At 51.3% G+C, this 69461-nt stretch overlaps 3 protein-coding genes across 4 annotated transcripts; 2 read left to right on the forward strand and 1 right to left on the reverse strand.

The window, feature by feature from the left end:
- Positions 1-846: 846 nt before the first annotated feature.
- Positions 847-9804, reverse strand: SNCB (synuclein beta). The gene is made up of 6 exons (XM_019964685.2): positions 9516-9804; positions 8751-8880; positions 5968-6009; positions 5638-5756; positions 1825-1914; positions 847-1494 (listed from the first exon to the last, which is right to left on the reverse strand). Exons 2-6 carry the CDS (start codon positions 8869-8871, stop codon positions 1462-1464), a joined length of 405 nt encoding a protein of 134 aa, XP_019820244.1. The 5' UTR covers positions 8872-8880; positions 9516-9804; the 3' UTR covers positions 847-1461.
- Positions 9805-20704: 10900 nt separating this feature from the next.
- Positions 20705-23603, forward strand: EIF4E1B (eukaryotic translation initiation factor 4E family member 1B). The gene is made up of 7 exons (XM_070792276.1): positions 20705-20722; positions 20799-20947; positions 21248-21343; positions 21950-22013; positions 22716-22829; positions 22973-23112; positions 23468-23603. Exons 1-7 carry the CDS (start codon positions 20705-20707, stop codon positions 23580-23582), a joined length of 696 nt encoding a protein of 231 aa, XP_070648377.1. The 3' UTR covers positions 23583-23603.
- Positions 23604-25401: 1798 nt separating this feature from the next.
- On the forward strand, positions 25402-35671 carry TSPAN17 (tetraspanin 17). 2 transcript variants are annotated; one of them, XM_019964686.2, is made up of 9 exons: positions 25402-25644; positions 28930-28980; positions 29072-29218; positions 30227-30397; positions 32481-32606; positions 32876-32932; positions 33438-33554; positions 33643-33704; positions 34153-35671. In XM_019964686.2, exons 1-9 carry the CDS (start codon positions 25558-25560, stop codon positions 34187-34189), a joined length of 855 nt encoding a protein of 284 aa, XP_019820245.2. In that variant the 5' UTR covers positions 25402-25557; the 3' UTR covers positions 34190-35671. The 2 variants fall into 2 exon arrangements, with proteins under 2 accessions (XP_019820245.2, XP_019820246.2); XM_019964687.2 differs by having other exon boundaries at positions 25404-25644; positions 32876-32923.
- Positions 35672-69461: the final 33790 nt, after the last annotated feature.

Below are 69461 nucleotides of genomic sequence, written 5' to 3' on the forward strand. Positions count from 1 at the left end.
CTTAGCAGTAGCAGCAGCAGCAGTGCAGATACCGATCTGCGCAAGGTTCCGGGCCGGCTTCCCAGATTTCTGCAGACCCTAGCTCACCTCAGCCGAGGTCGCAAACTTTCCGAGGCTTTTCTGGGAAGGGTGGAGCACTGGTTGCCCGAACTCTGCCTTTTTTGGGGGGACAACTGTCCATTTCCTCTCCTCCAGGATGAGTTTTTCTGCAGCGGGCCGGTGTGCGCAGGGGTATGTGCATGTCAGTGTTCTTGGGGTGTGTGGGGGCGGGGAGTTTAGGGTCAGCAGCTTCTTCCAGTGATCACGCTGCTGTTTTCCCAGAGCTTCGCGGTGCGCGTGCAACTCTGAGCGCGCGCCCGGTTCTGCACTAGTCGGCCAGCGTGCTGCGCGCGTGAGTGCAGGTGCGTGCCTGTCCGGTGGGTACACTCGAGTTGGCGCGCAAGGACCAGCATAAGTGCACACAAGTCCGCGGCGCGTAGCCATCGATGCTCCTGCGCTGCCTGTGCCTTGAGGTGTGAGCCTGTGGGCCCTGCGCCTCGGCTGTACTGGGCTTCCTTCCGCCCAGCACCCCCAGTAGGTGCTTTATGGTCCAGTAGGTGGCGCCCGAGGCCGCCTCCCTGCCAGCTGCATGTCCCAGCCTGGGAGCGAGGCGTGGGGGGTGCCGCGTCCATCCAGGTCGTCCATGCGGGAGGGTAGGAGCTGAGGCCCGAGGTGGTCAGTCTTACACGTGGTCTGGGTGTGCCGGGCCCCAAAGAGTGGAGTGAGGCAGGCTGTAACCTGGAAGTCTGTCGGCCCCCATCCAGCGCCCAGCCCAGCCCTGCCCTGCCCTGCCCGTGCGGCGCCTGCTACAGACAGATTGGCTTTATTCATGGACACGCAAAGAGGGGGGCGGCCGGACCCGCCCTCCCGGAACACGCTCACACGAGGGTGGGGGACTCTCCATGCTACAATCACGATACACGACGCCCGCGCTCGGACCGGGTCGGCTAGGGGAGGGGTCATGGCACAGCCTGGCTCCTGGTTTTGGTTTAAAAGAAAAAAAAGGTTCTTGGGATCGATGTGGGAGTGCGCTGGAGGGCTTTGGCAGGGGTGCCCGGAGGCCCTTCAGAGAGCCTCTATCGGGGGGTGGAGGGGAGCCGTCGCTTTCCTGTTCGTTTAAAAACACATAGAACATGCTACAACCGCGCAGATACCAGACCGGATGGGGCGCGGAAGGGGCAACATACGTGCTGCGAGGTTCCCAGCCTTGGCCGCAGCCCCAGCCCTGTCCACGCCCCAGGGTTGGACGCGGGCGGGAAGGACAGACAGAGAGACTCAAACACGGGCTCCGAGGGGGCACCTCGGAGCGAAGGAAGATCTCGTGTTTTGAGGGGAAGGGGTAGAAGGACAGCCCTGGCTCTGGGGGGCGGGGCAGGGGACCGGGAAGGGATTGTGCTGCTGGTGGGGGGCCGTCCTGGGCCCTTACGCCTCTGGCTCATACTCCTGATACTCCTCCTGCATCAGAGGGATGGGGGTAGAGTGGAGAAGAGCAAAAGAGGAAGGGGTTGGAGACCAAGTGGCCAGGCCGCGCCCCGAGACCCTTCGCCCACCAGGAGGAATAGTGAACGCCCCTCCCCCTGGGCAGGGGAGAGACCTAGAATTTGGGGACGGCTGGGATGTTCCTGGGCAGGGGTGCCTGAGACCCAGCGACAGGCTCCATCTGCCCTCCCTCCCTGCTGCATCTCTGGGGTCTGGGGTCTGGGAGCTTGAAAACTCACTGTCCCAAACTTATCCTCCCAGGAACCTCCCACCCCAGCCGGGGACGCCCAAAGCCCCACCCCTCACCTGGGGCTGTTCCTCATAACTCTCTCCTTCAGGCTCCATCAGGGGCTCGATCAGCGGCTCCTCGGCAGCTTCCTGGGCCACTTCCTCTGGCTGCAGGAAGAGAAGAGACAGGGCCTTTGAGGCCAGCTGCGCATGCCCCCCAGATTCCTACCCTGGGAAGTTTTTGGCTGATCTGGGGAAGGCTGGGCTTTGTTGGCAGTGCAACCAGAATTTTTAATTGTTTATTTGGAGTGCCTTGGAAATGGGATGGAGCAGTGAAATCCCTCCAATCATGGCTTGAAGCTGGGGATGTCCAGGGGTTGCAGGTACCCATACCCCTCTCCCAGCAGCTGACAGCCTCCTGTGCTTCCCTTGATGGGACTGGATGGGATGGGGAGATAGCACACATAATCATCCATTTGTCCCTCTTTGTGTCAGCTCTGTAGGTGGGGGGTGCTTAGGAGGACCCCAAGATAACCCTGGAGGCTCCTCTGGGCTGGAGGGAGATGGAGGCTCAGGGACAGAGCTGAGCAGGGGCTCTGAGCCATTCCCCTGCCACTTTCCACCCATCCCTCCCCCAGGGCCCTGTGTGGCCTGGTTTCTTCAGCTGTTGCTATTTTAAGATAAGCTGGAAGCAACAGCTCATGGTGTTGCTTGGATGTGTGAGCTAAGACTCTCCCCTCCCCATAGCATCTGCTGCCCAGACCTGTGCAGGCCAGCATATATGCAAATAGGGGGCTGCCAGACATATGGCCAGTCCCCTGCGAGCGAGCACATATATGTGCACAAACACGAGACTGAGCTGATTGCACACGTGGGCACACACAGTAACCTGAGGTTCATGCTCTGTAGGCAAGGGGCCCCACCACGTCCCCCAGTTGCACATGTAACCACAGTCCCTCCCTACTGGGCAGAGGTAAGAATCTTGGGACCCATGAGGGCTGGCACCTTGGCCTAGTTGCTCCAGCTCCGTCCAGGCAGCTTCAGCTCCTTCACATTACCTGTCTAGGTGGGCCCTGTGACCACATGAGTTTACACTCCTGGCTTAGCTCACTTCCCCTAGTTACAGGGAGTCCACCACAGCCCAGGAGGTGGGGAAATGTTAGCTTGCCCAAAGTCACCCGGCTATGACCAGAACCCAGGAAAGAAACAGAATGTGAAGAATCCCAGCTCTGTACATTGTTTGGAAACAAATGTCCAACAGCAGGAGAATAATGTGTGCACTGTGGTCCTGTCACACAGAGGGTACCGCACGTCTAGGATGGGAAAACCCAGTGCACACCAAGGCGTGCTTGACTCCCCTTCTGAGTGATGAGTGAAAGAACCCGGGTACAAAAGAACATGTGCTTTAGGATAACGTTTACATAAAGCTGAAAGACACCCAGATAATTTGTGGTGATAGAAGCAATTAACTGTGGAGGGGGACAGGATAAAGGTGAGGAGAGTCAGGTGCCAGGGATAAACGAGACCCTGGAATAAGTGCCCCCTTAAATTTTGTGCCCCAGGCACTCCACTTCCCTCACCCTAGTCTTAGCCCTGGGAGTAGGGTGGGAGGGAGGGTAATGGGGGCTTCTAATGAGCTATGTCTTCTGTTTTATGTCTTGATCTGGGTGCTTGATTACCTGGGGAGAGTTGAGTTTGTGAAAATTCCATGGATCTGTGTGTTTTCTGCATGAATGTTTTCTGCATAATATACTTCAGTAAGAAGTTCACTTAAAAACCACCCCAGCCTTGCTATTCACACCTCTTTGGCATCAGGTCAGTTGCTTCACCTCTGATCTCAGCTGCCTCGGATGGGAAGCGGGATGGTGTCTTTGCTTTGTATGCGTGTGGGGAGGCTTCCACGATACTGTATGTGGGCAGATTGAGAGGTAGAGACAGAAACTCACACTCTTAGCTTGCATGACTTCTCCATGGGGCCAGTGGCCCCAAACACCTGGCTTTAGATTGTAAGTCTATGATCTTGAGTTCTCTTGAGAAAGGAGGTTTGAAATGTCAACAAGTGCTGGTAAGAGGAAGGCAGCCTGAGAAAAATGATTGTGTGCAAAAGCCCCCTCACCAAGCCTCAAGCTGACAGCTCTGCTTTCTCTGCGCCCTAGCTCTCAGTACTGGGCCTCGTCCCATGTTGGCATCAAGGGACTACAGTGACATGAACCTGAGCTTAGCACCTCCCAACTACCTTCTTGGGGGCAGGCAGGATTTGGGATCTTGAGTAGGTCACTTCACCTCTCTGAGCCTCAGTTCTTTTACCTATAAGATGTGCTAATTGTGATACCTTTTTTTACAGGGACATTATGAAGATTCATTGAGTGACTCCATGTACAATATTTAGAACAGCACCTGCCCACACAAGAGATCAATGAATGGGAGTGATCACTGGAAACAAGGATAAGAAATGGGAAGTCACACAGCTGGTAAAATGCAGAGACAGGACTTGAACCAGAACTTCTGAGCAGAGGGAAGGAACCAACTGAGCAGAATGTCTAGAGTGGAGGGTGCTGTGTGGTCTCCTCCCCCAGCCCAGTGGATGGATCCGCTCACACCGAGATCACACGGAAGGAAGCCCCACCCCCATGGAGGCAGATTCAGCATTTGTACGTGGAAAACATGGAGCACCGCACAGGAGGCAACTGTGCAGATGGTGTATAGATCCACAGAGTTCAACATCCTAGCACACCTGTGACACAAGCCCCTGGGGGCACACACAGGCTGATCCTGTGATCGTGGGCCATCATCTCTTACTGAGCATTCACTGTATGTCATCCAGGCTCTTTACGTCAGTGGTTCTCAAGATGTGATCCCTGGACCTGCAGCATCAACATCACCCAGATACCTTTTAGAAATGTACATTCTAGCCCTACCTCAGACCGATCTGATGCACACTTACGTTTTTAAACACCTCTAAGCTACATTATCTCTAATCTACACAAAAGTCCTCTTGTATTCATCTCCTGTCTTAGAGGCAAAGAATCAGGCTCAGAGACGTGACAGGACCTGCCCAGGGCCAGACAGTCAAGAAGTAATGGAGCTGAGATTCAGATCCAGCTCTGTGGGGCTCCAGAGCTCACAGCCCTTACCCTGCAGCATGTCCTAAGGAAGGTATCTGACTTTGTGCACACATGGGTTGCTGCCACCACTTGCCTGGGGTAACATGTCTGCACAAATGTGTGAGACACAGTTCATCCCTCCCCATGGCCCACTTCTGCTCACGCCTGCCTCAGGGCCTTTGCACGTGCTGTTCCTCCTGCCTGAAATAGACTTCCCACACGGTGTGCCTCATCACTTGGGTGTCAGCTCTAATGTCACCTTCTCAGAGAAGCCCTCCCAACTAAAGTAGCCCCCTCACCCCTTGACTCTCTATCCCATCGCTCTTGTTTTCTTCATAGCACATATCCCTGTCTGAAATCATCTTGTGCACTGGTTAGCTGTTTACTGTATCTTTTCCCACTACAGAGTCAGCTCCGTGAATGTAGGAACCTATTTGCTGTGGTAACCCCTAGAACGATCCCTCCCTGGCATGAATACTTGTTGACTGAAAAGACGTGAGGGAACAATCAGTGACATATGCAGATGAGGCCAAAAGCAGGCCAGATCACACTCACGAGCAGGATACATGTACCCAATCCAGATTTGGGTCACAGTCACGGGGAGTGCCATGCCCGCACAAAGCCACATGCAGACTCATGCCGAGCTGTGTCTATCTGGGCCGTGCAGAATGTTAGGCGAGGTGGCTTGTGCCCCAGGCTGGCTGGGGGAGCAGGGAGCCTGGCGGCAGATTTATGGGTGTAGCTGGTATGTGTGTGTGTGTGTGTGTGTGTTGGAAGGATAGCTCACCTTCAGATCAGTGGGGAACTCCTCCTTCTTCACCAGACCTGTGGCTGCTGCAATGTTCCCAGCCCCAGAGAACACGGCTCCTCCCAGGTGTGATGCCTGCTCCTTGGTTTTCTCAGCCACTGTGTCAGGGAGAGGGTTGGGGGCAAAGGTCAAGCAGACATAGATGCCCTCCTCCTCCATAGTGTCCCAGGGCCTGACTTCCCACAGAGCACTACACCCCGCAGAAAGCTCTGGGGGTGCCCTCTCCCGCCGCCCTCTGCCCTCACTCTCTGGATGTCTGCAGACCCTAGGCCAAGGTAAGGGAACAAGTGGGCAGGGCTGGGCTAGTACCTGAGGCCACTCCTTGCACCACCCCTTCTCGGGTTTTGCTTCCTGTGGGGACAAAACGGAGCACACTTAAGGGCTGAGGGAACAGAAACCAGCAAGCACAGTGGTTACAGAGTGGGCAGAGGGGCCCAGGCAGCATGGGCATCCTGGTCCCTCCCTGCCTTCTTGGGCCCCCAAATCCCACAAGTGCCCCCTTCCATGCCTGCATCATCTGGACGTCCAGTTCTCCCCACTGTCTGTCCCGGTCCCATGCCCTGACCCACCCACCCTCCCTTGGATGTTGCCGACGATCGAGCACTGGGAAAGCACTCTGCCTGCCAGTTCATTTAATCCTCTGCCCTGGATGGGAGCAGGTGGGGGTGGGGGTGGACCTTGGGGTGGGGCGAAAAGATTCTGTCTTTGGAAAGGTGCCCCTGGTGCACAACTGCCCACATCCTGCCCCAGTACACTCACATCCCCACATCCCCTGCTCCATTTCTTAAGACTCTTTTAAATAGGGTGCAAATCTCTCCTTTTGGCCAAAGTAGCGAGTGTCTTAGATGCAGGATGGGTCTAAGGGTGACGTGAAGATGGTGACTGACAGCTACGGCATTGGCTGGGTCTTTCCAGGAGGGTAGTAACTGGGAAAGGCAAGAGAGCCTGTCCTGAGGTGGGGGTGGAAACCTTCGGGAGAGAGGGATGTCTCCAATCCTGAGGATCTGGCAACCCAGACAGCAGCAGATAGAGCCATAAACGGGAGTGTGGGCCAGCTGAGGCTGGCGAGAGGAGGGTGCAGGCAGACGGGCTTCTCAGGGCTAAGGCCAGCCACATCCAGACACCTGTGGCTGGGGACTGGGGATGGAGGGTTGTGCAAGCACTTCCATTTATTCCTCGCATAAACACTTGTTGGCACCTTCTCTGATTCAAGTCCTAGGCTGATGGCTCACTGTCAGATGAGGGACAGAGAAGAAGAAAGTTGGTGCCTTGGGCCTCAAAGTAGTGGGGAGAGGAAGTCTGGGCCTCCGGGGGGTTGCAGGATTGGGGGGGCGTTGTTTCCCAGGTCTTGACAAATGGGGAGCAGTGGATACACAGAAAGGGGACTGAGGAGGGTGTTTTAGGGACAGGAAGCATGTAGGCGAGGCCTAGAGAGGTGTGATTTCAGGGTCTGCATGGGGCACGTTGATACGGTCTGTGTGCTCAGAGTGATGGAGACTGAGATGGAACCATGAGGCAGGTTGAATGCTAGGCTACAGGGAGCTGAGTCTTTGATGAATAGGAGCCGGGGACCATCAGGAGTTCCTGCTCAGGGAGAGGAGCAGGAGGTGCCAACCTGGGGGAAAAGGAGGTGGTTGTTGAGTCTGTTAGCAGGGAGACAGCATCAGGGATGTCAGGGGTCCACAGGAGTGAAAGGGCTGAGGGAAGAGGGAGGCCAGAGCTAGGGTCCAGAAGGTGTGAGCTCAAGCCTTCTCCCAGTCTCCATCACCTCTGCCCTAGCTCTAACCACCCTCATCTCATGGCTATGTTACCTCCCAGCGGGCCTCCCTGTAATTTGTTCTGTTCCCAGAGTCCTAGGGGATTTCTCTATACTGAAGCCAGATCATGTCGGTCCCTGGCTCACAGTCTGCCATGGCAGTCAGTCTAATGCTTTGCCTGCAAGGGCCCCTCATGAACTGGCTATTTCTGATCTCATTTCTTATCCTTGCTTTCTGCCCTCTGCTCTCAAACCCAGTATCTTTCGCCCCATCCCAGGGCCCTTGGCACCTGCCTTTTCTGCACCTCCCTCCCCAACGCTCCTTATTCTCTGGGCTCAGCTCAAATGCTACCCTCTTTGATTACCAAAGTGGCTCCCCACCCCAGCCACTGGATGTCAAAGCCCGAGACTGGAATACTTGACCTCACCATCAGCAGAGCCGGCACCTACCAGCACAGAGTAGGTGATCAAAAAGTATTTTTCCAATTACCACCATTCCAAATCTGCCACAGCCCTGGGCAGGTTAACCAATCCTCTGCAGCCTGAATAGAAGATAATTCTATCACACAAAAGTAAGCCCTGAATCAGCAGACTGAATGCAGAGTTTCTTGCCTCCCTTTATGCAAATGACCCTGAAGCATCGCTCTCCCCCCCCCCCCCCACCTTAGAGTGAGATATTTTAACCACTTGGCCTTTCTCCTGATGACAGCTGTTAGTTGCAAGGACGGTGGACCCCTAGGAGAGATGCCAATGGTGGAACCACTGAGAGGAGAGCTTTCAGAGGTGGAGAGCAGGGCTGGGAGGGAGCCCCAACAATACAAGAAGGAGAGTGGTAAGGGGAGGGGGGCACTTTGGAATCCATAAAGCTTGGCTAAAACTTCAGCTTCAGGTCTTATCAGCTGTGACCTTGAGCAACATAATCAAAGCGCTGGGAAGCCGGAGTTTCCCTGGTCGGTGGATGGGCAGGGAGCATTAAGTGAAGTAATAGATGTTGCAGATGTATTTCACACTGTACTTGGCAGACAGTAAGGGTTCAACACCAGATAACTAAGGGAAGAAGAAGCAGAAGAAGGCTATCTTCTTTGATCCCTGCCTTGCTTCTCTGGACTTTCAGCTGAACTCCACGCTCATCAACCCTTCCTCCATTCCCCCCTACCGTCCGTGTCATCACTGACCCAGGCTGGCTATGTCCTCAGTGACCCTGCTAACCCGGCCCCATCTGCTGACTCATATTCTCCGGCCCAGACCCCCCACTTCCTCCCTCTGAGGACCTCGGCTCTGTCCTCTCGGAAGACACCCAAACCTCGCAGCCCCGGAAGCCCCGCCCCTCGCCCACCGACGTAGAGGACACCCTCCTTGGTCTTCTCCGCGGCCTCGGTGACCCCCTGCTTGGTTTTCTCCGCGGCGGCCACGACGCCCTCCTTGGCCATGGACAGGCCCTTCATGAACACGTCCATCCTGGCGGCCTGGGGAGGACGAACACACGGGCACCGGTGCGCTCGCCCACATCCTCACCCCAGCCCTTGTGAAGAGACCGCAGGTGTCCCATTCCCTCCCCCTGAGACCGAAGGCGCCCTTCTGGCCCGGAACCTCCTCCCACCTTACTCCCTTCCCCAGCGCCAGGCCACAGGGCCGCGGCGAGTCCTAGCGTCCTTGAAGCCCGTGAACGCAGGAGGGGCCCCCCGCCTCGGTTATCCGGGGCCCTGCAACCTGCAGCCCCGCGGAATCGGAGTGCTGGGCATGGCGCGAAGCCCGGGGGCCTGCCTGTACACACGCGACAGACACACGGCCACGCAAACAAACATACTCCTTGGACACGCTCACGTGCACACACAGGACCCTCAGACATTCGAGCGCGCACAGACACGCGGACACACCACGGGGCATACGGGCGCGGGCGCACGGCCACACGGCCATCCAGGCAGCTGCAGACACGAAGCAAGAGAGACACATACCCCGGGTCGCACACGGACACGCACCCCGCGGCGTTCTGTTTACGTTCTCCGGCCCCTTCCCCATCCCATCCCGTCCCCCCTCCACTCCATTGCCAGACATTTCCCCTTCGGCTAAGCCCGGGGCGCCAGGAGCGCGGCCGCCTCACCTAGATGCGGGGCCCGGGTTGGGGATGGAGTGGCGGCTGCGGCAGAGGCTGCGGCAGGTGGACGCACAGGCTCGGCTGGGCTGGGCCTGGGTGGGCTCGGGCCGATGAGGGATCGGGCCGTGTCCAGGCGTTCAGGCTGGTCTGCAGCAGACGAGGCACGAGCCCTGAGCCTAGGTGCAGTAGTGTCCGGGCCTGGAGTGCTTCGCCAGCCGCCTCTCGCTTCTAGCGCCCTGCTGTCTCGCGCGCTCCTGCTCCGGCTGGGGCGCTGCGGCAGCTCTGAGCTCAGCGCCACCCCCTGGCGGCCGCGCCACCCCCTCGGCCTGACTGACAGGAGGCGGGGAGGGTGACATCTCCGCGGAGCCAGCTAGCCTCACGGGGCGGGCCCGGGACACGCCGCTGGGGACCCCGGAGCGTCATCGGACTCAAGTCCTGTGCCCCAGGAACCTAGTCTGGTGGGAGACACAATGCGGCGTGCTTAGAGTACGGGAGAAATACTGCAGTTGGTTTTAGTGTTCAGATGGGTTTGGAGGTCTTTATTAACTGTGGGACCTTGGGCTACTCAGCTCTCCTTTCTGAATGTCAATTTCCTCTTCTATAAAATATGGATGGTTCATTCAGCGAACGTTTACTGAGCTCTTAGGTACCAGGCAGATTTGAGGCTGGAGACAGCACCAAAGGAAAACTAGACCCCTCCTTTTTGGGGAGTTTGCAGTGGTGAATTTGTGTGTGTGCAGAGATGGGACACAGGACAGAAAATAAACATCAATGCTTAAGCCAAAGGTTATTTCAGCTTGTGATTAGAGTCATGGAGATGATAAAATGGAGATGGACAAGAGTTACTAGAGTAGGGGTGCTTGAGATCTGGTGGTCAGGGAAGGCCTCTATGAGGAGGTGAATGGAAGCAGAGATCCCAGAGAAGCACCAAGATCAGGATGCTTGAGGGCAAGATCCATAGAGAGGGAACTGTATGTGCAAAGGCCCTGAGGCAGGACTGTGCTTGGGAACAGATAAAACACAACGTAGCGGAAGAAGCAACAGGGAAGGAGAAGGAGGTGGACATGATCCTTTTTTCTGTGATTATGGTCTGGATTGTCAAAATGACCCTAGAATGCCAGTCACACATAGGTCCTTAGTTGGTATATGACTGAATTATGCCCAGGAAGCTGTGGAATACCAGAGGAAGGGGTCTCTGACAGCTCAACAGAGTCAGGTAAAGCTGTACAGAGGAGGTGACATCTGAGCTGGGCCTTGTGGAATTTCATCTAGCAAACAAAGGAGGAAGGACATTTTGGGTTGTGGACATAGCATCCGCAAAGGCACCATGGTTGGAAATGTAGGGTGTAAGTGTCAGATGATGAGGTGAGAGGGCAGCCAGGAGCCAGACTATGCAGGGCCTGGAAAAAATTGTTCACAGATTGCTGATAGAGCTGCAAACTGGCACATGCTTTTTGGAAGACAATTTGGCAATGTTTACCAAAGACATAAATGCATGCTCCTTTAGAGCCAACAGTTAGTTCCCCTTCCAGGAATTCATCCTTTGGATCTCTACTCTCACAAGCACACAAAGACATGTGTGCAAGGCTCTTCGCTGCAGCATAGTTTATTGTAGCACAAAACTGAAAATAATCTAAATGTCTGTCTGTAGAGGACTGGCTAGTTAATTATGGTTCATCCACTCAGTGCAATGCTGTCATTAGAAAGGATGGGTTAGACCCATGTGCATTGATACAGGAGTATAAGACATGGTGTGAGGTGAGAGAAGCCAAAGTACTAAACTGTAATGTGTGCAGCTAACTGATTTTTTAAGAATTATTTTGTTGAAATATGGTTGATTTACAATGTGTTAACTTCTACTGTAGAGCAAAGTGATCAGTTATACATATATATATATTCTTTTTTCATATTCTTTTCCACTATGGTTTAATCACAAGATATTGAATATAGTTCCCTGTTCTATACAGTAGGACATTATTGTTTATCCATTATATATATGTAATAGTTTGCATCTGCTAATCCCAAACTCCCAATCCATCCCCCCCCCCTCACTCCCTGCCCCCTTGGAAACCACAAGTCTGTTCTCTATGACTGTGACTTTATTTATTGGCTTCTCTAATACCTCAGTTGGTAAAGAATCCACCTGCAATGCAGGAGACCCTGGTTCGATTCCTGGGTCAGGAAGATACACTAGAGAAGGGATAGGCTACCCACTCCAGTATTCTTGGGCTTCCTGTGTGGCTCAGCTGGTAAAGAATCTGCCTGCCAATGCAGGAGATGTAAGAGACATGGGTTTGATCCCTGGGTTGGGAAGATCCTTGGAAAAGGGAAAGGCTACCCACTCCAGTATTCTGGCCTGGAGAATTCCATGGACTGTAAAGTCCATGGGGTCACAAAGAGTCAGACATAACTGAGTGACTTTCACTTTCATAGATAAGTTCATTTGTGTTATATTTTAAGTGATATCATATAGTATTTGTCTTTCTCTTTTTGACTTACTTCACTTAGTATGGTTAATAAGCCAAGAAATGATGTTTGTGACTCTTGACTAAGATTCCCTGAATGTCAGATGAGGAAGGACCAAGCAGTAGGAAGGAGAGAGGAAGAAGAGACAAAGAAGACCATATGAAGGGTGTCATCTTCCTATTGTAGGAATTGGTACGTCACTGAAGGATTTTAAGCCCTAGAGAAACTAAATGAGATCTGCATTTTATGGGGTCCAGATGGAGGTGGGTTGGAGGGGGACATTGCTAGATGCAGCAAGAGCAATGAGGGACCTGAGGCAGAATCCACAGGAAGAATGATAAAGCCTGGACCAGGAAAGCCTCAGTGAGTCTGGAACAGGACTGGAGGGGAGACCTGAGCATCATTTCAGATGTAACTTATTGGATGTTGGGGAAAAGAAAGTGGAATGAATCCAGGAAGATCCCCAGGTTTCTGGCTTGGACAATGGGGTGAGTGATGCTGCTGCAAAAAATGGAAATAGGCATTGAGGGGTTGGGGCAGCCTTGGAGGGTGAGCTTGTTTAGGGCACACTGAATGTGCTGTGCCTGATAGACTAGCTGGACAAGGTGTGCAGCCAAGAGTTATCTGAGCCTGGAACTCAGGAAGCTACTCCATGCTGACTTCAGGTATTTATTTGGGCCACGGTATACTGGGAAGTCTTTAATACATGGCTTTCCAAGCAGAGAAGCACCTTATAGAGTTTGCCCATACCCGTGGTGTAAATTCTACCCCTCTGGTTTGTTTCAAGCTGTCACTGTGATGTCTCTGAGCAGAGAGTTGGGAAGAGACATGTGGAAGCACTCCCTTATACAGCATTTCCACCATTCAGGTAAAATAGATATAAAATAATCTGAAAAGCATAGATAATAGTAAAATAATTAGGAAGTTATGTTTTAAGTGCTTATTATCTTTGTTTTTAACATTTATATAACCATAAGTTTATTTAATTTTTAATAATGGCTTTAATGTCTGTCTCACAAAATTCCTAAAACTTTGTTCTCACAAGCTGATCCAAGCCAGCCCAGGACACTGTTGGATTTGGAGTTATTTGCATGGAGGTGGTGGCTGGAGTCATGGGGAGGATGCAGCTGCCCAGAGGAACAGGGAGAGTGAAAAGAATGGAGGGTCGGAGCAGAATGCTGAGTCACTGCAAACTTCCTGAGTGGCCAGGGGCAGAGGAGCCCAGGGAAAGGCTGAGAAGAAGCAGCACAGAGAGGAGGAGAAGCTGGAGAGTGCGGTGGCAGGGAAACCAAGGGGATTAGAGGACAAGTGGACGAATGTTAAAGAGAAGCCAAAACAACAAGTAATAAAGAATCCTCAGATAGGCAGCAAGTGGGCTGTGGAGGAGTTTAACAGGAGCATCAGGAAAAGACTCATTGGAAAAGACCCTGATGCTGGGAAAGACTGAAGGCAGGAGAAGGGAATGACTGAGGATGAGATGGTTGGATGGTATCACCGACTCAGTGGACATGTGTTTGAGCAAACTCCAGGAGATAGTGAAGGACAGGGAAGCCTGGCGTGCTGCAGTCCATGAGGTCACAAAGAGTCAGACACGACTAAGTGACTGAACAACAGCAGGAGGCATCGTGAGTCCAGGAGAGAGGAAGCATCCAGGGAAAACCTCCAGGAGAAAGTGACATTAAAGCTGGGTTTTGAAAAATGAGAAGGACCTTACAATGTAATGGTGAACTTTCCCAGCAGGGGATCCAGCAGGTGGAAAAATCTAGGGTGTAGAGGGAATAGAAAATGGATTAAATTCTGAATCAGGTAGGAAGTTCATTTGGCTGCTCATCAGAAGCTTAGCAAAGCAGGTATTTATTCTTTCACTTAAAGAGGTCATGCAGTAGGCAGTCCATAGTTGGTGTGATGACTTCATAATCATCAGAGACCCAGAATCCTATCTTCCTATTCAATTATTCTTAGTACCTGGATTCCGCTTTCAAGGCTACTTCATGGCCTAAGATGGCTGCTGCAGCTCCATCCATCATGTCCATGCAGAAAGCAGGAGAAAGGGAAGTAGGGTAAAAAGAACACCTGCCAGTTTTCTTTTTCTTAAGGAATTTTCCTGGAAGTCAACAATTCCTGCCTACTTGTCATTGGCTACACCTAACTGCAGGGACGTTAGAAAAGTTTGGCGATCTCTCTGGGCTTATGACTTCCTTGAATCAAAGTATGAAAAGGGAAGAATAGTTATTGAGTGAGCCACTAGGCCCTCTGCCCTGCAAAAGGTTTTTGCCTCCAATTTTTTTTATTTTTAAAAACCTCAAGCCTAGAAAAAAGTTCCAAACATAATGTGAAGTTGCTCAGTCATGTCCAACTCTTTGTGACCCCATGGACTGTAGCCTGTCAGGCTCCTCTGTCCATGGGGTTTCCTAGGCAAGAACACTGGAGTGGGTTGCCATTTCCTTCACAGGGGGATCTTCCCGAACCAGGGATCAAACCCAGGTCTCCTGCACTGCAGGCAGACGCTTTACTGTCTGAGCCACCAGGGAACCCAAACATAATACAATGAACAAAACCTTTAGAAAAGTCATAATATTAGCACAATGAATACCCAGATATCCTCACCTAGGTTCGCCAGTTAACATTTGCTACATCTTTCCTTCTCTATCTGCATATGGGCTGTCTCCAGAAGAAGGTGGCATGGTTACTGGGTCACCACTTCCCAGCACGCTGGACTCTTTACCCCATGTCACATGGCTGGCCTTCCTTTAGGGCATAGGATGGCAGAGTCCAGACCCCTGGGTTTCTTTCTGGCCAGACCCTAAACCTGAGAGTTCTCAGGGCCCTCTCTTTGTTTCTGTTCTCTTTCTCACCTGGAAAATAGGCTCCGCTATTCCTCTTTTCTCTCCCCTTCTTAAGAATGTACTAAGAAGCTTCTGGAGAGGGAAGCCTGGGAGAGTGTGGGTAAGGGGATGGGAGAAAAATCCCAACTGGAGCAGCAGGGGTTCTCGTAAGAGAGTCCCAGGATCCTAGTTTCCGTTTGGGTTTCTATAAAAATCCAGATGTGCTTTTATAACTCTGCATGTGGGGCCTAACTATGTGACTGGACATTTAGCAACATTCCTGCTGTCCAGGCCTCAGGATGGGGAGGAAGGCAGGCAGGCAGGATGGGGGGCCTAAGATCAGGCGGGGGAGGTGGGTAATACTGATTGAACACCTGTGTGCCAGGCACTATATCTGTTATATCACTAAGTCCTGAGGTCAATCCTTTAAAGCAGGCATTTACATTCCCACTTTACAGATGAAAGACCCAATACCCAGAGAGGGAAAGTAACTGGTTCTTGGCATCTAGTCTTTTCAGCCGGTCTTTCCTGAGTGTCTACTGTGTGTGAGGTACTGTTCTAGGTACTGGAGACTCAGCAGAAAACAAGACACATGAAGTTCTTGCTCTCCTAGAGCTTACCATTCAAGAAGGAGAAGGCAGATAATTAACAAATGACTAGTGACCAAATGAGATCCCTTAGACTGTGTTGTTGCTGCTGCTGCTGCTGCTAAGTCACTTCAGTCGTGTCCGACTCTGTGTGACCCCATAGACGGCAGCCCACCAGGCTCCCCCGTCCCTGGGATTCTCCAGGCAAGAACACTGGAGTGGGTTGCCATTTCCTTCTCCAATGCATGAAAGTGAAAAGTGAAAGTGAAGTCGCTTAGTTAGACTGTGTTACTTTTGTCAAAATCAGTGACACTTACCTCGCTAAGTCTAGTGTTAGTTCTCCCTTGTTGCTCTGACTTCTGAGTACTTGCCATGAGCCAGGCCCTGCCCTAGGAACTGCAGAACAGAGTCGTGAGTAAAAGAGGCCCTGGGGACCTGATGTTCTAGCACCAGAAGGCAGATGATGAGTAAAATAAATAAGTAAAATATAGGGTGTGTCAGGAGGTGGAAGTGCTTGGAGAGAAAGCAAAGAAGATAAAGAGCATGGGAGTGCTGCAGTGGGGGATGAGCGCTTGACCAGTTATATGCATTGGGCAGGGAAGGACTGGCTTGAGGTAGGAATTGAGAAAGCAGCCAGTGTAAAGTCCTAGGGCAGGTGTGGGTCTGGCATGTTTGAAGACCTGCAAGGCAGCCAGTGTGGCTGTAGGGGTGGAGAGTCATGGGGAGGGGGTGCTGAGAGCTGGTGGGGCCTTACAGACCTTTGGACTGTGAGCACAGGAGTGATGTAATTTCACTTTCCTTTTTAAGGTTCGCTGTGTAGACAGTCGCTCAGTCATGTCTGACTCTTTGCAACCCCATGGACATCTCCAGGCCAGAATACTGAAGTGGGCAGTCTTTTCCTTCTCCAGGGGATCTTCCCAACCCAGGGATCGAACTCAGGTCTCCTGCATTGCAGGCAGATTCTTTACCAGCTGAACCACAGGGGAAGCCCAGGAATACTGGAGTGGGTAGCCTATCCCTTCTCCAGCGGATCTTCCCAACCCAGGACTTGAACCAGGGTCTCCTGTATTGCAGGTGGATTCTTTACCAACTGAACTATCAGGGAAGCTGGGAGAAATATCAATAACCCCAGGTATGCAGATGACACCACCCTTATGGCAGAAAGCGAAGAAGAACTAAAGAGCCTCTTGATGAAAGTAAAAGAGGAGAGTGAAGAAGCTGGCTTAAAATTCAACATTCATAAAACTAAGATCATGGCATCTGGTCCCATCACTTCATGGCAAATAGATGGGGAAACAGTGAAACAGTGAGAGACTTTATTTTTCTGGGCTCCAAAATCACTGCAGATGGTGACTGCAGCCATGAAATTAAAAGACGCTTGCTCCTTGGAAGAAAAGCTATGACCAACCTAGACAGCATATTAAAAAGCAGAGACATTGCCAACAAAGGTCCATCTAGTCAAAGCTATGGTATTTCCAGTAGTCATGTATGGATGTGAGAGTTGGACTATAAAGAAAGCTGAGCGCCGAAGAATTGATACTTTTGAACTGTGGAGTTGGAGAAGACTCTTGAGAGTCCCTTGGACAGCAGAGAGATCCAACCAGTCAATCCTAAAGGAAATCAGTCCTGAATATTCATTGGAAGGACTGATGCTGAAACTGAAACTCCAATACTTTGGCCACCTGATGCGAAGAACTGACTCATTGGAAAAGAACCTGATGCTGGGAAAAATTGAAGGCAGGAGAAGAAGGGGATGATAGAGGATGAGGTGGTTGGATGGCATCACTGACTCAATGGACATGAGTTTGAGTAAACTCCGGTGATGGTCAGGGAGGCCTGGTGTGCTATAGTCCATGGTGTCGCAGAGTCGGACACAACTGAGTGACTGAACTGAACTGAACTGTGTAGACAGTAGATTGTTCTTGGGCCACGGTGGAAGCTGGGGCCAGTATACATACCATTGCCATAGTACAGGGAAGATGACAGTCCATTTGGACTAGGGTGTGGCAATGGAGATGGAGAGAAGTGGCTGGATCCTGGATATTTTGTAGGTAGAGCTGAATATGGAATGTGCTGATGGGTTAGAAAGAGACGAGTCAGGACCAATCCAGGATTTTTGGCTGAGCATGTGGAAGGATGAAGATTATGGGAGGAGAAGTTTGGGGGACAGGGGAAAGCCAGGAATTCAGCTTTGAATGCCATAGGTGTGAGACAGGTGCATGTAAGATATCCAGGTGGAGCTGTGAGCAGGCAGTTGGATGCGCTCTTCAGGATTTCATGCCAGGCCACAGGTGTTCTGTACATGTGACATTCATGCCCATGACTGAATGGGATCATGAAATGGCAAGCGTTGACAGAGCAGAGCTGAGGTCCAAGGGCTCAGTCCTGGGAACTTCCAAGGCAAAGAGAAATTTTGTTCACACCTGTGTTCTTCAGTGCCTAAAACAGTGCCTTGGACATGGACCCTGGGACGCTAACAGATTACAGTGGTGGTGAAGCTGTGCCAGGTTTCAGGCTGGTGCCTTAAGAAACCGGCAGCTTCTGCCTCTCATCTCTTGGGACACTCATCCTGGGAACCCAGCCATTGTGCCACGAGGAAGCCAAGTGGTCACGTGGAGAGGCCACAGAGAGCTATCCCGGTTGACACCCCAGCTGAGGTTCCATCTGAGAGCCAGCGAAGACTGCCCCGCTAGAGTGAGCAGACAGCCCCAGTCCCACCTGTGAGCCACTCCAGTTGACAGGGCTTTGGAGTAGAGATGGACCATCCCTATCAAGTGCCACCCAAATTGCAGATCTGTGAGCAAAATAAGTGATTATTGTGGTTTTAAGTCACTGGATTTGGGGTAGTTTATTATACAGCAACAGGAAGCCGGGCTCCATGCCCACCTCTTCAGAGCCTGTGTGTTTGTGTGTGTTAGTTGCTCAGTCATGTCTGACTCTTTGTGACACATGGACTGTAGCCTGCCGGGCCCCTCTATCCATGGAGCTCTCCAGACAAGAAAACTGGAGTGGGTTGCCATGCCCTCCTTCAGGGGATCTTCCCTACCCAGGGATCAAACCTGGATCTCCTGCACTGCAGGCATATTCTTTACCATCTGAGCCACCAGGGAAGGCCCTCCTGAGCCTATCAACCACCAAACACCACTGAGTCTTCCTTCTAAATACCTCTGAAATCCATATTCCCTCATCTTCCCAGCTGCCTCATTTGTCACCTGGACAACCGTGTTTGCATCCAGATAGATCTCCTTCCATTCACTCTTAATTGAGCAAGGTCTGTTTCCTACACAGCAGCCAGAGAACTTGCTAGAAAGCCCATCTGATTACCTCCCCAGACCTTGAAGCACCTGATGGCTCTCCACTCTCCTAACATCAAGACTCACCATCTTTTCCCCTTTAGGGGTCAGCTGCAGTGGTCTTTATTCTCTTCCTCCAGTACCTCATGTTCCCTTTGCCCCAGAGCCTCTGCACATGCCACTTCCACTCCCAGAGATACCCTTCTCCACCAGGCTCATTAACTCTTGCTCAAACATCACCTCTTCTGTGAACTGCCTCTGAGTTGGTAGTTCTCAAAATGAGGTTCCTGACCAGCTCATCCAGGAACTTGTTAGAAATGCCAGTTCTCAAGCCAAGCCAGGTATTCATTTGTTTGTGCTAAGTCACTTCAGTCCTGTCTGACTCTTTGCGACCCCATGGACTGTAGCCCATCAGGCTCCTCTGTCCATGGGATTCTCCATGCAAGAATGCTGGAGTTGCCATGCCCTCCTCCAGATCTTCCTGACCCAGGGATCGAACTCACATCTCTTACATATCCTGCATTGGCAGGCAGGTTCTTTACCACTAGCGCCACCTCAGAGGCAGAGTGCAGCGGTCACTATTTAGCAAGCCTTGCAGGTGATTCTGATCCATGCTCTTGAGAAGTGCTGCTCTAAGCCCCCAGTTCAGGTCATGGACTTGGTCTTCTCCCATCTGTGAATCCGTTTCCTTCAGAGGCTTGCGTTTGCTGTGACACAGGTCTTTGTGAGATGACCTGGTGTCTGCCCCCCGATAGACCAGAGCACAAGGGCCACTCATCTTCTGCTCCTCAGTGCCTCCCAGCACCCAGCCCCTCACAGGCCTGGCAGAACCAGCTGGAGCTTAGAGATGTGGGTTGAACAGATATTAACTGTCACCCATGGCTCTCCTGTGTGTGGCAGAGGGGAAGACACTGGTCTCTTACAGAGCTGGGCCAAGGGGAGTGTGAGAAACCTTGAGAAACTTGGGGAGGTTTCAGCCCCTGCAGAAAAGGCTGCTGTTCAGAAGGCGGGGAAACGATATCCAGCTTTCCCTCCTTCACTTCCCCGGTCCCACCTCCACCCTGGGGAGGCCCTCAGCTGACTGCTATTGACCACTGAGCAGGCCTTGTTTTGTGGACTTGTTTTATATCACTTAATACAGTAAGCTTCTGAGTTGTGTTTCATTAATGTTCCAATTTTACAGAGAGGAAGACTGAGACTCAATGAGGTTCGTGTACTTGGCTGAGGTGGGGGCAAGGAGGACTTGACTCCAGCTGTGGACAGGTGCACTGGCCCTTGCCAACCATGGCCAGGTGGAGAATGCTCAGGTGGACGGGAGGGAAGGAACATGAGTGCAGTGGGTACAGGGGCCATGTGGATCTGCATTTGCTCTTCCAAAAGGCAGCACTGGCTGCAACAGATTGGGAGAAGGAGGCCCCGGTGTTGCCAAACCTAAATGTGGATTTCTAATATACAAGCTTCTTGTTTCTAAATAATCACATAAAAAAGAAAACCCACAGATGTTTCCAGAGACTAGATACATGCCTGTGTCAAATGACATTGCTGGCAAAAATTGAGGGGTGAATGACAGCAGAGCCCAAAGGGAGACCACAATGTCTGTATTGTCTCTGACCTGGCCCAGCCCTGCTCCCCTCCACCTTCTGCCATTTCTGGGTCAATCTGCTTTAAATTCAGGGTCTACCCTTGGTGGGATGTGGTTTCACTAAGGGCAAACCCCTAATACTGACCCTTGCCATCCTGTCTCAGCCCCCAAATGACCAGTGCCATATGGGCTGAGGCTAGGTCTGCCTGGTCACAGCTGTGTCCCCAGACCCCAGCCTGCATGCAAAAGGTGCTCACTAAATGCTTGCTGATGGAAATAATAGTATAAGCCCTTCCTCCTCGGAACACCCCACGCCCCACCCCCACGCTGGCTCCTCCCAGTCGCCTGCCCTGGGTGAGCGGGGCGGGGCGATGGTGGGTTTAAGGCTGGCAGCTGGAGGCCCCCTCGGATGGTTGGGTGCCCGTGGAGCCCAGGCTACAGCATGGCTGCCGCCCGCCCTGTAAGTCCACCCATCTGCCCCCTTGGGCAGCGAGGGCCGGGGCTCACCGCCCAGCTTGACTCCTCTCCTTGGTCAGGCTGAAGAGGCTGAGGATGGGATCCAAAAGTGGAAGAAAGAGGATGAGAAAGAGGAGGAGGAGGCAGGCGCGGGGCCGTGCATGGGAGAGGAGGCTCTGAGGAAGACCCCGGAGGAGGGCAAGCCGGACTTACACCCGCTGCTCAACAGGTAGGGCAGGCCCTACCTTTGGCTTTGACCTCACTTCCTCGTCTGGGAAAGGCCAGAGCTGCCCTAAGACTTGGGCCCTGCTGGCCCTTTCAGCCTTAATCCAGCTGAGATTCCGAGTTAAAGGCTCCACCAGCAGGATCACTGTCCCCATCACCTTGTGGGGCAGGTGCTACAAACCCTACCTCCCTGTTGGCTCGGGAAGGAGCAGGACTTCCGGGCCAACCTACTGCTGTGGAGGTAGGGTGGGGCGGACAGATGGATGCACTCTTGCTTCCTCCTGCCCCCTCCCCAACTCTCCAGGTGGGCTCTGTGGTTCTTCAAGAATGACCGCAGCCGAGCCTGGCAGAACAACCTGCATCGGGTCACCAAGTTCAACACCGTGGAGGACTTCTGGGCGTGAGTGTTTGTCCCTCATGGAGGAGGCTGAGGTCAGGGGGCCTTAGCTGCGGATCCTTCCCAGACCCCACCCCTCCAGGGAGCTGCTGCCTACATCACTTTCCCAGCCCTTCCTGGGGTCTTGCAGCATCTCCTGAGGGCTGGAGCTTGGTGGGCTCTGCAGGGAAGTGGCGGGGAGTTTGGGCTGGGTCACAGCCCCTGCCCCCAAGCCTTCCTGGGACTCAGGGAGAAAACCTGGGAAGTGGGAGAAGCAAGAAGTTGACCATGACTCTGCTGCCTTATGCCTTATGACCCTAGGCGAGTTCCTTCCCCTCTCTGAGCTTGTCTCAGCTACTGAATGAGTTTCAGACTGTTTCATCTGTGGTGATGCAGTGAGGGGGTCTGCAAGGTGCTTCACAAACCCTAGGGGTGGGTGAGAAGGTGGGATTTGAGTGTCTGGGTAGATGGGGATGGAAGTTTTTGGCAAGGGGCACCAGTATGAACTAAGGCTTGGAGGCTGAAGGTGGGTGGAAAGCAGTGGGGTAAGAAGTTGAGGGATCTGAGGCCAGTTGAAACCAGGCCCTAAAAAGCTTGGCCTTTCAGCCTGGGGTGGGGATCTCTCTCCAGGATATATAATAATATCCAGCTGGCCAGTAAGCTCTCTTCCGGCTGTGACTACGCCCTGTTCAAGGTAAGCTCGGCTTCCCCCACTCCCTGGGACACAGTGGGGCTGATTTCTTCCAAGCTTCCTCCCTCACAGAGGGTTTGACAGTGCGGTACTGAGGACAGCCTTCCTTGGAGCCAAATATAACTTCCAGTTGGAGGACTGTTGTCCAAAAGCTGGGGCAGAGTGTCAGACCTGAGTCCCATCTTGAAGAACAGGGGAGGGGGGAACAAGGGGGAGCAACGAAGAGGGTCTAGGTTTCTGGCCTGGCTCTTTAACTTGGGGACTGCATAGGATTGCCTGAGGACACTCGTCAATGTCCAGGCCTGTCCTTGGAGGGGCTGGGCAGTGGGGCCCTGACATCCACGTTTGCAGATTTTCCTAGGTGACTCATGCCCAGCGAGCCTGGGATGTCTGTCCCTGGCCACACTGGGGTTGCCCCAGACACTCCCTTTAATCACCCCCATCTGAACTCTCATCTCAAGGATCTTGGTTCAGCAAAGGAGACAAACACACATCTATGCAAGGCTATGTGAGGTGACCTATATTGAGGCTTAGGGGCCCATGGGAGCTCACAGGAGGGTCTGCAGGGCTGACCCTGCTTGTACTGAAGGGTGAAGACAGAAGATCTAGTCTGTGGAGGGGCTGGAGCAGGGCCTGGGGAGGTGGCCAGGCACTCCCTTCCCTTCGAACAAAGGGAGGTTGTTGATTCACCAACCTGCCTCCCAGGATGGCATTAAGCCCATGTGGGAAGACAGCAGGAATAAGCGGGGTGGCCGCTGGCTGGTCAGCCTCACAAAGCAGCAGCGCCACATTGAGCTGGACCACCTGTGGCTGGAGACAGTGAGTGGGGGGTTGGGCGGGAGGCTGGGTGGGGAGGGTTCCCAAGGGAAGAGGCTGGGCTGGTGTGGTAGCAGTGGTCTCAAGGATGGTGGGGGCAGTCTGTGCCCACCAGGAGGCCTCATCCCCCTCCTTCTTGGGTCCAGCTGCTGTGTCTCATCGGGGAGAGCTTTGGGGAGCACAGCCAGGAAGTATGTGGGGCCGTCATCAACATCCGAGCCAAGGGGGACAAGATTGCTGTGTGGACACGTGAGGCAGAGAACCAGGAAGGCGTGCTACACATTGGGTGAGGGGTATCTCTGGCACAGGGTGGGGGCTGAGCCTCTTCTAGGGGAGAAGGTGGAAGGGGAATGGCTTGGCCTGCAAGGGAGACCTCTAGAAAACTCCATGCTGTCTCTCCCTTCTTTCTTCCACAACTTGTGCAAAGGGTGTGGAGTCTAGATTTCCAACTATTTCTTGCAGATATCTTTTCTTTTGCATTAGTCACATTTCGTGTTTCCACTCAGGTAAGACACATACAACAGGAGTTACTGTGGCTGGAACCAGGGTAGGGGCTCTGGGCACAGGACCCATGGTCCCATGTTAACTGCAGGACCCGCTGCTGACTGCCTGTCTCCTTTCCTCTCCCACTTACCTCCCAGGCGTGTCTACAAAGAGCGCCTGGGCCTCTCCACAAAGACCATCATTGGGTACCAGGCCCACGCAGACACAGCCACCAAGAGCAACTCCTTAGCCAAGAACAAATTTGTGGTGTGAGAGGACCCTGAGCCTCCCATTGCTGTGTGTATTTATTTCTCAAGGGGGCTGGGCTGGGCTGAGGGCAGGTGGCATGTTTCTCCCCTATCCTGGGGCTCAGGCCTAGGGGTGAGTAACCAACTTGAGGGCCCAGGGCAGTGGAAAGGTGGAGAAAACCTGGGCTTTTTAACCCTGGGGGGCTGGGTTGGGTACAGTGTGGTGAGGTGAGTCATTGGTAGAGGAGGTGGGATGGCAAGTGAAAAGAGAACAGGAGAGAATCCTAGGATTCAGGACTAACTCCACGCCCCCCACCTTGGGGAAAGAAGTTAGGTGTTCTGAAGGCCAGTCTCTTCCATTTGGGGGGGTGGGTTCAAGGCTGCTGACAGAGCTGGAGCTCAGGGACAGGAGTGGGGGCTCTGAGTGATCACTCTGCTTTAAAAACTTTTATGGGTTGCCTCTCACTAGATTTGTAGCCGTGGAGCCTATGTTTATCAGTCAGCTGTGTGTGGGTCCCTAGAGTAGAGGGGTGGGGTTGATGAGGGCCTGGCCCAGGAGAGGTGATCAGGCCTTACTGTGGCTCTGCCAGAGGTGGATTAACCAGAAGGTGAAGCTTAAGCCCTTTTCTCTTCCTGTTCTAAACAAATACTTTAAACAAGATTTTTTTAAAATTCAGTTTTTGTTTAAAGTAATTTATTTTGGCTGTGCTGGATCTTTGTTGCTGTGTGGGTTTTTCTCTGAGAGTAGAGGGGGCTACTCTCTGGTTGCAGGGTACAGGCTTCTCACTGTGGTGGCTTCCTTGTGGAGTATGGGCTCCAGGCGCGCCAGCCTCAGCAGTTGCAGCTCTGGGGCTCTAGAGCACAGGCTCAATAGTTGTGGTGCGCGAACTTAGTTGCTCCGTGGCATGTAGGATCTTCCCAGATCAGGGATCGAACCTGGGTCTCCTGAATTGGCAGGAGGATTCTTTATCACTGAGCCAGCAAGGAAGCCCAAAATTGGAATTATTTTTAAAGAGGACTCTAAAACTCGACCCCCTAAACCTTGGTCTGCTCCAGTCTTGCCTTGAGAGGGCTCATGTGAGACCCCTTCTGTAACAAGGAGCCTGATCAAGGCAGACGCTGGTATGGGGAAGAGGGGTTAGACGGTGCGGGGCGGTGTTTCAACCACCAAAGGGGTTTGAACTGGGGGCTGCGATATATGGCCTCCCGGCAAAACTGAAGGGGCAGGGAGCAGCAGGCGCAGCCCTCACAAGACCCAGGTGTCATCCCGTCAGAGTTTGAACCAGTAGAGACAGAACTGAATTTCCGAGTGAGAAGCACTTCTGATTCGACTCCCCTGTAATAAAACGTCCTGCACGTGTATATGCACCATCCATATAACTATTCTCTGTTCGCTCACCAACACGGTCGTTACTCCTCTTCAGGGATGGGCACCGACTGCAAGGCCGGGGGTTGGGGTGGCGCTGGTACTGATCCTTGTGGTGTGGGGGGAACTAGGGGTCTCCCGTGCCTGCGACTTGTGGAGCTTTCCGCAAGCATCTGAGGTGGGTCCGAGGGACGCTGCAGCAGCAAGTGTAAGGGGCGGAGTCAGGCCTAGAGGCGGGGCTCCGAGGGGACTGAGTCGGGCAGTGGGGAGGGGCCTGGACTTGGGGTGGTGTGCCTCTATGGGGGCGAGGCCCAGAGGGGAACAGTCGGGAGGGGGCGGAGACAGACCCAGAGGCGGGGCTCCAAAGGGGACTGAGCGGGGGCTAGGGGCAGAGCCTCGGGCGGGGCGGAATCAGGCATAGAGGAGGGGCTCTGAGTGGACGGAGCGGGGGCTGTTCCGGAGCCGGGGGCGGTCCCTGCGGGGCGGGCGGGGCCCGACGGGCTCTCTGTGTGGCCGCGGCCATGAAGCCGCAGCCGCCGGGCTAGGCCCCGGGCGGCTCTAGCCCAGGGCGGCCCGCTGAGGGCTGGGCCCAGCCTCCGGGCCCGGTTCCCGGGCCGGCGTGCGGCCACTCACCATGCCCGGCAAGCACCAGCACTTCCAGGAACCCGAGGTCGGCTGCTGCGGGAAATACTTCCTGTTTGGCTTCAACATCGTCTTCTGGGTGAGCGCGGGGTGGGTTCTGGGCCCTGTGCAGGGGCTGGCGAAAGGAGGAGGCTCAGTCTCCTACTAGGGGGAGACCCTCTGCTACAAGGCCTTGGGACTGTCCCCTAACTTCTTCCTCCGCTTCCCACCTCCACGCCCACCCTCTGGAGCACCTGAGGGAATTAGAGAGGCCCGGATTCCAGGGGGCGGGTCCGAGCCACTGCGGTTGTAGGATGGGGAGGGGTAGTCTTCCGGGGTCTTTTCAGGGGTCAGCGGAGAAATGGGAGATGTTTCGGTGAAGACCCCGCGGCCCTGCTTGGTGCGGGTCGCCCTCTCTGCCTCCCTTACTCTGCGGTGTAAGGGGTCCGCGGAGCCCCACCTCTGGTTTTGCCGATGTCCCTATGGAAAGCCTCCGCGAAGGGCTGGATTCCCTCTCCAGCCCTTTTACCGCTCCAGTACCTGGGCCTACCGCTTCGCCTTAAGCCCCTATAAAGAGGTGGGGGGCGAGGCGGGGGGCGGGAATAGGTCAAACTCCCACCCCCAAACTAAGAGGCCTGCAGGCAAGGAGGGCCAGTCGCCCTAGTTCTCGGCCAAGGACAGGGGGATATTCCCTAATGAAAGGCCGGGAGAACTGGCCTTGGGGAACAGAATTCAGCATTCCACAGCTGAGCAAATCGAGGTGTCAGGGCCAGGCTGTCTCTGTGTGGAGAAGGGAACTGCTGGTGCCCCTCCCAGGGTGGAATCCTTATCCCTGGGGTTGCCAAGTCATCTTTCCCTTCTCCCTCCCCCATCCTCTCTCTCCAAGGCTACTTGCTGACTCTTCAGTCTCTACTCCTGACGCCTTGGTCAGAATGTCAGGCCCACTCAGTTTTGTTTAGCAGGAATCAGTGGCACTGCCCTCTGCCCACAAGCTGCTCCGGCAGTGTGGGTGTCCTTTGGCCCCTGCAGTGCCACAGCCTCAAGAGTGTGGGCCATGTGCAGAGAGCTGGTCTGGTGGGAAAGTCTGGGGCTCTGGTTGTCTCCAGCCCATCTGTGAGACAGTGGGCAAGTCACTTCTCTCTGGGCTTCAGCTTCCCTAACAGGGAGTGGGGGATGATGAAGCCTGCTCCTCAGGGCTGTTAGGCAGATGACATGAATTATAACTTACTGTATTCTCACAGTTACTTTAATTATAATCTACATTTTATAGGTGAAGGAACAGGCACAGAGAGGTTAAGTCATTTAACCCAGAGTCACACAGCCAGTAAGTGCAGAGCCAAGGTGACAGCTCAGTGGGCAGTAGGTGGAAGTGAGGCAGAGCACTGAGCAGAGGGAGCTGCCAAATGTCAGCGGGGGAGAAGCATGAGAGACCCAGGCTTGTTCCAGGGTTCCCCAGGATGGGACTCCAAGTGTGAAAGGCCCCAGGGTGGGGCAGTTTGAGTTTCATGTTGAGGGCAGTGGGGATGGATTTGTTTTGGCTTCTGTATTAGAGGCAGATCTGCCTGACTGCCATGGGCAAGGAGACCAGGGACGCGGGCTAGGGCAAAGGAGGGGTGATGGTGGGTGGACAAGGTGAGGAAGGTTTCAGGGGAAGTTATCAGGCTGAATTGACAGGACTGGCCCAGAGCACCCTGCGGTGTCTGGCTTCATGTCTTCAGTTTGTCCCTTGCCCCACCAACCATGATCTTACCACTAGGCCTTTGCCAGTACTTCCGCCTGGAATTCAGTACTTCCGCCTGGAATTCAGTACTTCCGCCTGGAATTCAGTACTTCTGCCTGGAATTCAGTACTTCTGCCTGGAATTCAGTACTGCCTGGAATTGTTTTCTCTTCAATGCCCCGTTTCATCATTCAGGCCTCAGCTAAAATGTCACCATGCTCCCTAACTGAAACATGCTCCCATCACTTCCCGTCACATCACTTCCCATCACATCACCCTGTTTGATTTTCTGTAAAGGCTCTGTTGGTATCTGAAACTACCTTGTTTGCTCACTATGGGTTTCCCCCACTGGAGTGTAAACTCCATGAAGGCTGAGAGCTCATGTGCCCTTTTCACTGATGTATTTTCGGTGCATGAGATGGAGCCTGGAACTCGGAGGCTTTTGCAGCAGGCAGGTGGGCTAAGGGCTCTAGAGCCAGCGAGAGGTTTGGGTGGAGATTGGGAGATTGCCAGTGTCATGATGAGGTGAAAGATGAGTTTGAGAAGAAGAAGGGTAGGTTGGAGGTTGAGGTTGGAACCTGGTGGAGGAGGGGGTGGCCTTGTGCATGGCACCAGTGAAGCAAAGACTTGTAGGAGGGAGGCTGAGAAAGGGCTGGAGGAGGAATGGCATTGCGTTAACCATGGGGAGGTTTAAAAAAGAGAAAGTAGTAATCATTCACCTGTCTAAAGGCCATGGGCAGGTCAGATGGGATGAGGCAGGAGAAGTGAGGTTTGGTTTCACATCCCAGATCTAGTGTAGGGGAGGGAAGGAAAAATATTTCTAGAAAAAGAGTACAGCAGTGAGAGGAGCCTGGGGTCAGAAAGGGGTGGGTGCTAAAGGTGGCTGGCCAGGGGTGGAGTTGACTGAGGCTCTGCGCTGAGGCAGGGAGGGAGCCTGTAGAGAAAGCAGGTGGGAGACAGAGGTCTGAAGAGGTAGGGTCATGGCCTCGCTTGGGCAGGAGGGGCGCTCTCCTTCTGAGACTAGATGTCATGCTCGGGTTCAGGCAGCTGCCCTGAACATCCCGGGCTCATCCTAGCACGGAGATGAGGTGGGATGGTGGGTGGTGGTTAGGAGGCCTAGCCCAGGGCCCCTCTGCTGATCTAGCTCTTCACTGGGATTCCTGGTCATTCAGAGATCTTTGGCTATGAGCTGCCAAGATGTACTCTGGCAGATGGAGGTGGGAAAGGTGGGACGGGAGTAGAGTGGCAGTCACAGAATTGCAGGGAAGCAGGAGGACCAGACTTGGGAGGATACTGGAGAGGATGCCAGGAGCCTGGAATCCTACCATAGGCCTGAGGTGAGGGAAGAGGCTCAGGAACCAGTCGCTGCTGCTTGGTGGGACTGTTTTGGCCCTCCTCTGCTCCAATTCTGAAGTTCCAAGAAGGGATCCCTTCTTAGGGCTGGGGAGGGTTCAGTGTTCAAGCTGTGCCCTGTGGGAAGAAACACTGAGATGCAGTCTTAGAAAGATGGAGAAGACCCTGGATCCCATTTACAGCACTTTCCCCTCTTTCTCTCTTTCCCTGTGGCTTCCTGAAGAGCCTGAGCACCCGCAGGGAGGGGGCTCTGCTGGGGATGGGAAAGAATGTTGGTGCATCAGCCTTCAGCTTTTTGCTGCTGCTCTTGCAGGTGCTGGGGGCCCTGTTCCTGGCCATCGGTCTCTGGGCCTGGAGTGAGAAGGTAAGGCAGTGGGATATGGTGCAGGGCTGCTATGGGCTGAGATGGTGGGAGGGCCAGTCCCCCTCTACTTGCCTCTGCTCCCCCTGCACAGGGCGTTCTCTCCAACATCTCGGCACTGACAGATCTGGGAGGCCTTGACCCTGTGTGGCTGTTTGTGGTGGTTGGAGGCGTCATGTCCGTGCTGGGCTTTGCCGGCTGCATTGGGGCCCTCCGGGAGAACACCTTCCTGCTCAAATTTGTGAGTGCCCACCCACCTAGATTCACTGGGGACCCCAACCTCCTTCCATGCACTTCTTACATATAGTTCATGCTTAATAATGGTAGTTTTATTATTGTGTAATTTTAACAGTGGTCACCAGATTTGTATTATTAATACATTTATAGGATCCTCTGTTGTAAGTGGGGCTTCCCTGGTGGCTCAGCGGTAAAGAAGCCCTGGGTTCAATCCCTGGGTAGGGAAGATCCCCTGGAGGAGGGCATGGCAACCCACTCCAGTATTCTTGCCTGGAGAATCCCATGGACAGAGGAGCCTGGAAGGCTACAGTCCCTAAGGGTTGCAGAGTCGAACATGACTGAAGTGACTAAGCAGCAGCAGCAGCTGTTTTAAGTGACCGAAACCTAGTGGCCTGGGCCCTAAGTGAAAATGGGCATTAAGAAAACCCAGGGATGTGTTAGCTGCCAGTGCCTTTGGATCCAGGGGCCACCACAGTGTCACTTGGCCTAGCCTCTCTGTTTCTCAGCTCTGTGCCTCTGAGTTGGCTCCGACCCCTTGGGGTGGAAAATGTCCAGGAATCGGGCGCGGGGGCGGGCGGAGGTATTGGCTTCAAGCCGCCCTCCCAGGAACTCTGCTGGAGGCTGAGTGAGTCTCTCCTTTCCCAGCCATTCTGCCAAAGTTCTTTAATTGCATCTCCTTAATCCTAATTGGCCGCCTCTGGACCAATTCCTGTGGCCCCAGGGGAGGTAGTGCTCTGATTGGTGGGCTCTTGATGCGTGCCTAGTCCTCAATATGGAAGTGGCTCCTCCTGAACCAAAGAAACTGGAGTTGTGTGTAGACGGTGGCTTCTCAAAGACAATAGAGCAGTTAAGAACAGCGGTATCTTTTTTCATCATAAATCAATACTAATATGGTAGAAGGTGGAGACTCTGGGCTGCCTTGAGTCAGGATGAGGGAGGTTGAAACCCCACTCAGTGGCAACCCCAGGCCCTGTATCTCTGACCCCCTCTGTCTGTCTGCCCCCCATGCCAGTTCTCTGTGTTCCTTGGCCTCATCTTCTTCCTGGAGCTGGCAACAGGGATCCTGGCCTTCGTCTTCAAGGACTGGATTCGAGACCAGCTCAACCTCTTCATCAACAACAATGTCAAGGCCTATCGGGATGACATTGACCTCCAGAACCTCATTGACTTTGCTCAGGAATACGTAAGTCCGGCATCCAGCTCCAGTTACATAAAGGAGGCACCTGCCAGGCAGATGAACGAAGGAGCAAGTTCCCTGTGTGCTGGGACCATTCTCTTGCCTACCAGGCCAGGCAGGCCCCAAGGAAGAGAGCCAGGTGTCCCCCTATCTGAAAGGAAGCCAGCCCTTGGTGATCTCCATGTGCCTAACCCTGCATGGACGCAGGGTTGGGGAGCAGAGGCCGGAGGCTTCAAACTGGCAGCTCCTAGGCCAGGCTTAGGACACACTTAAAGGAAGAAATGTGGCATGAAAATACAGATTTCTTCTCCCACTAAGCTGGGCCCACAGTATCGGCCGGGGCTACATTGCCACTGCCCCTTTGCTGGTATAGAGGCTCTCTGCTACCATCCCCATCACTCTATTTTATTATACCTGTTGGCCCTCTTCTCTCATTTATATTATTTGTTTGGCCTCTGAACTTAGTCAGGTTTGAGACCTGCCCCACCGCCCAGAAGCTCTGCTCTTAAGCTTGCATACCTAACCCCTGTGAAGAAGCAGTCAGTGAACAGTTCAAGAAATCCTAGACACCTTCTGCCTGCACATTCTCACCCACTCACGCACTTAGTCACACACACTCATAGTTGCACCCACTTAAACAGTCATGCTCTTTTGATGCCATCCATCCCAAGAACTGCTCTGGGATCCAGAGGTGAACCAGAGCTGGTGCCTGTTTTGAGGAGCTCTCAACCCAGGGCAGAAGTAAACGAAGAGCCAGGTGGTTAGGATGTGATTTATTTGTTCATTTAACGCAGAATCGTGATGGACCAACTATGTGCTGGGTCGTGAGCTAGGTGCTGGGGATTCAGGGGTGAAAAAGAGCTGCTGCTGCTGCTAAGTCGCTTCAGTTGTGTCCAACTCTGTGCGACCCCATAGACGGCAGCCCACCAGGCTCCGCCGTCCCTGGGATTCTCCAGGCAAGAACACTGAAGTGGGTTGCCATTTCCTGCTCCAGTGCATGAAAGTAAAAAGTGAAAGTGAAGTCACTCAGTTGTGTCTGACTCTTCGCGACCCCATGGACTGCAGCCTACCAGGCTTCTCCATCCATGGGGTTTTCCAGGCAAGAGTACTAGAATGGGTTGCCATTGCCTTCTCCAAAAAAAGAGCTAGGACCTGACTTTGTGCAGATGGAGATTTGGGGGAAGAGACAGATGATAAACAAGCAAAAGAAACGTGTGTGTGTGTGTAGCATTATAAATTGTGGTAAAGGCTGAAATGGGGAAGCACGGAGAAGGAGAAGGCCTCTAGGGGCTGGCCCTGGGGGAGGAGAAGGAGCAGGCTTGTGATGAGAGGAGCCAGTGGTTTCCAGCGGGAGCAGGGGTGCTGAGCAGAGAGGAGGGAGGCAGAGCTGCGTGGCTGTGCCTCACTCCCTCTGTTCAGTCCACAGGGCCTACCTGTGTCTGCCACCGAGCTGGTCCCTCGAGGGCCAGCTATTTGGCAGCCTGTGCTGTGTCAGTGAGTTAAGGCTGCCTGTCTCCCCACTGGATTGTGAGCTGCTTGCTTCACAGCCCCACCTAAGGAAGCAGCCCATTGTCTTGGGTAGCAGTCATGAGGATACAGATGCCCACGGCAGCATCCATGAAGTGGGATGGGGCATGGTCATGAGGGTGGCAGGATTGCTCTCCTGGCCCTGGAAAGAGGAAAAGAGATGATCTTTCGTAAAAATTGTTGGACAAGTATGGGGAGACCAGGCACAGATAGGGGCCTTCAGCCTCTCTGCAGGGTTTATTGAAACTCCCAACCCTCAAGGTGGCCTAGAGGAAGCCACAGTCCTTGGGCCACCATCCTCGCCCACTCCCTTTGCTCAGCCTCTCTTGGGTTAGGGGGACAAGCTCAGGAGCCCCTTCCCACTATCCCTAGCCTCCATCAACCTGGTCAGGAGCCTCGAGCTGCTCTGATGGCCCTGGGCCCAGGCTCGACCTGTCTGTGGGGAGGTTCCCACCTGACTGGCTGTCTCCAGGCCACTGCCAGCCAGCCTGGGCCTGTCCCCAAACAGGATGGGGCTCCTGGGGTGGGCCTGGCTCACCCGGGCTCTCCTCCCACCCCCTAGTGGTCTTGCTGTGGAGCCCGAGGGCCCAACGACTGGAACCTCAATATCTACTTCAACTGCACTGACTTGAACCCCAGCCGGGAGCGCTGCGGGGTGCCCTTCTCCTGCTGTGTCAGGGACCCAGCGGTGAGTGTGCCTTGGTGAGGGGCGGGGCCTCGTGAGGAGGGGTTAGGTGTCTTCCCATTCTTACAACACATGGGCAGGCAGGGCTCCTAAAAAGGAAGCAGTTCAAGCTGGCGTTGGGCCATGCGCCTTGGCAACAGGGAGAGGCGCTGGGGTCCTAGCCGGCTTCCCTTGAGGAGCGGTGGCCGCGGCGGAATCCATGGTTCCATCCGATTCCCCTGAGGCCTCATGGGTGCCCCTACCGAGTTGCTCCCTGGCGTGTTTCTCCTCAGGAGGATGTCCTCAACACTCAGTGTGGCTACGACGTCCGGCTCAAACTGGTGAGAGAGGTGGGGACAGGGCTGGGGGCAACGAGGGGCACTAGAATAAGAAGGGGGGCCCTCATAAGAAGGCGCCTCATAAGAAGGCGCCAAAACGCCTCAAGGATTCCTGGGGCGGGGGTGGGGGGGGTGGTGGGGAGGGAGTGCTGAGTCCCAGGAGGCGCAGAGGTCTTGATACTGCTGAACCCAAGGTGGTGGGCTCCTGTAGAGAAAGAAAACAGGAAGACAGGGATAATGAAATATGAACAGCAGTGTGACAATTTCACCTAAGTACTAGGAAGAAGCTAAAAGCAGGGAGGTAATGGGGTTGGGGCAGGGCAGTCAGGGAAGGCCTCACAGGAGAAGCCGTCTGTGCTGAGACCCCAGGGAGAAGAAGGCCCTTTGGTGGGGCTCCAGGTGGCAGGCGCTAAGGTATAAGGCCCTGGGCCTGGCTGAGCTTGGTATGCTGGACTGAGGTGGGGCCCCTGGTGGCTGTGGGTGGGCCGAGCTGAGCCTGGTGCCCATTTGTCCCCAGGAGCTGGAGCAGCAGGGCTTCATCCACACCAAAGGCTGCGTGGGCCAGTTTGAAAAGTGGCTGCAGGACAACCTGATTGTTGTGGCAGGGGTCTTCGTGGGCATCGCCCTTCTCCAGGTACCACTATGGCCCTGCACAGCCTCACTCTGTCCCGGGCAGTCTGCCCTCCCAGTGGCCCCTCCCTCACCTGCCCTCTGTCTTCCAGATCTTTGGCATCTGCCTGGCCCAGAACCTCGTCAGCGACATCAAGGCAGTGAAGGCCAACTGGTGAGGCTGCCACGCTGGCCATGGCCATTCGCCTGGCTGACCCAGGGACCCTCCACTCTGCCCATAATGGGCAAGGCTGCAGGAGGTGTTTCTGCTTGGACCTGAAGCCCACATGGGGCTCGCGGGCCACTGCACTGTGCGCCCATGGAGAGCCGCATGGCTCTGTCCGGCTGCCTGTCCTGGAGCTGTGTGTACGGAGGGTGGGTGTCACAGGGAGCCGCCGTCTGGGCTGCTGTTGGGTGGTTGGCTCTCCAGGGGACTAGGAAGGGCCCAGCTAGGAGGGAGCAGGCCAGGTGGGGTGGGCTTGGGGACTGCTGTTGCCTGGGACTCAGTCTCACGTATCTCAGAATTCTCTTCACTAGTGATCCCTCCAGGAGCCCACTTCAGCCTCAGTGTCTCAGACTCTAAAATGGGTCCAAGAATCTTCTCTCCCTTGCTTGCCTCTCAGGATCAAATATGATGACGGCTACAAACTACTCAAATAAACAAATCCTTGAAAACCCGTGGCTTCAGCCCAGCGTCCTGAAGGTTCTGTCAGCTGCAGAGCTCTCCACCTTGGGCCCTGGCCAGACCCACTCCGCCAGTGCATTTTCTTGGTCTGGGTAGTATATACATTTGAACCAACCTTTAAAACGTGGTATGTTTCATGTAAAAGTCCAGATCCCAAGCTTCTCGTGAAGATTGGCCATCCGGCCCCCGCTGCTCTTGGGACGTCATCATCTCCCGCGTGCTTCCTGTTCTCTGAGAGACCCACCTGGCCGGTGCTGCTCACCCTGTAGGCTGGGGTTGACCTCCCCTCTGCTGTAGGGTTTTCCCCTGAAAACACCTGGAGGCTGCCATGGGCCAAGCCTGGAGTGAGGCACAGGGATGTGAAAAATGAAGAGGCCACACAACTTGGGTGGGGTCCAACCCCACTGGAGACTGAGATGGGTGCCCAGGAGAGTGGCTGAGGTGTGGAATGGAGATCAGGAAAGTTTGGGGAAGGAAATAATTGGAAGTCAAAAACTTGGCACCCATAGGGTTGGCGGGGAGCCTGCTTTGGGGCCCATGGTGGTTGATGCCGGGTCTCACTTGAAATCAAATGGTGGCCCGCAGAGCTGCCTCATGACCACCAGAGGGCGCTCCAGCACAGCTTTGCTTGGGTCTGGCGACTTAACACTGCAACCTCTTGTACAGCCAAGTGGCTGGTGTGTCCACCCTGCTTACCAGTGCTTCTGATTCAGGGAACTTGAGATCTTTGAAAAGAGTTCAGACTTGGGAAGTCTGACTGTTGCTCTCAGCTCTGCCTCTTAGCTGCATGAAGGGGTGTGTGGCAAGTAAATGGTGCACCCATCCACCCAGGGGGTGCTCTTTGTGGATCAAAGGGATTTGTGGGTAGTTCATAGATCTCCAACTCAGATGCTCTTAAGGTCACGTAGGTCATATAAATGAATGAAGTAGGCCTTTGACTTGTGAGGCCTTTGCAGTGCAACTGACTTTCCTACTGTCCCTGAAGACCACACAAAGAGACATTGCTTTGTGACCAGAGAAATATTTGGGCCATTGAGTTGATGATGTACCTTGAGATACAATAGAGTATGGTGGGGACTGACAGAGCATAGATCCCCATCTGAACTTTGTGACTGTCATTTAGTTGTGGCTAATTGCTATAAAGTGGGAATGCAGGTCTAATGTCAGAAATCCAGAGAAGCCAGGAATTCAGGATTTTATGTGAAATAGACCTATTTTTAAGTTGTTAACTAATGAAAAAAATTTAAATGCTGCAAGCCCAATGAAAGGTACAGCTTTGGCGCCTGTGACACTGCAGATCCCTCTGGGATAGTCGTCTGCTGGAGTCCTGGCTGCTCTGCCATCCAGGGATGCTGAGAGCTGCTGCTGGGAGGGCAGGGTATCGGGTATGCAGCCAGCATTGTGGCTCCCAGATGCCAGCTGGACAGTGTGTACCACAATAAATGCAACTCACAGTATTGTGCATGTCTTGTTGTTTTTTTTTTTTTTTTTAATTTCAAAAGCTTTCACTTTTCATTTTCCCCTTAAACCTCAACAGTGCCCCTTGTGAGGTAGAGAGTCTTTTCCTGATGAAGAAACTGGGGCTGGGTGGGGGGGAGTCACCCAGCTCTGAGCCCTCTCACGGGAGGTCTGCACCAGACTGTCCTGCTTTTCTGATGCACACGAGTGACACCTGCGCTCATAGGAGGGGCAGCAAGGCATCATTCCCCAAGCTTGAGTTAAGCTTCCGTGCACGTGCTGGGGATGCAGAGGAGAAAGAAGGGTGAAGCCCTAGCCCTTGGGCTCCATTCTTGTGGGGGAGACACGAATAAGCATTTTCTTCATACAAGCTATGAAGAAAATAAGAGTGATGGTCAGACAGGAGTAGCTAGAGGGCCTGGGAGAAGGGACCTTCTGATGAGGTGGTGGAAGGGATCCCATCTCTGGGAAGCTCCAGGGGAACAGTTGCCCTAGGGGCCCTGAAGCTGGTGGGTTTGGCATAAGGGAGCTTGGTGTGCTAGAGAGGGGAGTGTGGGTGAAGGTCAGAGGGCACAGACAGAGGGAAATGGTGGGACCAGGATGTATTTGGAAATAGGACCAATGAGATGCACAGGAGTGACTGGAAGGGGTGGGCGTGACCTTGGCTGGGGACCCAGAGTTCCCCAAAGCTCAGTTCTGCTACAGGACATCCATCCATCCACTCAGGCTGGAGGCCAGAGTCACTGGAGCATCTTGCCCTTGCCCTCCTGGAGCCCACGGTCTCTTGGCAGGGACAGATGGAACAGTTGCTAGTGGGGTACCATGTATGTGATGATGAGCACATGAGGATCACTCCACATGGCATTTCAGGCTCACGAGAGATGAATTTCCTGTCCCCAAAATAGAACTTGGAACAGTTCTTTTCCTTGTACTAAGGAGCCCTTACCCAGATGGGACCTCTCTTGGTGTGTAGAAAACACAAGGAAGCTTTATAAGCAGCCCAGTTCCCATCACTTTAGATGGGTCCCTGAGACATGACCAAGGTCACCCTCTCCCTATCAGGGACACTCGTGGTGACAGGGTTGGGCGTTGACTGGCAACCTGGGAGTCCCTCAGGAGCCCTTGGCCTGCCTGGTCTAACCAGAGGAGAGGCTGCCAGCAGCTCATCCAGCAACTCAGCAGGAGGACGTCCTGTGATATCAGGCTACCTTGTCTGTGGAGAAAGGGGGAGTACTGGAAGGGACAGATTGAGCCCAGACCAATGAGACCTTGAATCTGTACAAGGAGGTCAGATGGGCTAGGAAGTCCGGGAACAGGGTTCCCTTCCAGAGGGCGGCCGGCGCTTGCTTTGGAAGGATACACTCCAGTCAACCACCAGAAGGCGCCAAAGTGCAGCCCACGCAGGCAGCCGAGTCTGCTGCGGGTCACTGGAGGGAGGTCTGAGTGTCTAAGCAAACCCAAGCCCCGTTCCAGACACCCGGCAGCCCACCCTGCAGGTGCCAAGTCCGGACCTTGTCACCCTCTGTCCTTTCTTCTCCGAGGACTTAGAGCCAGAGACACCTCCTTCTCCACAGATGCCTCTCGCAGTGCAGTGGTCGCTCAGGGAGACCTTAGCCCACCTTCCGGTCTCCACAGGCGGTGATGTCCGCTAGGCAGGGCTGGGAAGAGGGTCACTTTCTCCAGGACATCGAAGTGACATGCTCCAATACATATACCTCCATTATTCATTTAGCCAGATTTACTGAGCACTTACTGTGTGCCAGACACTGTGGTGGGTGCAGCTTGGGATCAACAGTGTTTGTCTGCAAAGGGCCAAATGGTAAATATTTTAGGTTTCCAGGTCATACAATAACTCAACTCTGCCTTTATAGCAGAAAGCAGCTTTTGCCAAGACAAACAAATGAGCAAGGGCATGTTCAAATAACATATTCTGGACACTGAAATTTGAATTTCATATAATTTTCATGTGTCACAAAATACTATCCCTCTTTTGATTTTCAACAATTAAAAACCATAAAACTATTCTTTTATATATAACTCTGGAGCTATGTAAAAACAGGCAGTGGACTGGATTGGCTGCACGCACAGGCTGGTGTGTCCCCCCTCCCCGCCCCAAGGGAGACCCTGCCCAGGAAGGGAGACCCCACCCAGGAAGAGAGAAGACCACAGAGCATGAGCCTGGTGGTGAGTCCCTCACCCAGGAGAGGATGTAAGTGTTGAAGGAAATATGAGTGAGCAAGGGGCCCTGAGATTGTTGGGGTGGGTCAGGACTCGGCAATAAATGGGATGGTCAGAGGGAGCCTCAATGAGACAGGAAGTTGGAGCAATGACTTTTTATATTACTTTTAAATCATTTTGATAGGACAGGTAAATCAGGAACCCATCCTACTTAAAACTCTTTAGAAAAGACCCTGATGCTGGGAAAGATTGAAGGCAGGAGAGTGGACAACAGAGAATGAGATGGTTGGATGGCATCACTGACTCAATGGACATGAGTTTGAGCAAGCTCCGGGAGATGGTGAAGCACAGGGAAACCTGACGTGCTGCAGTCCACAGGGTCGAAAAGTCGGACACGACTGAGTGACTGAACAACTACTTAAAATGTGGATAACACTAAGGTCTTCTTAGTGCCCCATCCTGTTCCCCACTCCTCTTCCAGTGACATTGAAGCTGTGAGCTATAGATCTCTCTGGATCACTTGCCTTTTAAAAATTTTGTCCTCATATTATGTATTTGTAGAAAATGTTCAGCATGGTTGTGAGTGTGTGTAAGTGGCAGGATACTGTCCCCATCTTGCTGGGTTACCCGCACCGTGATGTGTTTTGAACACAGAGTCACATTTTGTGCATGTAAAGCTGCTACCTTTCTCAACTGCGGGGATGTCCCCTGCAGGAATAAGTCATGTATTGCCTCTCCCTCCCTTTCCGTGACTGTCCATGGATAGTGGACAGTCAAGCTGTTACTGCTCTGGGGTGCTTTGCACCTCGAGGCTCTGGCTGCTGGGCCCTCTCCGCCTGAGTTTCCAGCTGGAGCAGCCGCCATTCGCTAAACAGGAGGATGAGGGCAACAGCAGAGGGTGGCCCTAAGTCAGGTCTGATTGCAGAGGTGGCCCCAGCAAGTCCCTTCCTGTGCCCAGGGGCCTCATTCTTCCTGTTGGCCCAGGCACTGGCTGGGCAGGCTGCATTACCACAGATCTAGGGCCTGGAACTTGGCCCATCAGAGGTGTGAAAGGCCCACAGCTAGCCCCTTGGCTCTGTGAAGGCTGTTACCACGGTAATGCTTTCCTGGTCCCCTGTGCAGCCACGCAGACAGATGGGAGTATCAGCCTCCTGCAGACAAAGGGGCCTGCTCTGTGGCCCAAGAAAGAGCGCAGTCCTTGATGAAGGCTGCTGCTTTAGGCTCCTGGAGGCCTGGCCACGCACCTGCCCACTTGGATCCTGCTTCCAGAAATGATCTACTGGGAATTAGCTCTTCAGCCCTGACTCCTGCTGAGGCCAGACCCTCCCCAGGCCCCAATCTGTTGGTGTCTCCTGGGAATCATACCTTGTGGTGGTGGTGGGGGAGTGGTTCCCAGCAGATGGGCTATGTGGAATTACAGCCAGCTCACCCACCAGCCAACACTGGCCAAGCTCACCCATCAGCCAATGTTAGCCAGGCCAGGAATTCTGCAGCGGCTCCAACACAGTTTTTGCCCTCAGGGGGCTCATGGTCTGGTGGGAGACACAGACAGGTGAATCACCAGTCTTTACGGGTGGTTTATTTGTTTGAATAGGTGGTGCAGGCATGTGGTTAGAAACTGCAAACTGCGTGGAAGGCTCTGTGCAAATCTCTTTCTTGTCCCTGTCTCCTGCTCTCCTGCCCCTCCCTGGAGAGCAGCACTGTCAGCCCGGACCACTCCTCCGGAGACGGTCTATGCATTAAAAAGCAGATCTCCTCTAGAAACAAAGCAGAACTTAAGCTGTGTCCTGCACCGCCAGCAGCCTCTGTCTGCATTTTTCACTGACCAGCATTTCTGGGAGATAATTACATAGCAGTATGTACAGATCCACCCAATGCTTTTCAACAACAGCAAACCCATAATAATAGCAAGAACTTATACTTACTCTGTGCTGGACGCTCCTCTAAGCACTTTATTTATATTAACTGATTGACTCCCCCGAATATTGGAGATGGACGCTCTGCTTATCTCCCTCCGCAGGCAGACCAGGGATGCCTATTGTGTGGTATGGCCTGAGTGACTCTCACCACCCCTCCTGATGGACACGGAGAACATTTCCGGGCAGTGAGCACTTTTATCTTTGGGCACTTGTGTGTCAGAGGATGAATGCTTGGAAGTGAAAGGCTAGGTCAAAGGGCAGGTACATTTGGAATTTACATAACTATTGTCCAATTACCCTTGAAGAGGTCACACTCCATGGGTTGCTAAGGTGGGACCTGCCCCTCCCACTGCAGTAGTCAGAGCCTGCGCTGCCTTTATCCGCCTTTGCTACCTTCGCCAATCTGATAGAAGAGAACCATTTCCTTTCATGGTTTTCCTTCAAGTTACTCTTAGGACCGAGGTTGAATGTCTTTTCACACAAATCAGAACAATCTGATGTGCTGTGTGCTCGATCGTTTCAGTCGTGTCCGACTCTTCGAGACCCCATGGACTGCAGCCTTCCAGGCTCCTCTGTCTGTGGGATTCTCCAGGCAAGGACACTGGAGGGGGAGTTGCCACGCCCTTCTCCAGGGGATCTTCCCCGGCCAGGGGTCAAACCTGCGTCTTTTATGTCTCCTGCATTGGCGGGTTCTTTACCACTAATGCCACCTGGGAAGCCCAGATTCTGGTCGAGTCAGAATTACACAGAGCGAGGTCCAGAGGGACCGGGGGCCATGAGGCTGGAGTGGTTTTTCAGTCAGCGGTGAGGGTAGAGGTGCTCCAGGAGCATTGCCAGGGTCATGTGAGCTGGCCCCTGGGCTATGGGGCAGACACAGGGAGGGTATTCTTGGTAGAGGGGAGGGTCTGAGCAAAGGCTCTAAAGAATGGGAGGCCAAGCCCGAGGAGCCCCTCTTCTCATCAATGTCACCTCTACTCCCCGAGGCCCGAATCTCCAGCCAGGCTGTTTGCTATGCTCCCACACACAGCTTGAGCTAAGCCTTGGTCCCTGGGGTCTCTGCCCAAGCATCTCCCAGGGTCCTTAGAGGGGAACCCCTGCTCAAGACCTTAGTGGGTAGCCTCCCTTGTCCCTCTCTGCCCCTGCCTTCTCTGCCCCTCCCACCCATCCCCGCCACCAGCCGAGTGAGCGTACATCCTCATTAACACGGTTCAGTGGCCAGCACTGGTAATTGATCTCCCACCAGCCCAGTATGGACAGCGGCTAATGGGGATGGATGGCGCAGGAGGTGCCTCTGAGGGACGCTCACCAGGAGGCCCCGGCGGGGCGCAGAGGCGGGCAGGAGATGGAGATGCACTGAGGAGGCCTTCGAGTCAGCTGGGCAGTCTACGGTTGCCTCTGCCTACTCCTCCGGACTGTCATCCAGCCCTCAATCTGACCCTGGGTCCGGATGAGCACACCGGTGGGCAGAGGGGCTCTGGAATTCAGCTGCCTGCTGGTGTGGAGGCAGAGGCCAGTCTCAGAGGAGGGACTGGAGTTCTGGGATGGCATCCCAGGAAGGATATGAATGCTGGGGCCCAAGTAAGGCAGGTCCCCAGTTAGTCTTGTGTGGAGGAGGGACCAAGACACCCCAAAGCCAAATCTGCCAGCCATGGATTCCATCGCCCAGTCAGTCAACAAGTATTTATTAAGTGGTTACCATGAGCCAGGCACTGGGTAGTTGCTAGGTGACCCAAATAGTCAAGATCTTCTTTATGGTCAGGGGGATGAACAGTAACTAGGAAAATACATACTTAATATGGTAATAAATGGTGATAAATGCTCAGATGAAAATAAACGGGGTTACGTGGTTGGAATGCCTGAATGGAGTGCTGCCTTAGGAAGAGACTGGGGGAGGTAACATGAGAGTTGAAACCTGAATGGTGACAAGGAAAAAGTACTCTGGGAAAGGGAATGTGCAGAGCAAAGGTCCTGAGGCCGACATGAGCTTTGGGTGTTGGAGAAAGAAGAAGGGACCAGTGTGGCTGGAGCATGGCCTGTGAGGAGGAGATGAGCTGAGAAATTGGCGGCAATAAGGTAAGGATGATCATGGTCACGGCCAGAAGCCCAGTCGCCAGGCTTGTGGGGTCATGGTGGATGGGTCCCCTTTCCAGGTGGTGTTAGCCACATGCAAAGTCAAAGAGAAAGGTCTGACCTGGGTCAGCTGGGCCAGAGTCAGGCTTGGAAAGATCCCTGTCACTCTCTGGTCATATGCCTACAGATTAGGGAGGGGCAGACTTTCGGGGTGTCAGGCCGACCTCAACCTGGCTGAGAGGAAACACAGAGGCCTTGCTAGTCATTCTGGGGGAAGGTATCCAGTCTCTGCTCTGAGTACAGCGCAATGACATCCTGCATCATCTAGCTTCTGGTTGACCTGAGATGCATTTCAAGTACCCTCCCAGCAACTAACAAATATACTGGGGCTTCCCCAGTGGTCCAGTGGCTAAGACTCTTTGCTCCCAATGCGGGAGGACTAGGTTTGATCCCTGGCCAGGAAATCCTACAGGCTGCAGCTGAGAGTTTGCATGCCACAGCTAAAGGATCCCGCATGCTGCAACAAAGATCAAAGATCTTGAATGCCACAGCTAAGACTCAGCACAGCCAAATAAATAAATATTTTAAAAAGAACCAAATATATTAATGAGCATAAACATTGAAGGGTAAAGCTTAATACAGCTCCCAGAAGGAGGTTGGAGTGAGCCTGGCAGGCAAGCAGGAGCACTCCAGAATTCTTATAGAGTTTTAGACATAAAACCCATATATGTTTTTTATGGGCAGTTTAAGTAATTTTCTTGGAAAATCTCGACTGTTCTTTTGATTTTTGCCGTATGTGCAGACTTCACTGTAGAATGTCCAAGTTACTGTTACTGTGAGGCTGAGGCGTGTTCTGACCCCACAGTGGGCAGATATCTGCAAACCAGAGGAGGGACTCTCATTTGAAAGAACCACTCAGATGAGAAGCCATTCTCTGAAGGTGTGTTCACACTCACATCACCTTGCCAGATTGTCCTCCCAGTGCACAGTGTCATTCCCCTCACTGAGGCTGGTGAGTTTGTCACATCCTTGAAGGACCTACTCAAATGTTTCTTTATCCCCTGCCTCCCCTCTACTAGAGCTCAGTGTAGTATACCTTTTTAATTACAGATTCCAGAAAATATGATATAGAAAAAGCATCTGATAAATTTAAACACTGATTTATCATTGTTTTTTAAAATCACAACTTCTTAGCAACTAGAAATAAAAGGGAATTTCTTTAACTTGTTAAAGAGCATCTACCAGTTATACTTAATGTTGAAACAATAGTAACAGGAATCTGACAAGGATACCAAGTATTGACATCATAGTGGAGTCCTATCCAATGCAATAACACAAGAAAATCAATAAGTGTAAAGATTAAAAAAGAAGAAACAAGGGCAGAGACCATCTCATTCATCTTGCTTCCAATTAAACAGATACTTAATACATGTTTGTTAAACTGAAGAAAACTCAGTATGTCCTCAAATAAATTTCTTGAAGAAGGTGGAGGCAAAACTGATCTGCGAATAGCAAGAGTCTGAGAAAATTCACCGATGCTCGAGAAGTTCCATCGTTACGTGTGTGTCAGTCACTCAGCCATGTCCGACTCTTTGCGACCCCATGGACTGCAGCCCACCAGGCTCATCTGTCCTTGGGATTCTCCAGGCAAGAATACTGGAGTGGGTTGCCATTCTCTTCTCCACGGTCCATCATCATGGTCCTGCCAAAAAGATAGACGTATGATATTTCCCTGAGATCAGAACCGAGCGAGCAAGCTCTTGCTGTGCCAGGAAGAGAGATTTCAAAAATGATTCATGTCGACCCCAAAACACGGGCAAGATACTTGAGTCAGTGGAATCTCTATAGCAAGAGGAGTAAATGGCACCTGGATTCTGCATTTAAGGCAAACAGCTGGGAAGCAGAGTCAGACTGTGTCTTCTGGCCTGTGAGAACTGTGGGATTAGAGGCATAGGCCCCAGGAAATCTCTCTGCTGTTTCTTGAGACACATAGTCAGAATACTCCACTGTTTTCTGTGGGGTTCTAGAATACTGATTTTAATTCCCACGTGCCATTCATTCCCTGCCAGGTTCAGTTCTTGATGTGTCCATATGTTCAGGAAAGGCAGCTCTGGCTCAAGGCAATTTGGTTGTTGGGTACCTACTGTCTCTGCCTGGTCACCTTCTCTTCTCCCATATTCTGGGAACAGCACCTGAGTTATCTTTTAGAGAGAAATCTCCCCCACCTTTAGTCCACGTTCTTTAAGGGGAGTAGGAACAGGACCCAGGCCTAACCCGTCAATGTGCTCTACCCTCCTTGGCTGCGGAGGGCTGGGCAAAGGACGCCTACTCCCAGGTGTTTGATAACAGAGAAGCTCCCTCTCTTTGGCATTCTGGGGCAACTGGCGACCACCTTCCTACCAATGGTCCCAGAGTGAAGCTCACACAGAGGAATGAAGTCAGGAGAGCCTGGTGACCAAACTTGAACCCTAGATCTAGTCATGTCTGATGGCAAAGCTTTCCTGCTCTTCCCAATGACATGAGCAAATAACATCTCTTTTTTATTTTCCAGTCTTTAAAACAGTTTTATTGTGGTAATATTGACTTGCAATTAAGTACATATTTAAAGTGTACAATGTGACCAATTTTAACAAGTATACACTTATGAAATCATCATCATGATCAATCAATGAATACCCCAAAATCATCATCCCTAAACTTTTCTCAGGATTATTTGGAGTTATTTTCCTCTGCCACTCTTTTTACCTCATTGATCTACTTTCCTTATTATAGATTTTACATATTCTAAAACTTCATAGTCAAGGCTATGGTTTTTCCAGTGGTCATGTATGGATGTGAGAGTTGGACTGTGAAGAAGGCTGAGCGCCAAAGAATTGATGCTTTTGAACTGTGGTGTTGGAGAAGACTCTTGAGAGTCCCTTGGACTGCAAGGAGATCCAACCAGTCCATTCTGAAGGAGATCAGCCCTGGGATTTCTTTGGAAGGAATGATGCTAAAGCTGAAACTCCAGTACTTTGGCCACCTCATGAGAAGAGTTGACTCATTGGAAAAGACTCTGATGTTGGGAGGGATTGGGGGCAGGAGGAGAAGGGGATGACAGAGGATGAGATGGCTGGATGGCATCACTGACTCGATGGATGTGAGTCTGAGTGAACTCCGGGAGTTTGTGATGGACAGGGAGGCCTGGCGTGCTGCGATTCATGGGGTTGCAGAGAGTTGGACACGACTGAGAGACTGAACTGAACTGAAAACTTCATATAAATAAAATCACTATGTACTTTTTTGGTCTGGCTTCTTTCATCTAGACTAATTATTTTGAAATTTATCCATATTGTTACGTGTATCAAAAATTTATTCACTTTATTGCTAAATAATATTTCATAGTATGGATATACTATAATTTGCTGTTCATTCACCAGTTTCCAGTTTTTTATTTGAGGGCTACCTCATATAAAGCTGCTACAAAAATTTGTATATAAGTCTGTTTTTATTGAAGTATAGTTGTTTTATAATGTTTTAGGTGTACAGCAAAGTGATTCAGTTATATATATGTACCTACATATGTATATTTTGGAGAAGGCAATGGCAACCCACTCCAGTGTTCTTGCCTGGAGAATCCCAGGGACGGGGGAGCCTCGTGGGCTGCCGTCTATGGGGTTGCACAGAGTCGGACATGACTGAAGCGACTTAGCACATATGTATATTAATATCTTCTTTTTCAGATTCTTTGCCATATAGGTTGTTACAAGATGTTGGGTATAGCTCCCTGTGCTGTCCTTGTTGCTTATCTACTTTATATATTATATGCATATCTGTTAAACCCAAATTCATCATCCATCCCCCTCCTCCTTCTCCTCTTTGGTAACTGAAGTTTGTTTTCTATGTCCCACTCACCGCCCTCTCCGCCCCACTTTCTTTTTCTAAGCTGATTTGAGTTGAGTTTCTGTCTACCTGCGACCAAACAAGTTCTGATAGACCTAGTGGAAATGAGAGTGTCTGAGTTAGAGAAGCTGAAGTTCTGAGTCATACATGCTCTCTCTCATACAGGGCCAGGGCTGGGAGGGCAGTGCAAACAGCTTCCAAATGGAGCCTGAGTCAGCACTCCCTGCCTCTTTCTTTATTCTGTGCTGACTCTTTCAAGGGGGCTGGCCGCTGAGATCCCAAGAGGCATGGAAAAACAATCTGATATCCCTTTTCTAAATCATTTTTGTAAACTCAACTTCCTGGAGGTATAATTTACAAACAATAGAATGTACCCATTTTTAGTGTATATTTCAATGAGTTTTACAAATATATTTCCCTGTGTAACCTCCACCACGATCAAGATAAAGAACATTGCCATCACCAGAAGGTGCCCCGTGGTCCTTCCTGGCTAGTCTCTGCTCACACCCTCCCCCACCTCCAGTCCAATCACTGCCTTGCAGCTTAGATTTTTTCTTACGCAATCAGTCCTCAGTATTTGCAGATCCCATGTTTGAGAACTCACCTATTTGCTAAAATTTCTTTGTAACCTTGAAATTAACTCTCACAGTGCTTTTGTGGTCATTTTGTGGACACATTAAGAGCAGTAAAAAATTTAATTCCCCAGCTGAGACTGAACAAGGCAAGGCTCTCCTTTTTGCTTCAGTTCCTATTGTAAACAAGTTTTCTCTTTGCAGTCTTTCTAGTGCTGCATTTTTTGCATTTAATCTTTTTTTTTTTTGGTCGGTGGTGGTTTTGCTGTTTAAAATGAACCCAAAGTGTAGGGCTTCCCTGGTGGTTCAGGTGGTAAAGAAGCTACCTGCAATGTAGGAGACCCAGGTTTGATCCCTGGGTCAGGAAGATTCCCCTGGAGAAGAACTGGCAACCCGCTCCAATATTCTTGCCTGGAGAATCCCATGGACAGAGGAGACTGGCAGCTACAGTCCATGGGGTCACAAAGAGTCAGACAGCACTGAGTGACTAACACACACAGAGTGTAGTGCCGAAGTGCTGTCTAACATTCCTCAGCGCGAGAAGGCTGTGATGTGCCCGGCGCAGAGAATACTCGAATTAGAACAGCTTTGCTCAGACAGGAGTTAGCGCCGCTGGCTGTGAGTTCAATGTTAATGACTCAACTACATATATATTAAAGTGTCTTTCTTTAAACAGAAACACACACACAACAAAGTTCTGTATTGATTGGCTGACACAGATGTGACCAAAGGCTTGCTGGAACCTAACCCTGTGCGTATTCCCCGAGGAGCGATGGTTCAGATTCACAAATTCAGTGTCTGCAGTGACTTTATAGGAGGATGATCCTCTGTGTATGAGATCACAGGGTAGCCGCCTGCCTTCAGAGTCTGGCTCTGCCTCTTAACATAATATTCCTGAGATGCATCAGTGTTGCCATGCCCATACGAGGCTGGGCCCTTTTACTGCTGAGTAGTATTCCATCCTGCGGACACTCACTTGTCAGTTGATGGGGCATCTGAATTGTGTCCAGTTTTTGGCAATTATCAATAAATCTGCTAGGAACTTTCATGTACGAGTGTTTGTGTGGACTTGTGTTTTTACTTGCATTCCAAGTATTTTCATAGGAGCACATAAACTTCATATTTGTCTAATCCTGACAAAAATCCTGAGAAGCAGCCTCCTTTTATACATGAGGAGATGGGAACTCAGATCTCAGTGGCCTGCCATGGGTCACACAGCTCACCTCTCCTGCCCTCATACATGCTGCCTCATCCCTGGTGGAGCGTGGAGGGTCCTTAGTCAGGGTTGGCCCCGTGCTGGAGTGGGAAGGATCTGGGCTCTGTCACTGTCTCTCCACAGGTCTTGGGTTCCTTGGTACAGAACGTACAGTGTCAGTCCCCTCCAAGGAGCCCTCGATCTCCAAGTCTGTGACCTTAACCCTGTGGGGATTCTGAACAACTGGGTGGGTCCCGAAACAGCCCTTGGGAGGCTAAGCCAGGCAGAAACCAGAAATTCAGTCTGGAGAGAGATGCCAAGGACTACGCCGACTCCATCCATGCAGTCTTTGTAGAGACAAGTGCAAAGAACACGATAAACATAAATGAACTCTTTATAGAAATTAGTCGAAGAATTCCATCCACTGACGCTAGCCCACCTTCTGGCGGAAAGGGCTTCAAACTCCGCAGACAGCCTTCGGAGCCAAAGCGGAGCTGCTGCTGACCAGGCCTCGGCCCCCCGGGCTTCCCGATGAAGTAGGTGGTCCTGACAGGTCTCGGGAGGGCTGGGCCCCGCCTCCGGGGGTCACCTGCCAGTCTTGGATCTTCTTCGGGCAACAAGGATTCACAGGAATTGACCGGTTTTGTCTCCTCTTTGGAGACTGCAGCAATAATACGTCAGTCTGTGGACTTCCGTCCTGTAAAGAATCTCTGTGTACACAGGGACCGCATCGTTGGCTCCTGATCTTGCTGAGAAGGAATGTACAGTTGTGTGGATGGTAGGATAAGATCATTGAGTAGCTTTGTAGTCAAGATTCTATGTCACATTTGTAAAGGGAAAATTAGCACTTTCGTGGTTCTTGAGGAAAAAAAAAATAGCCTTGTGGAGACATTCCTTCCCTTGGTTTCCCGTTGCCACTGTTAGAGGGAATGGTAGCATTTAGAATGTGTGCACTTACCACCGTGGAGAGATGGCAGTTACGATCGTCTGAAGCTGACGTGGGTTGTTTCTGGGGCTGATGGAGAAGCACCCACCCCTGCCGTCTCTGACGCACTTTCCATTGGGTGCAGCAGCCCAGGACCCTGTCGCATGCGTGTCCCCAGGCACGTCACTGGCACCTTTTAAGGTAAGCTCTGATGATTGAGATGGTGGTGGTAGAGAGGCTGCCTGGAACATGTTGAATTGCAGATTCAGTTTAAACTGACTAGCCATGTTTTCCAAAAGAAGAGAGGAAGCCCAGAAAGTGGAGTAAATGCTGTCCGTTTACAGGGCAGCCTGGCTTATGGGCTGTGGGACTTAGGTTGCCTGAGTTCACTCCTCTTGTTGGGGAATAACAGCTCTCTTTTCCTCTTGGGGCTTCTCCTTCAACACAAGTAGCCCAGTGGGGACTGTCCATCAGAGCCTTACCTTGGCCATAGGAGGATCATCTGCCTGTCTCTGCCAGGGCTTTGAAACCCGAGCAGAGAGAGGCCTGACACAGGGACTGAGAGGTGGCCTGAGCGGGCTCCGCGCTGCTGTGGCTTCAGGAAGCTGTCTGGCAACCTCCCAGGGCAACCCTGGAGCTTCCTGATTCTTGCAATCAGTTAGCCCTGCATACCACGCTTGCTCTTCCCTCCCCTTTGTGGGCCCATGGCTTCAGTGTGGGGTTGGATTCCCCTTGGCTTGAGGAAACCCAGGAGAGGGAATATCTGGTATTTGGGAGAAACCAGAAGAGGGAGGGGTCCCAGGCTTGGGGAGAAAAGACACAAACTTGGGTCCTGACTTGTTGCTCTCCCTCTGGGGTGCATTGTCCTTATCTCTGCAAAGGGCATCCCTGCCATCGGTTCATTCTTGGTCATTGATATGGACAGGCGCTGTCCATGGTGCTGGGGAGACAACGTGAGGAGACGACTCAGACAGACCCCTGCCCTAAGAGTGGACAGACAATGAGATGTCACATTTGGGAGAGGTGATGGACTAAGTCTCAGTGCCCTGGAGGTCACCTTGGGGCATTGTCCAGACTTCTGTGAATCTGTGGACCAGAAACTGACCTTGGCACAGGGATTTGGAAGGAAAGGACAGGAGTCAGAGCAACACCCAGGATCTCAGGACTGAGACCTTCAAGTACAGGCTCGAGGGAAGCTTTCAGAATGAAAAGTTCTGCTGAAGAGTCAGCATCACAGGGAGGGGCCTGCCGAGCCTCACAGGCTTGTACCCACCAGCGTCCAAGTTCTCATGATTGACAGCCACCAGGACAGCCTGTGGTGGAGGTTCCTCATTTGCTGCTCACAAGAAGTGTGGGAAACACAGGGAAGGCAAAAGCCCCCAGTGTCCCTGGTTGTCAGGCAAGGACTCACAGGAGGCCCCACAAGTAGCCAGGGAAACTGACCCATCAGCACATAAGGCTTTGGTGTGTCTAGGCTCAGAAGGGGAGGTAGACTCTGGGGCAGGGCTTCCCATCTGAACCCGGGAGGGCTCCAGGCATGTTTGGTAAATGCAGGTGGAATGAATGAAACTCTGTGCACGTGTCTAGGTCAAGAGGGCACTGCAAAGCCAGTCCCACGTGGCCCTGCCATCAGGATTGAGCCCAGCAGTGGTGACAGATGTCCCCCAGACTAGAGACAGAACAAGACATCATCACTGAGGCATGTGGCAAGCACCACAGGATTGCTCGGGACCGGTGCGCAGACTAGACAGGAGGTCAGGACCTCTCCCAGGAGGTCTGGGTGGGAAGGCTGAGGGGCGGTGAAAGGCTGTGGCAGCAAGGGAGCGCGTGCCCTGGGGGACCCTACTGTTTTATTCTGGGGCTAGTTCTGCCTTCTGGCCTTCGAAGGGAGCTGGGAGCTGGGGGGATGAGCTGCTGGGGGGTGGGGCAGGGCATGGGAAGCAGGAGGGGCTGGGAGTAGGGGAAACCCCGGGTTAGGGGCGAGGGGAGGGGATGGGGGCTGCAGTCCCCTGCTGGTTGCAGAGGACACCCCAAGGTTACCTTGGCCTGTGGCTCTGTGGCTCGAGCTGCTGCCAGCGATGACAACAGCGAACCAGCAGCCTCTCCGAGTTTTATTATCATTCAAATGAGGACGTGGAGAGGTATTTCATTTGATTGGTAGAATAATAGGAGCCATTTATCTACCTTCTCTCAACCTTTCATATCTGTTTCACTATTTTATGGGATCGCATACATCATGGTAAAGGCAAAAATGTATTTTTTTTCCCTCTGACTTGGGGCTGAGTGAGGGGGGGCGGCCACAGTGGGGATGGGAAGGCGGCTCTCGAGTGGCTGGCAGGAGCTGAAGGAAATGAAATCGAAAAAGACTATTATTGGTGACAGACAGTTACATCTGAAAGGGAATAAGAAACTCCCCAGTGCAGGCGGTGTGGATGAGGAGTTTTAAATGGAAGATCTAACAGCCTTCAGCTCTGGGTCCAGCAAGAAGTGTGAGGATACAGGAAAGTCCAAGGGGCAGGGGTGGGTGGGGAGCCAGGAGCGAGGCTGGCCCAGGGGGGCATGTGGCTCAGCTGTTGGAATTCTTTGTCTCTCTTCAGATATGATAAATTACATGTGTCATACAAGGATCTATTCTCCTTTTGAAAAAAATTAGAACATCCCTGGTAAAATCCACTGTCCCAGCCCCGCCCCTTTCTCCCCTTCCCCAGAGGCATCTACGAAGGATTTTTCTCCTCTTGATTTTACAAATATACCAAGATGCCTTAAAAGAGGTAGCAGTCCTCTGTGGATTTTTTTTTCCCTTTCTTAAGTGGTATCATACTGCATAAGCAGCTTCTTGTGTTTTGCACTCAATATGTTTTCAAGCTCCGTGTGAGTAGACCCACGTGGGTCTGGATCCTTCCTGGACAGGCAGGTGGTTCTCCTTTCCATGACTAGCCTGCCTTTGAGCCCTGCAGCGTCCCCTTGACGAACACTTGGGCGGTTTCCAGGTTTTCACAATTATGAAACCACACTGCAAGGCTCCTGGCACCTGGGCCAGTTTGCTGAGGCAGGTGAGCAGAGAACTCACTGGAAGGGGAGGCCCGTGCAGGTGGAGGAGACACCGATGGATCGCTGCCCAAAGGGTCCCCACTGCGGGCTCCAGCCAACTGTGCCCAGCAGCCCCCACTGCTGGCAGTCACCGCCCCTGTGACCGTGAGTGAAAGTGCACAGAGGGTCACATCCTGGGCTGGAGGTGGTGGCAGAGAGGCGAGCAGCAAAGAGCTGGGTGGACAGGGCATCAGGGTGGAAGTGGGGAGGCTGACCCCAGAGCTCCAGGCGTGACCCCACAAGATGGGAGGGGGAGTCCAGGAAGGCAAGCAAAGGGCCATCAGGCATGATCCTGGACAAGACGGTGGGGCCACAAGCAAGAGCTGGAGGGTGTGTAAGGGTGGGGATCAGAGAGTGCTGTTTGGCCGGCAGGGCCAAAGAAGACAGCTAAAGCAAAGCTGGAGTTTGTGGATGGTACCAACACAGGGTGGGTGGGGGCAGCACAGACATGGAGGGGGTCCTCCAGAGGCCCTGGCTCCCCTGTATGGACATGAGGGTCCAGGGGAGTGTAGGAGACTTAACTCGGGTCCCATGCATGGGCCAGCATTTGGGGCCCCACACTCAGGGATGTGGGAGGGGCAGTTAGAGTAATGGGAGTGATGGTCCCATGAAGACTAGGCTCTCTATCCTGGGAGAAAAACACAGATTCCAGATTGCAAAGATCACAAGAAAGAGTTTCTTAAAAAAACAACAACCGCAAAAAACAGCTTTATTGACATATAATTCACACATCATATACTTTACCGATTTAAAAGTATACCATTCCATGGTTTTTAGTATATTCACAGATACATGCGACTATCATCACAATCAATTTTCATCATCTCCAAAAGCTATTAGCTGTTGTTCTGTCACTCAGTTGTGTCTGACTCTTTGCAGCCTCATGGACTGCAGCACGCCAGGCTTCCCTGTCCCTCACCATCTCCCAGAGCGTGCTCAAACTCACGTCCATTGAATCAGTGATGTCATCCAACCATCTCATCCTCTGTCTTCCCTTTCTCCTCCTTCCTTCAATCGTGCCCAGCATCAGGGTCTTTTCCAATGAGTTGGCTCTTCTCATCAGGTGACCAAAGTATCGGAGCTTCAGCTTCAGCATCCGTTCTTCCAATGAATATTCAGGACTGATTTCCTTTAGGATGGACTGGTTGGATCTCCTTGCAGTCCAAGGGACTCTCAAGAGTCTTTTCCAACACCACAGTTTAAAACCATCTTTTCTTTGGTGCTCAGCCTTCTTTATGGTCCAACTCTCACATCCATACATGACTACTGGAAAAACCATAGCTTTGATTGTACGGACCTTTGTGAGCAAAATAATGACTTTGCTTTTTAATATGCTGTCTAGCTATTAGCTATTATCCCCTTGTCCCCCCAACCCTAGGCAACATCTAATCTACTATCCGTCTCTATAGATCTTCCTATTCTGGACATTTCACATGAATGGAACCATACACTATGTGGCTTTTTGTGTCTGACTTAATTCACTTAGCATAATGGCTCATCCATGGGATAACATGTGTCAGAACTTCATTCTTTTTATGGCTGATTAATATTTAATTGCATAGATAGAGCATATTTGGTTTACCCATTTATCAGTTGATGGACACTGGACATTCAGAGTAATGTTTGATTGCCCAGTCAAGTCGGTGTAAAATTAACTTTCACAGAGGCTTCAAGTGGCCAGCTCGCCATCTCTTAACTTTTAATTATGAGTCAGTGTGTTTCCTCTTGCAACTGACCATCACAGTAGGGCTTTAGTGCCTTGGAACTGAAACATCCTTAACTGAGGTCATCAGAACTTTCAAAGGGTTCAGAGTCCAGGAACCCTCCAGGGCCAGGAAATGTTCCCAGATGTGACCAAACAAACGGGCCCAGTATCTGGAGTCTGCAATCCTTCCACTGAAGTTGGAGGTCCTACAAAGAGCTCCTGCTCCCATGACTTAAACCTACACCACTGCTTCTTCAATTTCCCTCTCTCCCTGGGGGTCTCTCCCTCTGATTCCCACTCACTCCTTAGGGGTCCACGGCAAGTGCTCCCCCTTTTATGTCCTGGCTCCTCTGTGAATAACCTTTTTCTTTGCATCCCCTGTGCACAGCTTTGTTACAGCGGGATTTAACAAAGGTATACACGCAGAGAAGTCACGAGCCGTGGGCCAGGCCCAGCCCGATGGGTTCCTCCAGCTCCCATAGCAGCCCCTGGGCCTTGGTCACCAACTGCGGCTGGTACTCTCGCATTTCTGGTCCACTTGCCTCTAGGTGGCAGGCAGGGCAGCTTTCCCGGCCCCTGCCAGGTGCTCCTCACCAAGTGTCTGGCTGCCCTGATAGGCCTGCCCCACAAGGAAGGCCCCACCTCTGCAGTTGCCCTCACTTTTGCAGAGTGTCACACCAGAGACGGCCTTGTCTCCCCCAGGGTTGTGGCTTCACCCCTGCCAGCCTGGGTGGGTGACGCTGGATGTTTTCCCCCGTGTGGGCTGGTGATGCCAGCAATTCCCTTGTCACCGTGTCACACTCCCCACCACCCAGAGCAGCCAGCCCCCACCTGCAGGCTACAGGCTCTGCAGAGAGGGAGAGAGAAACAGAAGGAGCTAAATCTTAGCTCTTGAGCTCCCAAAGGCCCAGGTACCATCATAAACAGTAAATTCAGAATACTGTCTCTGCCCGGTGCATTTTTGGCCTTCGCCACAGATAGATGAGGTTAAAAATTCTGTCTGGCTGGGAAAGAAAGAGGATGTATAGAATGAAATGAGTGAGCTGGGCTCTGCTGAGTGGGGAGAGGAGGGAATCCCTGAGTGGGGGCAGCTGCGGAGGATCAGCCTTTTAGCGGAGTTGACTGCAGGGGCACCTGAGCCTTGTTTCCTGGCTGGGTGACACCCCCAGGTCCCCTGCACCCTGACAAGGTGTGCTGACCGTACACAGGAGGTGAGCGGTGGCCCACAGCGAGGGCCCTGAGACAGCCCAGTGAGCTTCCCAGCCCGGGAGAAACCCGGGCAGCAGCCAAGTCCCCCAGGAGGGCTCGGAGGGGCTTCCTAGTCATGACAAGGAAAGGCCACTGCCAAAACCATCTTGGCCTTTACAAGCAAGGACCAGATGGGGACACAGACACCTCATTGGCAGCCAGCACTGAAGGGAGATGACAGCCAAGAGCCAGATGTCCCCGCATATGTCTTGGGGGTGTCAGCAGGGCAGACGCTAACCTATGACCCATCTGCCACCTCCCACCTAGGTTGAGAAACCACCCACATTTGCTAGAATCTAGGGACTGGGAGATGGGGGAGGGAGAACCCCGGAACAACTGAGTATAAACCCTAATTGCTTAACTGACCCAGACTTTTTTCTGCCTCTGGGCAAGAAATGGGGGTTTGAAACAAAGAAGAATATAGATAATAGGAACATAAGGTTTCAGCTTTGGCACCCTTGGGTTAGTGGCCTGAATAGTCATACCAACAACAAACGGCTTAACTCAGGACTGGGGTCACGACAGGAGCCCATGATGAGTGAGGAGGAAGGAAGGAGGCAGGCAGGGAAGCTGGGTGAGCTGCTGGTCTGAGAGGAGAGGCCTGGAGTCTCCTGGACAGAGGGAGGCACCCTTGTGTAGGCACCGGGAGGGGTGAAGGGAAGAGGAGCAGGGAAAGGCGGTGGATCAGCTCCAGGGTCCTCGGCAAGTCTCTGAGCCCCCAGTGTGTGTGTGTTCTAGTCACTCAGTCACGTCTCACTCTTTGCGACCCCATGGACTGTAGCCACCAGGCTCATCTGTCCTTGGGATTCTCTAGGCAAGAATGCTGGAGTGGGTAGCCTTTCCCTTCTCCAGGGGATTGTCCCAAACTCAGGGATCGAACGTATGTCTCTTATGTCTTCCGCATTGGCAGGCAGATTCTCTACCACCAGCATCACCTGGGAAGCCCCTGAGGACCCAAAACAGGGTGAGCTCTGCGGATCCTGCCTGACACACATCTTTCCCCTGCATGACTCTCATTTGGGAAAACCTCATCTCCTTGGTATGGTAAGGAATCTGCCAGCAATGCAGGAGACTTGAGTTGGACCCCTAGGTTGGGGAGATCCCTGGAGAAGGAAATGGCAGTCCACTCCAGTATTCTTGCCTGGGAAATCCCATGGACAGAGGACCCTGGCAGGCTACAGTCCATAGGGTTTCAAAGAGTCAGACACGACTGAGCAACTAACACACACACACACACACACACACACACACACACACACACACACCTCTCCCAGTAGTTCAGGCAGGGCTGACCCTGGCCTCTAACTTCAGGCATGGGTATGTATGTGATCTGACATTGGTTGACAACACTATATTCTTATCAGCCAGAATATAGTTTTGGCTATATTCTGTTGGAGCTATTTGCTTTGTTAGAACTTTATTGACAAAGAGAAGCTGGCCCCAGGTGGTGAGCAGTGAATTTGCAGCTTGCAACTGCTGGGGCACCTCCATGAAGAGGTAGGTTTGTCTGAGAATGATTCCAATTTAGAGGAAAGCAGAGCTGAAAGATGAGAGAAATGGAATCTGTCTCAGTCAGCTCAGCTGCTATAACAAAATACCATAGACTGTGGCTTGAACAACAGACATTTATTTCTCACAGCACTGGAGGCTGAGAATCCACCATCAAGGTATTGACAAAGAGGAGACAGAGAGAGGGACAGCCAGCATTCTTGTGCTTCTTCTTACAAGGATTTAAGCCTATGGGATCATCTTTATGGCCTCACTTAACCTTGATTACTTCCATTAAGTCCCTATCTTTAAATACAGTGACATTAGGGTTTGGGGTTTCAAGATGTAAATTATGGGGGACACAAACATCCAGGAGAAGACTCTTGAGAGTCCCTTGGACTGCAAGGAGATCCAACCAGTCCATTCTGAAGGAGATCAGCCCTGGGATTTCTTTGGAAGAAATGATGCTAAAGCTGAAACTCCAATATTTTGGCCACCTCATGCGAAGAGTTGACTCATTGGAAAAGACTCTGATGTTGGGAGGGATTGGGGGCAGGAGGAGAAGGGGACGACAGAGGATAAGATGGCTGGATGGCATTACTGACTCGATGGACGTGAGTCTGGGTGAACTCCGGGAGTTTGTGATGGACAGGGAGGCCTGGCGTGCTGCGATTCATGGGGTCGCAAAGAGTCGGACACGACTGAGCGACTGATCTGATCTGAAACATCCAGTCCCTAACAAAGTTCTAAAAACATGGTTTGTACTACCCCTGGATTCAGCTATGCCTTCCCACTGACTTTTCAGCTACATAAGTCATTCCATTCTAGACTGGTGTGGTTTGGGTTTCTGTAACTTGCAAATGAGAGTTCTGTGACAACTGTCATATTTATTAGACACGTCTGTGCTCAGCACCTGACATATGTGGAGGAAGCATTCATTTGGTCCTAGGGAAAAGGTGAAAATATTTAACATGGGGAGGGGGAAGCAGTCAGGAGAGAAAGAGTAGACGAGGAAAGGCATGGCATGGGAGGGAAGGAAGGATTTAGAATGGCGAAGGGACAAAAGAAGTGTTATTTGGGGGGAAGTCAAGAAGAGAGAAAACAAACCAAGACTTATTGTTGGAAATGTCTGGTTCCCAGCAAACTGAGTTCTTGTTTGCTGTGTGGTATTAAGGGATGGAGACTTTGTGGATGCGAGCCCCTAGAGTGGGCTAGGGGCTGCGGGCAGGCTGGTGAGGCCACAAGGCTGGCAGGCATGCTGAGCTGGAGTGAGAGCTTCCCATGGGCTGCTTCCCCCTCCCCATGTAAACATTCTCACCTTTTCTCTGGGGACCAAATGAACACTTCTTTCACATATGTCGTGCGCTAGGCACAGACATGTCTAATAAGGATGACAGCTGTCACAGAACTCTCATTTGCAACCTTCAGAAACCCAAACTATGTTGGTCTAGAATGGAATGGCTTATGCAGCTAGAAAGTCCATGGGAAGATGGACTTTCCATCCAAGAGGGTCAGGGTGAGATGGCAGGGTGGCGGGCACTGCAAGCTGCCCTGTGCTTCACTGCAGATTGCCCCTGTTTCTGAGACATCCTTAATACATATTTTTAATAATTTTATTTACTTATTTGTGACTGCGCTGAGTCATCATTGAGGTGTGTGGGCTAATTATGACGCATGGGTTTAGCTGCCGTACTTAGCATGTGGGTCTTCCTGGACTAGGGATTGAACCTGGTGCAGGTGGGTTCTTAACCACTGGGCCACCAGAGAAGTCCCAAGACATCCTTTGAAACAAGCAGATCAGATTGGTTCCCTTTCCTGCTTCAGCTCCTCTCACCCCTCACTTCCCACCACACAGACTGAAGGGCAGACACGGCCATTCTCCATGCCTTCCCGAGCCCACTGCCCCTGCACACACCACACTGCAGCCCGCTGGGCCCCTTCACTGTGTTCTCGGGAGTCATCCCACCTCCAGCCCCTTCACCTGAAAAGCCTTCTCCACTGACTTTTGCCTCCAACGCCTTCTCCTCATTTGAGACTCAGTCCCATGTCTCCTCCTCAGAGAAGCCTTCCTGGATTGCCACCCCAGCAGCCCTGAGGCTCCACACGGGGTTCTGTGCTATAGTTCTTACCAGCACTCACTGCCATCGCGTTCCTGCCCCGTTTGTAGTGTCCGCGCCCGTGGGCTGGGGCCTCGCCTCAGCTGAGCTCACTGCTGCACCCTGTCCCAGGACAGAGCCCGGCACAGACAGGCTCTCAGTAGAGGCCATGCCCGGACAGCACCACCTTCGAGAGCTCTGTGCCAAGCACCAGGTAGAGTCTCCAGGTTACAAACCCAGATGTGTAAAGATGGTCTCAGGTTTTTAAAAACTGAACTTAATCTTAAAAAACAAAATTTTTTTTCTTTTGTATTGGAACATAGATGATTACCAATGTTGTGTTAGTTTCACATGTGCAGCAAAGTGATTCAGTTGCACATTTACATGTATATATTCTGTTTCAAATTCTTTTCCATTGAAGTTATTACAGAATATTGAACAGAGCTCCCTGTGCTATACAGTAGGTCCTTGTTATCTATTATTTTTTAAATTAATTAGTTTATTTTGGGTTGTGCTGGGCCTTTGTTGCTGCATGCGGGCTCCTTCTAGCTGCAGCGCATGGGCTTTTCATTGGGGTGACTTCTCTTACTGCAGAGCATGGGCTCTGGGGCATGTGGGCTCAGAAGTTGCGGAGCATGGGCTTAGCTGCCCCTTAGCATGTGACATCTTAGCTCCTGGATCAGGAATGGAACCTGTGTCCCCTGCACTGGCAGGCAGATTCTTAACCCCTGGACCACTAGGGAAGCTCCTCTATTTTAAATATAGTAGAATATACATGTAAAACTGAACTTCATCGTGTCTTAGTCTCCACTACAGTAAACTCAGGATAGACGTAGTCATTTCGAGGTGTTCTTGGTCCATTCTGGGTCTCCTGTGTCACTTGTCAGTCCCTCCTTTTCACCAGTGTGCTCAGTCAGTCATGTCCGACTCTTTGTGACCCCCATGGGCTGTAGCCCACCAGGCTCCTCTGCCCTTGGGCTTTTCCTGGCAAGAATATTGGAGCAGGTGGCCACTTCCTACTCCAGGAGTTTTTCCTGACCCAGGGATGAAACCTGTATGCATTTTCTTCATTGCAGACAGATTCTTTACTGATGAGCCATGGGGAAGCCCCTTTTCAAACCTATGGTGGGTTTGAGTCAAACCTGTGGTGGAGGAGGGACCCACCAAGGGTGGAGGCCTTGACTGGGGCTGAGCTCTCCCCAGCCAGGCGGTGTCCACCTTTCCGAGTTCTCCACCTCCGCACTGGCTCTCACTGAGGTCCGCAGTCCTGCCTGGCCCTGGGTCCACCCCCTGCCACAGGCCCCTTCCTGGCTACTGAGGTCCCCCCATCATGATCAGGGCCACTCTGGTGACTGTCTCACACCAAAACAAGCATTCTGCCTCCAGGGGCACATGGGGACCTTCTGCCCTGCTGTAAGCCTGACTGTACCGACTCCTGCAAAAGGAGTTTCTTATGTCTTGCTGGCTGGGGGCCAAGTAGGTGGAAGGGGTCTCTGTGGGCCTTGATGCTCCCCAGGTCTCATCTCAGAAGTGAGGTTCAGTCCCACTGCCCTGGGATCCCCGAATGCCACACCAGGCCAGCTTTGCCTTCCCTGCTCCTCCGTCTCACTCTGGGGCTCTCCCCAGCCTGGGGTCTTTGTCATGTTGCTTGTGGCATACATGTTAGTCTTGGGCCCTCCAGGAGTCCCTGAGGTCCTCAGAGTAGGGAAATGCAGAGAGGAAGGGAGGGCAAGGAAGAACGCCACCCCGCCTCCCCCACCCCCGTGGAGAACCATCACTCCTACTGGTCAGGATGGACTCCTGGGGGAGCAGTCTGAGGGGTCCTGGTGCCAGTCCTGAGGGAACCAGGCTCCTACTGTCAGAGATGTGTTGAGGGGTGAGAGGCCCAACAGTGGGCTTCATCTCGCTTTAAGCAGCTGCAGGACCAAACCGGGTTCCAGGTTTCGATGAGATGGAGGCTGCAATGCAGCTCTGCTCCAGGTCTAAGCCCCCGGGATGAGATGGCAAAGAGCACAACCCCGAGCACCCGTGCAGCTGCGGGTGGAGTCTCAGTACCCACCCAGCCATCCCGTTTCACTTCATTGACTCCTCATCAGATTTTCCATCTCAGCCTCCAGCTTCCACAGTGCATTGCTCAATTCCCCTCTCTCTTCTGCAATTTATTATTTAAGTCTGCAGAATGACTGGGGTGAAGCGGCACTTCCTGGGAGACGCTTCAGTGGAGGAAAGAGACCTGCCTTGCTGGGAGGGGACTGGCACCTGGCCTGGAACCAGGGCGTCTCAGGGAGACAGCTGAGCCCAGATGCAGGCCCAGGGACGTGAACTCAGTCCCAGGGCAGGCTCTCTGGTCAGGCAGCACCCATCCATGGTGGCCTTTGCAGGGGGGACATTCTACCTTTGCCCCACTCAGTCCACCCTTCAGGGCCTGCCAGTCAGACTCCAAGAGTGATGGGGACAAAGTAATGATTTGATTAAAGGTGATTAAATAGTTAATCCCACTAGGGGACTGTAAGTAGAAAAAAATATGGGAGACCCCTGTAAATTACTCAGCAAAGTAGGTTTGCTTAACCCCCAAACCAAGCAGGCTTGCTTAGCAACAAAACCATGTAACAGAAGCAGGAGACATGCCCCCAAACAATAAAACAATGGTGGCAGGAGACCCACATCCTGTCCAGTGAGCTCAGTGAGTTAATGACGTGCTCTCTGCACACATAAAAAACAATAATTTGTGGACCTGACTTGACTGTGTAGGGACAAGAGAACGCCCCTGCCATACCTGGAAGAGGAGCTCATGATGGAAGCATGACATCCACTTGAGAAAGATACAGAAGGTCTTCTCCCCCTCCCCACTTTTCATTTGATTATGAAACTGTGGCCCAGTAAGTTCTTGGGGCATGGTATTTCTCGCCTGCCTACTTGTAAACCTCACAAGCATCCTATTTTAATAAATCATATCTTATCTATCCCTTTGCCTCTCACTGAATTCTTTTCTGTGTTGAGACATAAAGAACTGTGGTACCGGAGCTCTTCGGAGCTCCCCTGAAATGACACCAAATGGTTTCAAGATGATCTGAGATGCAGAGGCCCAGCTGCCAGACAGCCAGCAGGCAGGTAGGCCTGTGTTGTGTGGTTCCCAGGGATGAAGGATTTAAAGAAAACCAATTGGGCTTCCCTGGTGGCTCAGCTGGTAAAGAATCCGCCTGCAATGCAGGAGAACTGGGTTCGATCCCTGGGTTGGGAAGATCCCCTGGAGAAGGGAAAGGCTACCCACTCCAGTTTTCTGGCCTGGAGAATTCCATGGACTGTATAGTCAATGGGGTCACAAAGAGTCGGACACAGCTGAGCGACTTTCACTTTCCTCAAGCTGCTTTTAGAAACCAGGAGATTTAATATACACACCTGGATTTACCTTCTCCTGCAAAACTGGTCAACACTGAGCTGCTCTCCACAGTGTGGTTGCAGCAAGGTTTGGAAGGTGCCTGCGTGGGCCTTAGCCATAGTCCTGCCTCTGCTCTCCTGGGGTCTGTCCCACTCCCAGGGAGTCTGGCTTTGAGACCCCTGCTTAGTGTCAGCTCCCTCCCTCCCTCTCAGCTGTACTGTGTGTTTCTAGCAGACAAGAACTCTCTCTTCCCCCACTTTCCCTGTACATTACTCATTGCAATGCCCAGCCCAATGCCTGGCATATAGAGGGACTGAATAAATACATTTTCAATGAGCAGTTGAATAAATGAGTGAACAAGTGCGGGTGACCCCTGCCCAGTGTTAGGAGGTTGAATGCCATTTGAAAAGGTGAGTCTGAACTGCAGGCTAAGGAAGCAGAGGGACAGAGGTGGGGGCGCCCAGAGGACTCTGGGGCACCTGGGGTGAGGTGGGGATGAGGCAAGACAATCTCCCAGGGGTGGCTAGAAGGCCATGCTGAAGAGCTGAGATTTATTGTCCAATCACCTGAGCTTAAAAAACTACCATCCAGGGACCACTGCAGACCCAGTGAATCAGACCCTTGAAGGCGGGAAGCAACCTCTGTTTTAAAAAATGTTTTCCTCCACTGGGGGTCACGGAGCCTCAACAGGCCTGGGACCTGGGCCATGTGACCAGGGGGTGGTGATCTATGCCATAGTCTGGTGCTATGTCAATTCCCCCCCACCCCCCCCCACCCCCCGCCGCCGCCCCAGGGCTGGGGGAGTCTCTAAAGCTGCCCGTCACCCTTCCAAGTGGTGATCTGGCCCTCTGTCCATCATAGCCACTCACCACATTTTTGGTGAGTTTTAGAAGGAGGTATGAAATGACTGTGTTTTGTTTTGCCCAAGCAAAATCCATTTATAAAGTGTGCACTTGTTTAAGAAAAAAAACAACAGCTATTGACAAAATATAAAAAAAAATAAATTAAAGCAGCAGCTCCTTAAAAGGACCCTGTCCAATAATTTGATTTTTTCCCCCTTCTTCCCTCAAAGGCCAGAATGACACAATCAATCTTGCCATTCCATAGGCTGCCTCGTTACAGCTTTTGCTTAAGTGGAGGAAAATAACATGGAAAGAAAAAGAGGTACCATCTGCACCCCCATCACCTCCCGCCCCACGATGGGTCCCACTGGTTTTCCACCCTGGTCTTCTTGTCTAGCTGTCAGTCCAGTGCTGGCCTGCCCACCTACTCCAGCTGTGCTCTCCAGATGAGACCAGCGTGCCTGGTTAACTTAGGGCTTCTCCTGCCAATCCCCACACCCCTCAGGCCCTGTGGGGACCCTGTTCTGTCCCCCAGCCCACGAGGAGGTTTTCAGATTTCTCATCATGATGCCTCATCCAAGTCACTGATGTTTTTCATGAGAAAAGCACAGAGCAGGACACGTGTGTGTTGAGAGGAGACACACTTTGCACACACAAGGGAACCCACACAGCAGGTAGTACCTTGGCTCCAGGGTATACAGATGAAGGGGCTCCTCTACCCCCAGTTCAAGACCCCCTTCCCTGAATGTGCTCCCTTTTTGGCTGCCACCCATTCCCTGGGGGCCTGTCCCACCCTGGGTGGCACCACCCCCACTTCACAACAGGTATGATTCAAACCAGTTTAGAAGGCCACCTGCATCCTCGACCAAACCACCGCACCTCTCTGTTTCTCCACCTGGAGAGTCAGGTCAGTAACACACAGAGGTTGTTGTGAGGATTGAAGGAGCAGCCACATGTAGTAGTAATAATAATATTTTATAACTGAGCACTAGCACAGTGCCTAATCCTGACTTAATATTTTCTGACATTATTGAATGAAATCTTCAGTTTATATGATTTCTAGCCTTATTTCACAGCTGAGAAAATAGGTATAGAGAGGTTAGGTTGATTGCCTGTGGTCTCATTTCTAGTAAAAGGGAAGCGGTTTGGAGGGGGGAGGTTAAGGAGAGCTTTCCAGAGTCCACCCTTCTTGCCTGTGAGTTCCTGTTTCCCTCTGGAAGGGTCCTCAGTGAGCACCGTCTTCATGGGGAGGGCAGTGATGGCACCTGCCTCCCACAGTGGGAGCCCAAGGGCTGTGTGTCCTATGCTATGGGGCCAGGAGTGAACTCAACTGTGAACCTCAACCCAGCCCGCAGTGGCTGGTGCTCCTAGACCCGATGCCCATCACCTCCTGTGGATTCTGGGAGCCCCAAATATACCTTCCCTTTTGCTTAACATAGGCAGTCCCTCTCTATAACTTGCAATCCCAGGTGGTAATAACACCAAGAGTTGCCATTAGTGTCTTGGGCACTTACTATATGCTGAATCCTGAAATAAAGAGCTTTATAGACATTATTGCATCATTCTCACAAACCCCATGGCTGTCTATATTTTACAGATGAGGAACCCAAGGATAATATACATTTAGATTCTTGGCCAGCATTACACAGCTAGAAAGAAGGACAGCTGGGTTCAAACCCCAAGTTGCACAAACATAAAGCTCTGTCATGTGCTTACTAAACATTGGCTTTAGCACCACACCACCTCTGTATACATGCATGCTTTATGTCCTTTAAAAAATTGGGAGTTTCCAGTTCCGTGTGAGATGAGGCAAACTCACTCATCCTGTGTCTCCCACTGAATACAGCATAAAACCTTGACAGAGCGTGGATTTGAAGTCTCTTCTGCCTGCAACCAAGTATGTGGTAATAATAAAATCAACAATAGCTGCCATTTTTGAGCACTTACTAAGCACTGGGTCCCACGATAGAGGGCTTACAGGCATTATGGTGCCTCAGAGAAGACCAGATATCAAAGTAACACAAATCAGTAGTAAATTTATTATTTTTACCCCCTCCAATATCTCCTGGGCTGAATCCAATGCAGTGCAAAATCTTGAAGTGGGTATTGGCATCTACAAAGAGAGTTCCAGGAAAAGCCCTCTGATTCTGTCTGGAGGACCAAGAAAAGGGTGAGAGACAAAAGAGAAGGCATCTGTTTTTCTTTCTCTGCCTTTTTTTTTTTTTTGTTCTCTTGCACCCCAGCCTCCAATAAATCATGTGGTGGTAGCAGCTGCAATAGCAGTGTGGGCTGGGGGCAACCCAGAGCTCCAGTGGGAGGAGCCATGGCCCACCAGGGCGGGCAAGCCCCTTGGGTTCCACACTAGCAGTCACAGGAAAGACATGGCATGCAAAGTAAGCAGAGCCCCAGCCTCTGGCCTGGGGACTGGCAAAGAGAAACCTCAGTAAACTGGAGAGCCCAGGGGAGATCACAGAAAGGGAAGGGCTGGGAAAAACAGTCCCTTAAAGTTGTTTATGAAATTGAACTGCATGGCCTGACCTTAACATGAAGAGACTAGAGAACAGAACACCTGAGGACGGACCATGTCCCAATCTCAGATTGGCTATGGGGAGGCGCACGGAGGGGACAGATCCAAACAGCACTGCAAACGCTTTGGAAATTGCACTGACATTGGAACCACAACCCACAGGAAGCTGGTGGGAACTTGTGATCTGAACCCAATTGGGTCAACTGTCTGCTAAAAGAAAAATAGAAAACTACTCTGCACGGGAAGAACCAGGGAAATCTCAACTTTCTTGGGAAAAGACAATCAACAGTAGCCAATGCTGAGATGACTTTACTGAGATAATAGCAACTATTATAAAAATAGTCCAATATATAAGGGCAAACACTCTTGAAATTAATGGAAAGACAAAAAAGCATCAGCCTAAAAACAAAAGATATCTAGGAGAATCAAATGGAAGTTTAGAAGTGGAAAATACAATAACCAAAAATTTAAAAACTCACTGCATGGGCTCAATAGCAAAATGGAGATGATGGAGAAAACAGTAAACTTGAAGATAGACTAATAGAAGTTATCTAATATGAATAACAGAGAAAGAAGATTGGAAAAAAATGAAGAGAGCCTCAGAGACCTGCGGGACAATACCCAAAGGTCTAACATTCATGTCTCAGAAGGAGAAGACAAAGGGAGATCCAGGGGAAAAATTTGAAGAAATAGTGATGCATATCTGATGAAACATATAAACACACAAATTTAAGCTCAGTGAATCCAAAATAGAATAAATACATAGAAATCTATGCCCAGACACATCATAATTAAACTTTTGAAAACCTAAGACAAAGAAAAAACATCTTGAAAACAACCAGAGAAAACCTATAGGGGAACAATGATTCACATGACTGTGGATTTCTCAGTGGAAACCACAAAGGCCAGAAGAAAGTGAGCAACATTTTTTAAATTCGTCAAGAAAAGAACTCTCAGCTCAGAATTCCTCACAGGAAATGTGCTTTAGGAATGTGGGTAAAACAAAGACGTTTTCAGACGAAGGAAAGCTAGGAGAATTTGTTGCCAGGAGACCTGGACTAAAAGATTGCTAAAGAACTCTTCAGCAGAAGGGGAATAAGAGCAGAAGGAAACTTGGAACAGGAGTAAGGAAGAGTAGCGGAAATGACAAGAATTTGGGTATTATAGACTATTTTTCTTCTGCTGACTTTCCTGTTGAGCTCTTTAAAATATGTCTGATGGTTCAAAACAAAATATAACATTGCCTGATGGGATTTCAGTGAATGTACATGTCATACAGAAGACAAATACAACATAAAAGGAAGAGGGTAAAATTACATATACAGTGGTAAGGTTTCTTCATTCCACATGAAGTGGTAAAATATTAATTCTAAGTGGACTGGAAAAGTTAAATATGTCTATTACTAAAGCTACTATTTTAAAAAATCTTAAGTCTTATATACTTTCTCCAAAATTTAATTCTAAATAGATTATAGATAAAACTCTTGGAAGATAACATAAGAGAAAGTCTTCATGACCTGGGAGTAGGCAGAGTTATCACATTAAAAGCGCAATCCATAAAAGAATAAATTGAGCATCATCAAAATCAACCTTTCTGCTCTTGTGAAGGACACTGTTAAGAGAATGAAAAAGCAAGCTACAAACTTGGAGAGAATGTTTGCAAACCACATGTCTGGCAAAAGATTTCTGTTCAAAGTATATGAAGGACCCTCAAAAGTCAACAAAAAGACAACAAGCAACCCAATTAAAAGCTGGACAAAAGATTTCAACAGAAATTTTATTCAAGAGGACATAAAGATGGCCAATAAGCATACATGAAGATGTTCAACATTATCAGCCATTATGGCAATGCTTTTACTACACTTTTACAAACGGATAAAGCACAGAACAAACTGACAAAAGCAAGTGCTGGTGAGGACGCCGAGCAACTGGAACGCTCACGGACGGCTGGTGGGAATGCAAAATGGTGTAGTTTGGCAGTTTCTTATAAAGTTAAACACGTAATTACCATATGACCCAGCAATCCCACTCCAGAGTGTTCACCCTAGAGAAATGAAAACTTATGTTCACGTGAAAACTGGAACACAAATGATCATAGCAGTTGGCAATTGCCCAAACTGGAAGCAATTCAAATGTCCCCCATTAGGTGAATGGAGACACTTCAGTACATCCATTCAATGGAATAATACTCTGCAATAAAAAGGAATTATTGATTCACACAATGACTTAAAGGAATCTCAGAGGCATTATGCTGAGTGAAAGAAGCCGGTCTCAAAGGTGACATACAGTGTCATTCCTTTTATGCAAACTGTTCAAAAAAACAAAGTTATAGTGTTGGAGAACAGGCCAGTGATGGTTATGGGGTAGGGGTGTGGAACATGTGTGATGATAAAGGGAGTGTGTACAGGAGTTTCATGGGGGTGATGGACCTCTATCCTATTGAGGTAGTTGCATGAATCTATAAATGTGTTAAAATCCGTAGATCATACACATACATACACAAAAGACAGTTTTACTGAATTGTTAAACAGAACAAAATGAAAATGCTGTGAAAGAAAAAATTCCTGAGGAATTTGGCCCTGCTGGGTCTCCAGCAAGTGGTGGGTTTACAAAGCAGAATCAGGCAAAGTTCACATTTTTGAGGTTCTTAGAAACAAAGCCAGTAACAATGTGACAAAAGATTTCAACTTGTTTCCTTCTCAGAGAGGCCTTCCCTGACTACCCTCAACCCTTGATACATACAAAGTAATACCCCTGTATTAATTCACCACTGCTGCTGAAACAAATGACCACAAACTGAGAGACTTAAAACAACATTGCTTTGTTATTCTACTGTCCCAGAGATCAGAAATCCAAACTAGGTCTTACTGAGCTAAAATCAAGGTGTCAGCAGGTCTGCATACCTTCTGCAGGCTGGAGCAGGTAATCTGTTTTCTTGCCTTTTCCACTTTCTAGAGGCTGCCCTCTTTCCTCCACCCTCTCAGCCCCTTCCTCCATCCACAAAGCCAGCAATGTTGTGTTGAGTCACTCTCATGATACTATCTCTAGTTCTCGCTCTTCTGCCTCCCTCTTCCCTTCTAAGGGCCCTTGTTATCAGGCCCTCTGGATAATTCAGGATATGAGCATACCACGTTTTATTTGGCTTCTCAAATATTGTATGCCTTACAAATCAAAGATTTGTTGCAACCCTGGATCAAGCAAATCTATAGGTGCTTTGTTTGTTCCAACAGCATTTGTTCACTTCATATCTTTGCATCATGTTTTGGTAATTCTCAAAATACTTCAAACTCTTTCGTTATATTTATTATGGTGATCTGTGATTAGTGATCTTTGATGTTACTATTGTAATAGCTTTGGAGCATCATGAACCATGCCATATAAGATGGCAAACTTAATTGTTGAAATGACAAAAGAGCATTGAGAATATTACATAAATTTAATTGATAAAGCAGTGGCAGGACTCAGGAGGTTTGAGAGGATTGACTCCAATTTTGAGGGAATTTCCACCATGGGTAAAAGGACGTCAGAAAGCACTGTATGCTATAAATAATTTGTGAAAGAAGTCAATAGATGCTGCAAACTTCACTGGCATCTTATTTTAAGCTACTGCCACAACCACCCCAACCTTTAGCAATCACTGCCTCAACCAGTGAGCAACCATCAACATCAAGGCAAGACCCTCCACCAGCAGAGAGATTATGACTCACTGAAGGCTCAGATGATGGTTAGCATTTTTCAGCAATATAGTATTTTTAAATGAAGGTATGTACATTTCTGGAGCTCCCCTGGTGGCTCAGACAGTAAAGATTCTGCCTGCAATGCAGGTGACCCAGGTTCAATCCCTGGGTTGGGAATATTCCCTGGGGAAGAGAATGGCTACCCACTCCAATATTCTTGCCTGGGAAAACCTATAGACAGAGAAGCCTGGCAGGCTACAGTCCATGGGGTCGCAAAGAGTCAGACACGACCGCGCAACTAACACTCATACTTCTCATGTACATTTTCAAAGACATAATGCCATTGCACACTAACAGACTACAGCATAGTGTAAATGCAACTTTCATGTATACTGGGAAACCAAAACATTCATGGGACTCACTTTATTGCAATGTTGGCTTTATGTGGTGGTTTGGAATGGAAACTGCAATATCTCCAAGGCACACCTGTCATTTCCCAACTCAGGGTCAGCTGGTGAGCAACCCCCAGTGACACCAGCCACCTGGAATTAGGCCAACTTCACAAGTTAATGTTGCAGATCTCCACAGATACCAGACGCAAGTTCAGGGGCCCCCAGGTTGCCCTCACGTCTAACCAAGTCAGGGATTCACACTACCCCCTTAGTTGTTACAATTTGCTGGAATGGCTCAGAGAACTCAGGAAAATATTATATTTCTGATTACAAAAGGATATAATTCAGAGCAAATCAAGGGGAGAGATACAGGGGATGAGGTCTAGGGGCCCCAAATGTTAAACTTCCGTGGTCTCTCCCCATATTGTCAAGAATGCTTTACCCTCCCAGCACGACAACATGCAACAGCACAGAGTATCGCCAGCCAGGAAGCCCCCTAGAGTTTCAGTGTGCAGAGTTCTTATTGAGGTTTCATTGCATAGGCATGGCTGACCGACTTGACTGAATCATCGGTCATGTGACTGAACTCAGTGTCCAGCTTCCT

The sequence above is a fragment of the Bos indicus genome, chromosome 7, assembly GCF_029378745.1.
Source record: "Bos indicus isolate NIAB-ARS_2022 breed Sahiwal x Tharparkar chromosome 7, NIAB-ARS_B.indTharparkar_mat_pri_1.0, whole genome shotgun sequence".
In the NCBI taxonomy this organism is placed as follows: domain Eukaryota; kingdom Metazoa; phylum Chordata; class Mammalia; order Artiodactyla; family Bovidae; genus Bos; species Bos indicus.

Coding starts and splice junctions, on each gene's coding strand:
- SNCB (XM_019964685.2), bottom strand. CDS start 8,871: ATGGACGTGTTCATGAAGGGCCTGTCCATGGCCAAGGAGGGCGTCGTG. Junction 6,010..8,750: donor GGAGGGTGTCCTCTACGTCG/GTGGGCGAGGGG, acceptor TTGTCCCCACAG/GAAGCAAAACCCGAGAAGGG. Junction 1,495..1,824: donor GTTATGAGGAACAGCCCCAG/GTGAGGGGTGGG, acceptor CCTCTGATGCAG/GAGGAGTATCAGGAGTATGA.
- EIF4E1B (XM_070792276.1), top strand. Junction 20,948..21,247: donor TTACACCCGCTGCTCAACAG/GTAGGGCAGGCC, acceptor CCAACTCTCCAG/GTGGGCTCTGTGGTTCTTCA. Junction 21,344..21,949: donor ACCGTGGAGGACTTCTGGGC/GTGAGTGTTTGT, acceptor ATCTCTCTCCAG/GATATATAATAATATCCAGC.
- TSPAN17 (XM_019964686.2), top strand. CDS start 25,558: ATGCCCGGCAAGCACCAGCACTTCCAGGAACCCGAGGTCGGCTGCTGC. Junction 30,398..32,480: donor TTGACTTTGCTCAGGAATAC/GTAAGTCCGGCA, acceptor CCCACCCCCTAG/TGGTCTTGCTGTGGAGCCCG. Junction 33,705..34,152: donor AAGGCAGTGAAGGCCAACTG/GTGAGGCTGCCA, acceptor CTTGCCTCTCAG/GATCAAATATGATGACGGCT.